Below are 71,868 nucleotides of genomic sequence, written 5' to 3'. Positions count from 1 at the left end.
TCCCTCCCACATCTGCTTGCTGTTTTTAAATGATAAAATATGACAGCCTCGGCTGATTAGCATCACGTTTTTGCTCGTTGAAGCTATTAAATATCCCCCCTGATGTGTCTGGTCCTCCCCTACACAAAACAACAAAACAAATCTGAGCTTGATTCATTTCAGTAGCCCTGACTTGTCAGATGAACACTTTAGAGTGATTAGAGTCATAAAAGACCCATATTAAACAGTAAGATTTAAAGGGTGAGTCGTTCAAATTAACTCCATTCTTATGACAAACTGTAAATACTGTGACAGTAACTCTCTCTCTCTCTCTCTCTTGCACACACACACACACACACACACACACATGGAGGTATCCTGGTTTCTCTGTGCCCCGGACTGTCCTTGCCTCTGTGAAAACTCCTCAAGCGTGCCATGGGAAGGGAATGGCAATTAATTTGACTGACATCATTCAGAGTGATAGCTGAGGTGGCGACAAGAGTGTGTGTGCATGGATATGTGCATGTTTGTACGTGTGTGTGTGTGTGTGTGCGGAGAAAATCACCTGCTCCGGCGTCTAACACCGTGTCCCCCACAATGTCAACTGCTCTCTGCAAACAGAGTTTTTGTTTCCTTTCACTATCTTTCTTTTTTTTTTATTTCGCTGCAGTGAAGCTTGTGAGATTCTCAAAGTGATACTGTCTTTTCAGATTGGCACATCGAAGAAGTGATGTTGGACGTGGCAACTGCACTTGATGCTAATGACTGGCCCTGGGGGAAAGATTTGCTGAGACAGGGAGAGATAAAGTAAGAGGCAAGGAGAGATACTGTCTTACATAAGTATCAAGCAATGGCAATTTAAAGCTCCAGTGTGTAACTTTAGCTGATTACTGTTGTTGTTATTCTGCTTCTGTTTGCTCCTCATGAACAAAAATAATGTCATGTCACTTGTGTGCTACTTCATTCATCTGTTAAGCAATACTATCAGTCTCTCTTTAATAATGCAGCGCTGCTGTCGCCTCCTCTTTAAGTAAAAGGAATCACTTCCTGTGTTGCCAGGCAACATGAGATCTAAACACAGAGAAACACTGAGAGAGTTATGAGAAGTCCTCTTCACAACCCGATTGTAACCAAGTAGCGAATGCAGTGTCACAAAAATGAAAAATGTCCGTTGTGGAAAATGTCCCTGGACAGTTCGCCAGTCCATCACAGGGCCACAAACAACCATTCACTCTCACACTCACACCTATGGTCAATTTAGAGTGTCCAATTTACCTAATCCCCACATTGCATGTTTTTGGACTGTGGGAGGAAGCCGGAGAACCCGGAGAGAACCCACGCACACACGGGGAGAACATGCAAACTCCATGCAGAAAGGCCCTTGTTCCAACCGGGGATCGAACCCTGGTCTTCTCGCTGCAAGAGTGCTAACCACTACACCACCGTGTGGCCCAACCAAAAACATTTTTTGGGAAAATTACTGCAAAGAAAAAGGCTGATGCAGAGCGATCCAAGACCAGAGTGAACATCGGTAATGCGTTTTTGAACGGAAAGGGCTGTAAAGTGATGACATGGTGGCTCTGTTTCTACTGGACAGGTAGGTTAACTTCATGTCTTTGGGATCTTTTGAGAGTATTTGTTGCATCATGTTGTCATTTGAACAAGTATCCAAAAACATTAGCGTTGTCGGAAAGTACAGAAAGTTACAGATGCTGTGCAGTGTTTGTGAAACCGTGTTGATTGCGTGTTCCTGTGCTCTGGAGGCGTAGGATCGGAAGGAAGTCTGAAGAAAGAATTTAAAATGTAGCCTGCTCGGACAGTTTTACCTTTAATCAAGATTGTGTGAATTTTTTTTACATTGGCTTGGCATGTGACATTTGTTTGTATTTAAAAGTTACACACCATGGTTTTAGATGAAGAGACTAAAAAGGTCAAATCTAGCAACATTTATCAGTGAATTTACTCGCCTTCAGTTAGCATCAAAACTGAAAAGATGTTTAGTTTTGTCTATTGTGGTCTATTGGAAAAACATGGAGGTCCAAAATGGCAAACACTGACCCTGATATAAAAGGGCTAATGTACAACAATTCACACAGTCAGATGATTGTACATTTATTTAAAAAATTATAAAAAAAAATGTAATTATTTTTAACTTAGATTTCTGACAAATTAAAATAATTGTACCTTAATTTTACACACTGATCACCACAAGTCTCTCAGAACGAAGCGTCCTCTGCAGTCACATGACATTTGCCTCTCGACACACACCTGGTTACATGACGATGGATTTTTAATATAGTTAATCCTCTCTTCATCATCCCCTCACCTCAGGAGGATGCTGGGGGTGTAAAATGCAATTAAACGCTTTGTAATAATCTGTATTACTCTCCATTAAACGCTGTATGTATTATTCACAACCGGCAGAGCCATCATAATTGTGTTAGAGCCCATGCATTTTTAACACCTCTCTCAGCACATGAATTAGAATGAGTGTGTTCGTGATTCCATATATTCCAACACAAGATGGGACAATGGATGCTCTGCTATGTACCATCCCTGCTTATCAAAAAACGATTTATTTTCTCTCCTTTGTTTTATGTTTCCCTCCCTCTGTAAAGCAGAATTAGGTGCCTTGAAAGACACAAGTCTGAATTATCATGATTACTGATTATTATTATTAACACAATAACAGGCTGATTGTTTGTGTCCCATTTACGCAATGAGGTAAACAGATGCTTTGTATTCATTTATTTTCAGATGAGAGAGAAGGGAGAGATCAACATGACAAGAAAACACCTGGGTGCTATGTGCAACACACGGTTCATCCTGCAAGTCATTTAGGGGAAATATGTTAATTTCAGGGCTGAAGGAGCCTGTTTTTGTAAACAACAGAAGCAAATCAGAAAGTCTAAATGCTGATCTGATTTGTCGTGCTTCATAAATAGATACACAAGTCTCTGCTGGAGAAGGACCTTTAGTGTTTGTCCTCTGTGACGAGTCCCTCCAATTTCTTCCCTGTTTACTCTTGCACTTCATTCCTCTTTCTTATCACATCCCCCGCTCTATTTCTCCACCTTCGCTCTGTTTAGTGTTTGTGCTGCCAGCCGCTGGCAGGACCGTGTTGTCATTCATCATTCCAACTGGCTCCAGTGGAGCTTCACTCAGTTCATCAGGTTTTCCCCCCTTTAATTTGTCAACTATCTCTAAATGGCAGGAAGTGAGGGTGAGTGAAGGCGAGACATTATGCTGTTGCACATTAAAGGTAGACTTCCTCACAGCAGCTGTTAAGTAAACATCTCCATCAATCCACTGAACTAATTAGCACATTTACATTTCACTGCACCTCATCTTTACAAGCTATATATACTCAGCCGCTTTATTAGGTACACCTGCTATTAAGGTATAAGGTATAGAGACATTTTCAAGATAACCTAATGACGCTCAAACTGAGCATCAGAGTGGAGAAGAAAGCTGATTAAAGTGACTTTGAACATGGTATGGTTGCTGGTGCCAGACAAGCTGGTCTGTAAGTATTTCAGAAACAGCTGATCTACTGGGATTTTCATGCACAACCATCTCTCAGTCGTCCAAATTAAAAAGAGGTTCATCCACAAAGCAGAGACATTTGGTCCAGGTTTGGCCTGAAGCGGGCACAGGTGGCCGACAGCACGTGAATCGAACATGGCCCAGATTTGGTAGAAATGCCACTGGCTATATGCAAACAAAATGTGGGCCAGTTGTTGAGGTATTTGGCCCGTATATCAAATTAGAATTGTAGGTCACATCTGTATCGCCATTTTTGTCCCAACATAGTTGAAGAGGATATCTGGAACCAGTTCTGAAACGTGTCTGGTCCAACACAGGTCCAGAAGAGGGACAGATGTGGTTGTACAATTTGGCTAAAGTATGGCCCACATTATGGATACCAGGCGTGGGTCATTAATGGACTATAATTCATTGCTGTGTGTGGGCCATCACTGGCCCAGACCAATTTTGGTATGTGGGCAGTTAGCATTGATTCTCTGGGCAAAAATGCCTTATTTATGCCAGAAGTCAGAGGATAAAGGCCAGATAGAAAACAGTAACTCAAGTGAACATTCGTTACAACCAAGGTAAGCAGAAGGCCATCTCTGAATACACAACAAGATTGATTTTGTGCCTTTTGTTCCACTCAAAAACCTAACTTTTATTGTCAGATCCATCTGAATTAAACATTAAACAATATATTCAATGAGCAGTGTCTTATTGTCTCATGGATTGAGATGGACCAAAACACCAGTTTGGGTGTTTTCTGAGCTGAGTCCACTCAGGTTGTCCACAGAATTAAAAACAGATTATATATGTCGGCCATATAATTGCTGATGACACCATCATTTCTGGTCTATAGCAGAGCTGATAATATCACTGAAGCCTGTTCGATGAGTAATAAACCAGTCAGTGAATGCAGATTGAATTACACAGCAAACACTAAGCTGGGAGCAAATGAGCCTGGCTGATGAAAAGTGTGTCCAACGGGATTGATGTCCACTTAAACCACGCTCTGCAGCTTAGCTGGAGAGAGGTGGTGTCTGGAAGAGACGGCGCTGAGGGGAAATCATGCTGTGAAAGATGCCAGTGCTAATGCTCATGCTGGTAGGATGACCCATGGGTGAAATGTGTTGATGCCAATGTAAATCAGCAAGCTTGTGTGGGGGCGAGCACAGATTTGAATGAGCACAACATCAGCAGCAGGAACTGACGGTTTCAAAAACTGTGATGGGAACGTGTAAAGAAAGAAAATGTTGTCACAAACACCTGAGCTGAAGAGAGTTGATGATGACGGCTGTCTGAAAGGAGTGAGTGAGTGAGTAAGTAAACAGAGCTGATCCTGAGAGCACAGGAGCTGATGATCATGTGCACCAACAAAGACGTAGCCTTGAGGGATGAGAAGTGAAGCCAAAAGTGCCCAAAAACTGTATTTCTATGAATAATTGCTCCAAAAGCGAGTCAGTGCAGCATAAACCCATATGAATTTCCCCTCAAATAATATTCACTTGAAACACTGTATGTTGTCAAAGATAACGGCACTGTGTTGCACTTGCACGATTTAAATTTTCAGAGACACCAAATGGTAGTGATTCATGCAATTTTATAAAAAATAAAAGATGTATTCCACTTGCTGAACTCACAGTGTCACCACGGTCCTCCATCCCCATATGTTCAACTTTACGTAATGATTAAAAAATGATTTAAAAAACAGAGCGAGAGAGAAAAGAGATGAGAGGAGCGAACAAACCAGCAGAGAAAAATCATCAGCCAAGCCGGCAAACTCACTGGACACAAACAACTTTCACTTCATTTACATTTTACAAAAAGTTAAACCAAGATTTGGTTTTCACTTCCATCCTCTTCAGTAAACATTTTAGCAGCTACCATCTGGACAAAGACTTTTGGTCCCAGTTGCCAAGAAGAAAGGCTGCAAAAAGTCTTTCAGCTGTGGCTGCTCGCACTGAAGGACTGCTTTGACTTTTATTTCTCTTTTTCTTCTATTTATTTCCATGCAAATTAAGTCAGAGAGGCAAGGATGAGGTGGTTTGGTCACGTGCAGAGGAGGGATAGTGAAAATATTGGACAAAGAATGTTGAAGATGGAGCTGCCGGGCAGGCGGAAAAGAGGAAGACCACAGAGAAGGTTCATGGATGTTGTGAAGGAGGACATAAGGACAGTTGGTGTTACAGAAGAGGACAAGACGCAATGCACTTTTATCATTGCAATTAGGATTCTCTGTGTATCATTCTGTGTGATGAGTCTGTGACATGTCTTTTATCTCATGTGCAAAGTGGCTGCAAATAAACAGCACTTATCCATTTGAAACTACCACTGGTCAGACGATGTCAGCTGTGGAGGCGGGCTCTAACCGGTCCTGAGGATAGGCTGCACTCATGCAGGAATGTGGCCACATGTGTCCTCAAACCATCTCCAAATGTGATCAGATGTGATGATGCATTTAGAACACACAGAATGTTTAACTCCTTTCAGAATATAGAGCTATTAAACACATTTTTACGCTAAACCATTTCAATGACACCATTACGGTACATTGTCATTTTTGTCATAGAGGGTTTTTTTATTTCGTACATTTATACCACATCGGAATAAAATGTGTATATTCCCATTTGCCTCTGTCATTGTGCATGTATTCCTGGACTACTAGATTTTTCTCTTAATTGTTAACCAGATTGTTTTTAGATGCCGTCTCTAACATTTAACGTTTATGGCCTCACCCATTCCTGAAAGAACCAGCATCTGGGGCTTTCAGAAAATGATGAGCTGAGTGGAATCCTGAAAAAAATACAACCATGATGAGGTCAATAAAGGACACTATTGAACTGCATGGAGCCAAAGTCTGTAGGGGGGATAAAGTCTGGGGATCACATCCTCTACTTCAGAATTAAACTGTCTCGTGTGAATTCCCTGACATTACAGAGGGGTATTAATGAAAATGGTATGTGCTGATGACAATCTTTTGTGTTCTTACCTTTTGATAGAAGATTAAAAATAATATGTAAAGTATGTTTTCATTACAGTATAATGTAAACAATTTATTAAAATGCACCAGAGGGACAGAAATAGTGCAGGAAGAGTAAACATGAACTACACTGCATATTTTATGGGTTCTGCTCCCTGCTTCCAAAAGGGGGATTAACAGAGCGAGAGGATAGTACAGAAGACCACTCGGCTACAGAAATCCCACTCCAGCAATGACACAGTGACAAGCTGAACAAATATCCCCAACAGAGAGACAGAAATAACAGGAAGGAGGAGAGGAGAGGAGAGGAGAGGAGAGGAGAGGAGAGGAGAGGAGAGGAGATAACGACGGTGGGTTGAAAGTCTGCTCAAGAGTGGTGTGAAAAAGTAGGAGGAGACCGTGACAAGGTGTACGATAAGAAAGTAGCTTTAAAGCAGTTCGTCTCTGTCCTTGAAGAAATGAACACTGAATCTTAAAAAAAGAAAACCTTTACATGCAGAGCAGAAATGAGCAGAAACCTTTACATTCTGCTCAGTGTTTTAAGGTGATTTAAGTTCAAGTATTCAAGGCTGATGCTTACAAACTTTACACTGGCTACAGATGAAAACTGTGACTTAAAACAAGGGTGGAATCTGAACAATAATAGATGCTGTGAGTCAATGGTTTGAAAGAATTGTCATTCAATTACTGACTGTTATTTTATTAAAACATTCTTTTTTTTATTTTGATATTTTCTCATTCTACAAAAAATGTACAAACATGTGCCTCTGGCAGTTTTACAAACCTCACACATGGTCAAACAGAAACGACTGTGAGTATTGTGTTTTCTGAAGAACACAATAGTGTCTTCCCTGAAGAGAAGAACAAAGGTGGTGAGTACAAGAGTGAGCGATTGGATTTTATGAAAACATTGTTATTTGACTGTTATTTCATCTTAAAAAGAATAACCAGAAACTTGACCCAGAGCGAGTTCGGACAGATTGTGGCTCATTCTAATTTTTAATTATCTTACAAGATCCACACAGGCATAAGTGATGTTTTGAATAAATTAAATTAGTGAGCCTTTAAATGATTAAAAATATAAACAGTGGGAAATTCATGAGGAGAGTGGACACAAGGTTTGCTATTACAGCTGGACGGTGCCACGCTGCACAGTTGTGTTGGTTTTTCAGTTCTATAGGGGGGGAGAAGACAGCAGACACAATGTGGTCTATTTCAGGAAGGTACTTGTCAAACAGGAGCACAGCAGGAGACTCTTTTAATCTCTAGAAAGTTCAGATGAGACCATAGGAGCATGAGCAAACCTGCAACACACACACACACACACACACACAGGAGACACAGCTGTAAGGCTGTGAAAACAAGGACATTCAATCCTTCATTTGGTTGAAGACAGAACAAAAAAACAAAAAAAAAACATCACTTCTGCTGCTGCTACCTAACCATTAAATTGAACATCCATCTCCAGCCATCTGAAAAACGGAGCCTTTTCCCTCACCTTTAATGACATCATTGAGAGAGAGAGAGAGAGAGAGAGAAGACAGCTAACAGCGTCTCTGTGGCCTCTCTACCTGACAGGCAAATTTCATTACAGCTAAAGCCATCAACAGAGAATGGGAAGAGTCTGTGCATCTAATCCGTTCTCTACACTTTCATATGACAAGGAAGTAAAACACTGACCTCACATAACGGCTCATAATTCACCAGCTGACCAAATTCCGCTGTGACCCCGTGTAACCAGCAAATCTATTTTCCCCGCTGCTCCTCCAACCAGAGGTCAAACGTCTGGGTTTGACTGCAGAACAAGTCTCCCTGCAGCTGGGAAGAATTTGATATGTTTCCCAAAAACACAACAGCGTGGTGGATGATGCTCAGGGACTTCAACCTCCAACCTGCTGCTGGTTCACCCCTGTTTGACATCTCTAGGTAATGAAAAGAGGGACTATTAGTGGACAGACCTCAGGACATGGGATCACACATGAAATTTAGGACCCTCTGATGTATGAGGTCTAATAAGGAAAGAAGATGAAGAGTCTGCATGACATGTTACATTTAAGGTTGAATTTGAATAGGAACAATTACCAAAAATAAAATAGCTCCAGGATCCAGTCACTTAATAGGATCCGATCAAAATATGTTGTGATTGTTTTGTGTGGTATGATCAGCTGTAATCTATCTCTGTCATTGTTATTATTATTATTATTATGTCATTGTTGAGCTGCTATGGTAAACAGGTGCAGATCATTTGTCTAACAATAAAAGTATTTCTCTCTCTGTCGTACAAGATGCTGGTCTGGAAAAAAAGATTGGGGTTCAACCAAGAATGCCAGTACAAACATTTGTCAGATTAGAGAAAACATTGACCTGCTGGTGATTCTAGATTAAAGCTACACCCATACTATGACGTTTTCATCACTATCACATTCAGAGCTGATTTGTGGCCAATAAGAAGTGAATGCAGGTACAGGAACTGCATCATTGTTTTCAAAGGTCTCAGTTTCTGCCCGTCCTGACTAAATTACTCCCCCGAACCCATGATGGCCAGTGATGTTGTGGAGGTGGAGCTGGACTCTCTGACAGTTGGGTGTTGTCTAAGCCGCTGAGAGGATACTGATCTCTTGAAGTAACAAGCAAATTTAGCTACAGACTTTTCACAGGAGGCAGATTTATTCCCAATAAGATATTTGCTCTCTCGTCCTTCTCCTCTTCGTCGCATATACTTCATACACTTCACACAGATATTATTATTTCATCTATTTTTTTTTTTTTTTTTAAGTACCACCAGAGGACACTACCACAGTTTGAGAACCATGGGGTCTAAGACACAGACAGCATCGCCCACTCTTTCCACAATGTCCTGGTCAAACACAGGAGTCATTCCAGTCAGAGACTGATCCCACTGAGATGCACCACAGAGCGTCACAGGAAGTCATTCCTGCCTGTGGTCATCAGACTAGAACTCCACACTCACACGTGTCAGACAATGAGTGAAAATACTACTGTGCCATAAACACTGCAGTATCGTGGTTTTGGGGCTTTCATTAAATGTTTATATTAAGTTGTACACAATCTTTGTGTTTATACACTTTATATTTATTCAGGTCTTGTTTATTATTTGACACAGAGGTAAATATTTATTATTTTTTTATTTTGTTTCATATATTTTTTCTAAGTATATCACACCTTAGTCAATATCTTAGGATAATATAATAAGATACATATTATGTATATAAGCATATGTGAATATCTGTTATTTTCTGTCTTTGGTTGGAGCAGCTGTAATGAAAGCAATTCCCCCCCAGGGATCAATAAAGTATTTGATTCTGATTCTCAAACTAAAACAGAGACAGCAGCGTTTTCAAATGGGGCTCAAAACTGGTTTAATGTGGACAGCAGCAGAAGTTATGCATTTTAAAATGTAGCCTAAAATTCAGGTGATCACTGAGAGTCATCCTTTAGTTGTGAGGACTTTATTTTGCAGGATTTTAAGATGTATAGCTGTTGATGTCAGGCTGGTCCAAAATGGTGGACTGATTAACCACACAACCAACTGGTCTTTGTCAAGGGTTAAAAACAAGCAAGCACTTTTCTTTTTTTTTTACTCATTTTCAATGGGTTTACATCAACAATGGGCAGAAGAAGTGGAACTAGATGTTTTGTGAAGGCAGTATTAAACTTCTCATTAAACTCTCTCATGTGGAGGTCTCTTCTGCTCTTAGAACACCTTCTGTTTATCAGTAATTCAATGGGAAGCAAAGCATAAATTGCTAAATTACATGTGTTACATGAGGCATAATGACCATAATTTAATCTGGTAAATATATTAAGATTAAGCAAAGGGTGTTACTATTGTACTGGGAAATTAAAAGCTGAATTCTGCTCAGTCTGTAATAAAAAAACAAAGCCGACGGTCTCATCTCCACAAACAAACTTAAAGATGATATGCATAAAATATCCCATGTCAGCAACAGGCGGAGATTAGGAGTGATAATATGTCTGCTTTCGAGCAGCAGCCGAAAAATATCACACGACATCAGGGGAGTCGGGGGATGATGGACCATAACAACATTATGGACCTTTAATATCCACCAACAAAGTGAAAGGGAGACAGAGCTTTACCTAACCTTGGTTGAAGTTCCTCGTTTGACTTTTCTGTCCAGGAGAAATGCGTCCACACCGACATGTCTTTCACGGTCCATCATCAACTTCCTCTCCATTTTCAGTCGTCTATACACGTACTGATACGACCCTGGGGTCATGCCTTCCTTCACCTTGTTTGTGTGTGTGTGTGTGTGTGTGTGTGTGTGTGTGTGTGTGTGTGTGTGTGTGATGGGTTGCAGTTGTGCATGCTTGATTGAATGACATGTGTGTATGTGGATCTCGGGAGCTGACTGGGGCCTGATCATCCCAGCTACAGTGGACTTCCCTTGAACCACTCACATTTTGTGCTTGGTTTTAATAAACCTTTAAAAGTTTTAGAAAGTTTAAAAGTTTGTTTGTCTTGCTGGTGATTTCTCGTGCGTTGGGAAGAGGGAAGTCTCAGGTTTTCCCCTATAGGCCTGGTCATGACAGTATCTCCACTGCAGACCTGGTGGAGATGTTTTTGAGAGGGGTACTGAGTAGGGATGAAAATTTCTGGGATTTATCACGATAACGATAATCATAATGATAATAAAGCAGCGATGTTGCTAGGTTTTCAATGTAATGTGTCCCAGGACCCAAGGGGGATAGCGTCATTTTAGACGTTCATCATGACAGCTGGTGAACAAGAAAACCAGTGTCGGGGGAAGCGAGGAAGACGACACAGGAGTAAACATCTGACCAGCTTTTTTTGAAAGGCGAGAAAAGCTCTGAGTTTCACTACAGATATCTGGAGCTCTGACGTTTCCCCCGTGTCACAGTTTAACGGCACACTGGCTGGTTGAGTTACGTGCCACACAGTGCAATGCTAAACGCAATAAACTTCTGTGGGTCACACACCAGTTATTGCAGTTACCCTAATAGTCTAGACTGCGTTGCATATATAATGCAGCTTGTTGTGAATGAGGGACTTCTATCTAGAAGCTATTGGTTTATTCAGCTGCTTTTGTGTTGGATGTTAAAATCATTTTTGTACTAAACTAAACCATTAATAAAGAACTGACTGTTTATTTTGAATGTCTATCAAGTCATTTAGGATATTTAAGTCAAGTCTGATGTTGCCTTGCACAAAAGAATGATCCTACTCTTTTTCACACTATGAGAAATACCGTTTGTTACCTAAATGTTTTTCTGTATATCGGTATCGGCCGAAAAAGCAAACAGTCTTGCAAAGTTCTAACAAACAGCACATCAAAGTATGACGAACCAAAAATAGAAACATTACTCACATTTCAGTGGCACGAACATCTGAGACATGCAATCTCACAACCCTTTGTATTTCATAATATATGGCGCATATCTCACGCCAGCATGTTCTTACGTTACCAGAGAGTGTTGGAGGGCTCGGTCTCTTTCAGTACAATAGAGGCCATAGGCAAGATTGATGACTCATGGGATCTCAGGAGACTGAGCGGACACACAGATCTGTGAGGAGACACAGACAATGGTATAGGCTACAGATGACACTGCTCAGAAAAGCCTCGGAAACAGGGATAAACCTCCCACTGGGCAATGTATGGATGTCACTGTGAGACACTGACTCAGCTGACATTGGTGTGTCCTTCTTAGAAGAGTCATTTCAAAAGCAAAATGGGGAGGAAAAAAGCAATCTATGCTTAAAATAATGGTACTGCCAGCTCACTATAGAGGGCATTACTGTACAGACGGTAATATATACAGGAGCTAACATGTAACTTAATGCTTTTCTTTAGTCTCAGGGGTCAACAATGAGGGTGAACACACATGTAAAGCCTTCAAAAGAGCTTTGAGGCCCCACAGAAGTAAACACATGCAAACATGAGCCATGAGAATACATTTGCTATAACTACACACTTACAAATATGAGGAAAGAAAAATCTACAGGAGTTTGTGGATAAAAAAAAAAGACAGAGAAAAACCACAGAACAAACAATTTATGAATATCGAACAAGTCGGTTAGAGCGTTCTCAGCTTTTTAAATGTGAATATTTTATGGATTCTTTAGGAATCATTAAAACTGGATAAAATAAGTTTGTGTAGAGACATCATCATTTTGAGGTTTGGGAAACACAGATTAACATTTCTCAACATTTTCTTACATTTTGGACCAAACAACTAATAGATTAACAGAGAAAATAATCAACAGATTAATCGATTATGAAAAGATTATGAAGAGCAACTGTGGTAGCAACTGGACATTAACTTGTTTCCGTTGCATCTGTTTGAATTATGAATTCATTTCTGTGATGACTTCTTCACCCTGTTGCCGGCCCAGATTTACACCAAAGAAAAAGAAAAAAGAAAAACAAGACATGACCCCAGAGAAGGCTTTCTGTCTTCTAACCTCAAAGCCAAAGCTTTTAGGTGTGTCTTTGTGATAAAATGGGTCAAGTTGTTTGATTGAAGGAGACGTCTCTTGAAAACCAGTTGAAAGAACTAAACAAAAGACAGAAACTGCTGGAGGTGGCATTACTCTGAGAACGGAGGATGAGGACAGCTTCCTCTGTCTGTGTATGTCTGTCTGTGCGTGTCTGTCTGTGCGTGTGTGTGTGTGTGTGTGTGTGTGTGAGAGAGAGACAGAGAGACAGAGATTCAGTTAAGATCAAGTTCTTCCAGTGAGGAATCCATCTGCTTGCAACTAATGCTGGTGCTATTAGAATCAGCACACCAATTGAATTAAGGGTGATTGTGTGTCCGGCTGCATTATGATCGTCCGTCGCTCTCTGCCTTTCATGCAACATGAAATACCATAACAAAACTGAGACAGAGGAGTATAGGGAGGGAGGAAAAAGCCATTCAGTGGTGCGCAACGTAAAAATCCACAGCGACGATGTCGGACAGAGCATGGATTGTTCAGACACACACACACACACACACACACACCTGCTCCACAGCTTTGAAGACAAGATGAAAGCTTGTCCTCTAATTACAGCACTTCGAACAAGCCAAATGTCAATGTCTCACTCCTCCGGCCTGTGAGGTGTTTGGAGTTACAAAAAAAAAACAAAAAAAGGAAGCAAACCCCACTCTCACTCTCACACAGCCCCTCCCCTCTTTTGTTTGTCATATCTCACATTACCGCCACCCTTGTGAGTAGTGATCCTCGAATTTGTGTGTTTCTCTGCTGTGCGATGAAGCGTGCACACTCTCTTGACTTTGTTCCTGCGCACACTTGGATGAGAAATGTTCCTCTGACTCTAAATTTTGCCTAACAGGCTGGGACAGGAGAGGAGAGGGACAGAGAGAAATACCAAAGAGGCTGTTATTTTCTTTTAACACAATGGCTCTGGCAGCCTTGAATGCATTTTCAACCGTTAAATGAATGCATGAATCATGTGCGGTCATGTCTAATGAAATGCCAGTCTGATAGAAGTAATTAGACGGCTGTTTATTACGAATATTGTGAGTATCTGCTTTAATCACAATGAAGGGGAGAAGAGCTGCTTGTTCTCAATCACATCCAATTTGGTTCTCAATCTGAGCTGAACTGATGCAGCACTGCTTTGCACTGATGCATGTATAAGAACTCAAACGTGTCTGTCCCTGTGACATGAATCCATGAATCCATGAATCCATGAATCCAGTCCCCCAAACTCATGTCATTTACCACCGGCACAAAGAAAACGTGTGCGTGTAACAGTAAATCTGTAATTCACACGAGTCTTCTAAGAGTCTGTCAGTAAAACTGCAAGTTAAATGATATGTTGTGATATCTAATTACCTAAACTGTGCTGAAAATGTTCTTTTAAATGACGAGAATATGTCTATTAATATGAGAGAATAGTGAGGAGTGTATGGCCTGAAATCAGTGAACAGCAACAGTTGGGAAGCTGCTACACCCTGTGGATTCATCACGGAACTGCATGTTGTTCAGATTCTTAACTACTGAGGATTGAAGTCTCTTCATTTATTTTAATATGATAAGTTTTAATCAGCCCAAGGTTCTTAATCATTCATTACTCATGTCACATCAACAGAGGTTTCAGTTGAAGCTTTTTCTTTGACAAACTCAGTTGATGCAACATTTCACAATCTCCTCTTCAACAGTCCAGTGCCACCACTTATCATTAGTCCAGCATGTGACAAATATTTATCTTATTTCAAAGAGAAACAAATACCGTTGGCAATGTTGTGCACATTTTTGATTTTATGCACCTGGGTCAAATCTGACAAACAGGGTTTTTTTTATTATTTTGAAGAGAAACAAATTGTGAGAGGTAATACTGTGCACTATTTTTGCTTTCATGACAAATACTGTATATTTGTTATTTTAAACAGTAAAAAAGAATTGCTAGCACAGGTATAGTTATTTTATTATTGGTATGCACTTTTGTGCCTGTGTCGGACGTGACTAAACTTAAAAGGGGAAAAATACGTATTTTTCAATATACAGTATATTTGTACTGGTTTAAATTTAAAATGTCAGTCCCAGCTAATGTGTTGGTTTGAAAACATGGCCCGACTGTATATATTCTACCTTTAAGTATGTGATCACTTTTCACAGCACTGTGCCACCATTAGATTTGCTGATATTAGCAATGCTACAATGACCATATACAGTCAAGTTATCTCTCAATCACTTCATTGGGGTTCATTAAGAAAATACAGGGAACATGTGCTTTTTTAAAATAACAAATATTTCAGAAGTATTTAGAGTGACATTTTTCTTACATTTGACCAATTAAATGAGTTAATTAATGAATTAATCATGACTGACTATTAAAACTGTGAAAAAGGTCTCTTTCACCAGGTTTATTCGAGACATTATCATTACATACCCATGTTGTTGATGTTAAACTCATTAACCGTTTTCTAATACACATGATCAACTTTCAGACACATCGTTCCAATTCATACGCCAATTATCACATCATTTGACAGGTGGTGCCGTGTGTGTGTCACGGCTTCATGATTTCATCCCCAACAGAAAACCTCACGTGATGTTTTTTCTTTACTCAGACGAGACACTAAAACTGCAGTGAGACGTGTCAGTTGTGTGCAGTCATGCTGATCTAGAATCTCAATATCATTATCAACAAATCTTCTCTCTGTTTAAAAACAGGCGAGGCGAGGAGACACGTGCAGTGGTAACATCTGGTAACACAGCGGTGACACATTCAGTGACTTTTGTAAAGTGTTACATATTATATTAGGACACAAACTGGGATTAAATGTCCTTTTCTACTGAGACCTAAAATAAAGCTCAATAGATTTTCATAGCCTTATGTCAGCGGTCAGCAACCGGCGGCCCGTGGGCCAAAACTGGCCCGCCAGCATTAATATCTGAATTCAAAAATCAGATGATCATGATTTGCCGATCTTTACAAAAAACAATAAAGTAATTCTGAAAAACGATGAACAAAGTCAAAGAGCAGTTTTAAGACAGTCTGAGGCACATTTAAGTACCTTATTTTTTAAACCAACACATCTCTTAAATTTGCCATTTTTGTACAAGATTGTCTAGTTTCGATTAGAAGGATAAGTAGGAAAAGGATCTGGTGTGTTGGCTTGGTAATCAATAGCTTAGTAAAAACTGGACTAGTTTCCGACTAGGACCTTGCTTTACAGAGGACACCATCTTGCAAGTGCCATGTTTCTATATGTGTTTCGCATTTTGAAGCAGACGCTGACTGAAATGAAGTGCAGCTCCACACATAACCCTGATGCAGAGAGAGGGGGAGAGTGTGCGAAGGCAGTCTCACCATTAGATGTCACTACTTTTCACACACTGGACCATAAGGTTGTTTTGTCTTATTCTGGACACTGAAACCTCACATTCAGCAGAACCCTGGCAAAGCATTTATGAACAGAACATATGTGACTGCTGTCTACCTGTAGACCTGTGACCTTACACTGACTGGGGAAAATATGCAAGCTTGTCCTTTGGCCCTCTTTTCGACACCCTTGGCTGAGGACATCAAACTTGTATGATTAGCTCCCCCTCTGACTTTTAAGAACCTCAAATTAGTTTTTCATTAGCAAAACCTTTTAGGAAATTAGATTCTAAATTACTGACCAAACCCAATTACTTGGGTTTAACCTTCTCCAACATCTCCAAACACATTTGCATGAAAGGTATTTAAATATTTGTCAAACGAAGCTCCATTTGGTGTGACTTTGATTTATTTCATCTGTTTATCAATTATGCATTAAACCTCGGTGAGACTCAACTTCTTTTGTGTTTATCACGGTCAGCTGCTCCACTTTTGGCTGTGATCGCTTCTTCCACTAAGGTTTCCCAATGAAAACATCTGAAAGTGGAGGCTCAGGCTTTTGGGCAATCAAGGCTTTTAAAGACCTCGCTATCAGCTTAATGCTGGGTTTAATTTCAAAATGGGGGGGGAGCAAATGGACTGTGAAATATGTGCTAATGGAAACAAGCTTTCTCTAAGTTTACAGGAGACGGGGGGGGGGGGGGCCGAGAGGCAGAGAGACCATATAATGCCTTGTTCTGTTATCACCCAGTCTACACGTATAATTTCACAGTGTTGTGGAGTCAGAATTCAGAGACAAGGACAATTACACCACTGACTGCGAAGTGACAGCCGGGTGTAATGCTACGTTACAAAGTTCACAGGGAGAGACCAGGTTCACTGCAAGTATACAATTTAAAAATACTGCTGGCGTCGCACGAATACAACTCAACTGCTGTGATATCAAAGGGCAACGTGCAATTAAGGCGACGTGAGATATGCTATTTTCAGAAAAGATAATTTGACATCATGAGAGGAAATCTGGCTGGATAAATATTCATTAAAATGTATAACTCTTCACTGTGGCCACCCATACATGCACACAGCCGTGGGCACTGTGGGGTCGACGGTGGATCAGTGGTAGAGCGAGATGTCTTTCAACTGGAAGGTTGTGGGTTCTACATGCCGTCGTGTCCTTTGAGAAGACACTTAACCTTAAGTAAAGTGTGTGTGGGTATGAAAGATGTGATAGAAAACAGACGCGGTGTATGAATGTGTGAGTGAATGGATGAACGGCAAACACTGTGGTATTACAGCTCTGGGTGGTCATCAGGACTAGAAAAGCACTATATTAACTGTTAAGATCATATGTTAAACATAAAGAAACTTCCAGAAAGTTGCAGTTTGTCAAAACAAAAAGACGTTTCATTCTGTGTCAAGGGGCATTTGTTTAAATTCAGGGTAATATCAGTTTCCTTAATCAGATGACATCATGTAAACACTCTAACATTGCAGATTTTACACCCTAATTTGGGTAGTACAGTAAATCCCAAGGAGAGCTGAGGGCATTGACGTACTTATTCACTTTCAACATGAAGGAAAACTATAATTATTTATGGTCAAGTTTTAGAAATCCAGCATAATGTGTATTGTCAGGTAAGTGCAGGACAAAGAACAGCCAAAGTGCTCTAGACATTACAAGTCAGGAACACTTGATGAGACGAGGGACACAGCTGGTGTTAGCAGTAACAGCACGATCGGGACAAATAACTTTTGTAAGATTGATTTGTATTCAAGAGGGAATCCAGAACAGTAATTATAAACAAGAATAAATCTGGGTTGTGGTTACAGTGGCGGACGACTGCACAGTCGAGGCATCTCAAATATGCCTGCCCTGATTCCTCACAAATATCAGTGCTATTATTTCTAACCACACTGAGCATTTGTGGGAAAGTCTCGGCCCAGAGAATGTAGTGAGAACAATCCCAGAGATACTAATGGTGGATGAGGAGGCAGCTGGTTGTCAGAGGCAGACGACCAACACACTATAGCTGCTCATAGTGAATTCTCCGCAGAGAGGCAGTATGTAAGAACACAAATGTAAAAACACTCACAATTCTCCTCAAACATCAACCTCCTAGTTAAATTTCCACATAACGCCTGAGTGAGCTTAAGTGAAAACACAACAATTAAAGTTCTGAAAAATTCACAGCTAGTGGACGACTAAGACAGCCGCCACCCTTCACCTGGATGCTCTGGACATTGGACGCAACCTTTTGGACATTTTCCAGAATCCATGCTTGAAAATGGCTACGTTAGCTCAAAGAGCCAAACAAAAAGAATAACAGGATTAAAAAAAAAAAAAGCTTTAATTTAAAGTCAAACAAAGAATACTAACCTTTCAGAAATTGGAGCTATGCAAAACAAAACTGAGGATTCTAAAGACTCCCATAAATAAACGTCTCCATTTAAACAAGCATGCACTTGACTCGTTGGCTCTCCGACTGTAGCATCTCATTTTTCACAAAGGAGTGTCAAATATTCCTGCATATTCAAGGGTAATGAGCGGAAGGAAATACAGAGACACAAGATCAGACAAATCAATCATTACAATATATGCAGCACTGACAAACATCAAAGACAGGACTGGGCTGCTGTGTCCTCATCCTCATCCACAGTCTTTCTCAAAATGACCAACACAAGTACATGTTCTCATCAAATGAGAAGCTTCAGATCTGTGCCAGACTAGTCTCTCATAAGGTGCATGACTTGATGTATGCTCTTATATAAAAAAAAAAAACCCTTCCCATTAAGCTCCACAACTCTATGTTTCTATAAAGCTGCTCACTCTCAGGTGAAGTGGAACAGGCTGTATCCGACCTGTGAGGTGTACATGGCCAGCTGTGCAGCAGGGTGAATGGGGCCGCGGCCGTACGAGTAGCCCAGTCCATAGAGTGCTGCTGAACCTGCCTGCAGGTTAACACTGAGTGGGACACTTAAGGATGAGAAACCTGGGTGCAGTACAGTCTTTGGTCCGACGCCAGCTGCTATTTTCAGCTTCTCCACCTCGGCCTCCTGAAGCCTCTTGGCCTTGGCTCGTCGGTTCTGGAACCAGATCTTGACCTGGGTCTCGGACAGAGACAGGGAGGAGGAGAACTCGGCCCGCTCTGCGATGGAAAGGTACTGCTTCTGACGAAACTTCCTCTCCAGAGCCAGGAGCTGTGTGGAGGTGAAGGGAGTGCGAGGCTTGCGGTTGGTTTTGTGCTTCCTCAGGGAACACACTGCTGCACTGAGCTGCCCTACAGGACACAAGGAAACGGTGAAGCTCATATTTGGTTGGACAGGAAGAAAACTACTCATTAATGATGGTATAAACATGAAAAGACAAATTACATTTGGGGGTCAGATAACTAATGGAGTCTGATATTTACTGAATATACAGTTCCAAACGATCTATTCTAGTCTTTATTATCATTTTATGCCATGTGTTGTACTCAACACCCTGTACGTTCTGTGAGTGGCAATTTTAATTTTGCAGTATAAATACACATTTAAAAGCAATTCTGATTTTTATTATATATTAAACATTCTGTTGATACTGTAAAAAAATACTGTTGGGCAGAGCTGGCACAAGCTATAAGCGAACTCAATAATGTGAGAAACGTTCTTTTTTTTTAAATCTAGATATCTTTAGTTATATACAGATATCTAAATAAGTTATTTGGTTTATTTTGGAGTAGAAGATTTGCTAATTTAATGCACATTTGCACATCTGATCTAGGTTTTAAAAACAGTAATTAATTATTTAATTAAAGTTCAGTATCAAAACACTTGGTGTTTCACTTTGAATACAAAAATGCAAATTAATACTAGGCCACTTTTGTGATTTTACTGCCCTCTAATATAAAAAAACATCAAACAAACAAGAGTGACACTGGTTTGGTGTAAATAAAACCACTGTAATTAATGCTGTAATATATAGCGTTACATTTGTATCAATAACAGTCAAGCACAGGCTACTTTGGGGTGGGGGGGGGCAAATCAAATTCAGTTTAGGGCCCCATAAAGGCTTGGGCCAGCACTGCTGCTGGGCAAAAGGCGAAACAAAAGAAGTTTTAATTTTAATTTTAAAATGTATTGTTTGTAAAATAATAATAATAATAATAATAATGATAAAATGTATCAGCAAATTCGTCTTGATAAATAATCAAAGACAAGCCTCAGCAGACTTACGGGGTGGTGTGGACATCTTAATGGGGCTTGGTATCCAAGAGATTCTGTCCCTTTGTTCCTCGGGTTCATTTTTCACACACACAGACTGATGATGTGGTAACTCCGGGTGGAGGTGGTTGTCCGTGACAGTCCGCTGCCTCCTGTCCGACATGAGCGCCTCCACGCTGAAGGGCAAACGCGACACCTGCGCCGCGCAACTCTTCTGCCGCGCCGCTTGTTGTTGTTGTTGTCCAGCATCCTCGTCATCTCTCCAGCCTCCAGGCGAAGACATGTTTACTTTGAAGGGATCGATTATTAATCCCAGTCCAGAAAACACATAACTCAGTGTCACGCAGTGCGAACATGCAGCCTCCACGCACGGAGAGAAACTCGGGTGTGACTTGTCTGCAGTTGTCAGAGAGTTGACTAAGAAGTTGGAGGTGGGAAAAGTTTGGGAGGTACTCGGATGCGTCCTGATTCCGGCGGCTTGGGCAGGACTTGTGATTGGACACCGAGTTTGGGACTGTGTTCACATGATCAGCCTGAAGTGACTCTTTTTACTCGTGATACTTCAGTGTATGCTCAATGACTATGTTCAGATTAGAAGTCAAATTGTTCAAATCCAGTGCGTAAAGTTTGAAAAAAAAAAAAATAGATGCCACTTCTAATCCATATGAGGTGTGTCTCTGTGTTACTAAATCATTAAACACGTAATTGTGTCTAGTTCCTAGGTAATTAGAAGAAGACCACTAAATATTTAGTCCATATGAAAATAATAATAAAAAATATTATTATTGCACATTTTGCATTCTTGTGTATTCAGATTATCCTCAACATTTCCATTTTATTTGTTGTCCTGTTATTATTATTATTAGTGAAAAGTTGTAAAGACTCCTGTGAACGTAGTGCATCCTTGGAAATGGTATTCTGTTTGGAAATAAACCGGCGTTCCAATACTACAAATAGTCAAATCGTACTGGACTGCAGTTGATGGTCCATTTACATCAGAGGTGGAATTAAGTCAGAAGTGGAAGTGATTGCGTTCCAGTTGAGAAGTCAAACACATTTTCTGTGTTTCCATCATTGTACAGTTTGGTTTGGTAGAGTATGGCACGGTTTGGAATGGTTAAGCCCTGGGTCAGGCTTGTGTTTTAACTGAGAACAGCACCTTTACTTGGTAGGCAGGGTGTGGACTGTGTGGCCTGATGTCGTACCAGTGCAACGACAACGAACGCAACACAACAGACAATAATGGCTGCCATTTTCTGTCATCTTCTTCTTTTTTCTTTTTTTCTTCTTCCTAGTGATAGAGTTAAAATTGCCTCGACTTGCATGGGATATTTACACCAGTCATAAGGGAGTGGCGTTTTTTTTGTCACCCCACTTAGCGCCGTGGGGCCGCGGTCTAACTACAGCAAGTAAACTGTCGTCAGTATCAGTAAACAGAAAATTAGGTCTTCTATGTTCCCTTTTACATTAAAATAGAAGAAGAATGGCTGTTACAAAATGTCAACAACGCGCTGGATCAAACCACAATGGTGGAGGCTTCAGAAGAGTTCAAATTCTCATGGTTGCATCACAATCGGGTGCCACTTGGTCGCGTTCATCTCCTACAGTGAGTCACGCTGGTGTGATGTCGTCATGCTACTGATGAAGCTAATGAAGCCATCCAGCCAACACACCCCATGGTGGAAACACAAGCCAGGTCAGGATTTACTGTTCAGAACCATTCTGTGTCGCACTGTTATACACATGGACTGATTATTGTTATTATTAACCTCACATCTGATCTACTATTGAATCTGAATGGAAGTATGAGGCAGGTAACATGAACACACCCCTCACCATCAGCTGCATTCAGCAGTCATTAACAGTCTGTTTCCTGAAAAACAGCTCACAAAGCTATTTATCATAATTGCAAACAACAACAGTACTGTACTGTATTTTCTTCACCTTGTCAAATGCGGACCCAAAGGTTGACACTGAAAGCACACGGGAATCATTTTTGATCTTCCCGATTAATGATCACAGGAAATTTGGATGAAGAAAATAAAAGACAAAGTAATGCATGCGACTCAGTCCCAGGTCTGCTCCACTCTTCCCCATCCTACAATTAGGCTGGTGGATTGGCCTGGCTGTGTCAGCAGGATGAAAGGCATCAGTGGGACATGTGAAGAGCTGTATTTCCACTTAACAAAAGCTGACAGAGCTCATAATTCAAGCCCTGACTCGCAGGACCTGACACACCAATTGTGGGAGTAATCACAATGGTAATCAATGAGCATTATGGGGCTTTTACATTTCAAACATCACTGTACACCAAGCACACACTTAAACGTGAGAGTCAGTTGGGGGATAGATTATGGTTTTGGGCAGGACTTAAAATGACTGTCATTACATTGTTATTATTAACACCTTGTAATTAGGTCTGTGGAATCCGGTTCTTTTAAGCAGGATTTAACGGTAATGATGGAAAATTGCTACCTTCCTGAGGTGTGTGGCGCCCGCTGCGATTAGTCCTAGTCTCTGCTCTGTCGGTGGAGACAGAGGCGTCTTGTGCCTGTTTGAAGCTCATACCTGTAGGGCTCTGGAGTATTAGGAAACATCACGGGGAGTGGAAAAGCAGCTCTGGCCTTCCAAAACACTGCCTCTAACCACTCACTGATGAGAGTCATCACCAAAGGTAATGTACAGTCCTGCTCAGCACAAAGTGCATACGTTAAAGCTGACATTATAAGTGAGATGTACAGTAGTGTGGCTGTATGAGGTATGGACACATTATCAGTGCAGTACGTACAGCTGACGTAGCTGTCCACTCCTTGTGCCCACAACCCACAGAAAACACACAGCCACAAACTGAAAACATGCCAGTGGCCAGTTTCACAAAAGGTTTACCAAATAAAATCCATGCCTGCTTAAGTCAACTTTATCTTAGACAGCCTTTCTGCCTAGAAACTTACTCTCACTCCCCTCACCAAATTCCATAGAAAATAGTCAGCAATTAGGATCTGCTAGTTTACTGCTGTCTCGTGTGGAAAACTCATATCCCTTAAGTAACAAAGGATTTTTAAACACAAACGTCACAAAATAACACATTTGAACCGACTGATTGAGGCAGCAGTGGATCAACAACTCCTGTGCGCTGTGACGTAAAATCATTGGTTTTCTCAATGGGATTTGGTGCTGGGAGTGAGCTGTTTACTAAGTGACACAAACTTCAGTTTCCAGTCCAAAAGTGCTCTCTGAGGGTGAGATGAAGTGGCAGACATATTCTTAAGACTTTTATTTGGTAGCTAAAATGTGTTTTTTCCCCCTGAAGTCCCCGCTGTCAGCAGTGTGCCCGCCTGTCTCGTACACAGGGAGTGAGCAGAGTGCAATCTGCTGTATGAAAGACACTAACCTTGTGTTAGTAAGTCATATAATCACTATGACTTTAACGTCATAAGGAGTGCGATTGATTCTGGCTAAAGATAGATATCCACGGCCGCTAAAGTGCTTGCTGCATGTTGTGTCCTATACTGATCACATTGTGATTGTACACACAGAACACACGATCCTGTATTTCCTCGGCTTTGTGTCGGAGTTATATAGCTGCAGATGCCCACACACACAAAGGCCACCTGTGAAGTGACTCTGTGATCAGGCCTCAGAGAGACTGTACGTGCTCTCTGTAATCAGCAGGATTACAGTGGCATCAGGGGATCCACTCCTCAACAGCTAAACATCATTTGTCTCTACATATGAACCAAAGTGCTCGCTCGCTCTCTCTCTCTCTCTCACACACACACACACACACACACACACACACACACAAGCTTTTTGGTCACGTAAACACATACACAAATCAAGTAAGGTGCGTCTGTGTCATTTGGCTGGGCTCACTACATGGCACACACAGAGTGAACACAAGTGTGTACATGTTTTACATCTGAACCAAGCGGAAGAGTTTACACATGTATAGAAATCTGAACACATCACCCCCCGATCTTTTCAGTGGCTTCCAGTTCGCCACACAATTAACATACTATGATACTATGATCTGACCTACTCACAGACTATAACCCAGTCAGGTCCCTCCGATCTTCTAACTGTGCCTAAAATAAGATCTAAGGCTTGTGAGGCTGCCTTTACTTACTTTTTCTTCGGAACAAAATGCCTGCTGGTTTGAGATCCATTACAACTGTATCCACTTTAAAAAAAACACTAAAAATATAGGTTTTCTCCCGAGTTTATGGCTGACGACTGCTGCGATATCCACCTGTTTTCTGCTTGTGTTTTTAATGTTGCCTTTTCTGTGAAGCACATTGGATTTATGTGTCATGAAATGTTCTATAAGTTGAAAACGATAACCCAGGAAGCCAAAGGTGAATCATGGAAAAACATTGAAACTCTATAGAGTAATCTCTATATTACATTTTAGCTAAGTAGAAGTTGGAGTTATAGTATATACAGTATATAACAGTAATACTTTATAATTGCTATTGTCACTCAATACGGGGACAGGACATTGAAACTTGATATTACAGAAACTAAAATATTCTGACAGAAAGAATGATAATTAAAAGTGTGTCAGAGAAGAAATGTTGTTGTGTTATTATTCTTATTCTCATTAGAGTATGAGATATAGAAAAAGAATATTGACATGTTTGAGCTTCTACTCTGATTGGTTTCAAGTGATTATTATTAAATAATAAAAGGGAAATCCGTTGCAGTATATATGCTTCTTTAATTCGCCACCAGAGTAATACGTGTCTGTAGTTGTTGCTGAGTAACCATGACCAATTAGCTCCCTGCTGTCCACTGCTCTCGGCACTGTGGGTGTTCCTGCTGGGTCTGTCTCCCACTGTGAGGGAAAGTCACACTGTGAGGGAAAGACACACTGACAGAGCTGCTGCAAACTGACCATCCAACCAGAGGTTACAGAGTGTGATGGCAGAGGAGCAGAGAGCAAACATCCTCAGCTCTACACTAATGATCGCTGCAAACACCAATTAGAACTGCTCTCTCTTCCACCAGCGTGGAGAGTAACACACACACACACACACGCACACACACACACACACACACACAGAGATAAACATTCATAAGCTAAAAATCACAATCGTCCAAAGATGCAGAAATGTAATACCACAATCATATGCTGTATATTTTGCATGTCTCTGCTTACACAGGTATATATGGCTATTATGAACAGCTTTAATGTCAGTGTAAGTAAATATAGGGTTTGGTGGATTACAGCAAAAAGTCTAATTAAATGACTTTCTGCATGGAGTTGGCATGTTCTCCCCTTGTGTGTGTGTGGCTGTGTGTGTGTGGGGGGGGGTTTCTCTAGGTTCTCAGGTTTCCTACCTCAGTCCAAAAACATGCAGAGGTACAGGTCATTTGTCTCTATGTGTTGGCCATATGATGGACTGCCAACCAGTCCGGGGTGTGTGTGCGTGTCCCTGCCTTCCACCCTGTGTCAGCTGGGATTGGCACCAGCAGCCCTGCGACCCTCATGTGGATGATAAAGCGTTAGACAATGAGTGAGTGAGAGTAAACTGAAATCTTGTGATGTTTTGCCCATGCAGCTTTTCGGTGTGCATGCCTTCAAATCAGTCCTGCACTGTAAAGCTCACACCCACCACTCCCAACAATGTTTATTTACTGACGCGCCACGGGTTAGCTGCACTTTTATAAGCAGCAGTCGACTGTGTTAATATCTCAGGTCACAATAACACATTTTCCAAACGGTCATAACCCTCGTCAGGAGGCAGCAACAAATTACAGTAACAGGTTTTTTTTTATTAATATAGATAAAACATTTCAGTAGTTTAGACACTGTGGCTTGAAAACAACTGAGAACAAACGGCAAACTAGCTTCAATCTGAGAAGGTCATTGTGTCCTCGGGTGTTGGAGGGAGATCGATGTGTTCTCTCACGACAGCAATGTCAGGCCCCTTCAAAACAATATTTACTTTCTGGATATTTTTCAGCCGCTTTATTGCGTTCCCCCGCTGCAATTTGTAGCCGTTTGTGTCGCCCAATAAAAATAAAGTCAAAACAAATTCAACTTAACCCCCGGAACATCTCACCACAACAATTATGCTAATGTGCAATGTGATATGGTATGTGGTGGTATTTAATGTGACCCACAAATGCTGTGAAAACCAAACCACAAAATATACTCAGAAACATGATCTGACAAACTTATCATTAAAATGTCTTCCTGAAAGAAAGAAATGAGCTGTGGTTCCCTGTGAGCATGTTCAGACCACATCAACAATAGTGAAATATTAGTCATCACCATGTGCATGTGCGAAGAGTGGGAGTGACGCCTTCCACACATCTGCTCCAGGCGGAGTGATGATTACACTGCAGCCAGCTAATCCCCAGCTAAAATATCACCTTGACAAAACCATTGTGCCAGTATTTATTATGGCATCTGGAAACTGTTCACAGCTCTTTAACTCTTAAAAATGTCAATCCAATAAGAAGTATAATTACCAGTATATTATGTACTCTATTAAAAAGTGCTTTTAATCACTTGGCAGCTGACGGTGTTGTCATATTCATGCTGTACAAGTTGGAGCTTCCATGTGATTCCGGTTCAGGCTCAGGTGACTTAACTTCACCTTTAGGTAGACTCAAACAAAGTGGATTGTCTCACAGTTTGGGACATTAAAGAGTATATTTACTCTTCTTCTGAGAATAACTCTGCCCAGTGCCTGATTTTGAAAAAAGCCGGGGAGATGAGCCTCTCAATCGCTCACACCGCTTTTCAAACAGCTGAGAAAGGCAATGAAGCAACAGCTCCTGTGTTTATAAAAGGGGGGAGGACACCAAGCCTCGCTCTGGTTAGACAAGACAGTGATCGAACCAGTGAGACAAGAACGGACTAATAAGAAAGCCAAAGCCAATTTTTTTGAACATGTCTAATTTCAATACTTTGAACAAACAGGATCAGCAAATAACATTACTCAATACCCATATACACTGAAAAAAATGTTCAGGTGTTTAGTTACACTGTTAAACTTCTACCACAGTGGTTCACAAACCTTTTATACTAAGTACTACCTAAGAAAATACTGAGCTCTTGAAGTAACACCATTATCACCAACGTTAAAATACAGTGGTGTAAATATTACAAGCAAAGTCATCATCCACCTCTTTATTATCATTTAATTTATTATTATTAGTATTATTCTTGTTTCCGTTTCTATACACTCCAGACAAAATTCCTCAGCTCCACTCTGATCACATACAGTAGAACAATATTTTTCTACAAGTACCACCAGAGGAAACTCACTGGTGGTACACGTACCACAGTTTGTGAACCATGGTTCTATATTGGAGTCCAGAACACCGTTAAATGGCGGCTGATTCTGGTGATTCACACAGTGCAGTGACTTCAATTGTATAATTAAGCATTAATTGTTTAAAGAGATTATACAGTTTTAGACTTGTTAAGACTTTCTAAATTCTAACCCCTGTATTTCAGAACCTACAAATTCGTATCAATCATCACACAACAGAGCCGCACATGATCAGTGTAAGTCAGAGAAATAAAATGAAGTCTAGTGGGTGTTTCTGAAGAGACGATTGATCTTTGTGGAGAAGTGTGACAGAGCTGTAAACACTATTCTTCCATAACTCTCAATGGAGCTGACAAGTGGCCCAAAATGCAGGCGAAGCACATGGAAATTATATCACGTACATAGAGAATATTGTTACGGCTGAGCCGTTATGTTCTATATTTACAGTTTATAGTTTTATAATTTGGGACAGGAGTACCAGTGATCCAGATGTGGTGACAGGAGACCGGGGATTGGCTGATGCCTGGTGGCAGGAGGCATACAGGCGTCCTCCCAGAAGAGGAGGGTAATTGTGGAGGCAACAGTGTGTTTGTGAGACCGTGACCAAACATAGCTGAACCTGGCAGAGACCTGTGTTGTATTGTTGTAAATAACATTTGTGTGTTTAGTCACGGTACAGTAGGGGTGAATCGCCACTTTTGTTTTAAGCACCGCTGTGCTCCTGTTTATCTGGCTAGGGAGGTAGGGATTAGTGTGTATTTGCTTTCTGCTTTGTTTGAAAGGCTTTAGTCACTTTCTGGTTGGTGGGAAGTTGGGATTTTTGTTTGATATTTTGGCCTGGGTTCACTGGGTTCACCCTGAAGTCTTTTTGTAAATATAGTCTCAGAAGCTCCGTCACATTACACTGTAAATTATAATAAATTGTTCACTGTTGTCACGCTGTTGTCTGGCATTCCCTTGGCTGGGCCTAACAATATAAATAACTAAATATAAATGCAGGTATTGCCAGTTTATAGTTTGTTCTGTAATAAAACATCAAAAAAGAAGAGATGAAAATGCCTTCAGATATCCTATTTGTATTGAATACAGTGAAATCATGTCCACCCTTCAGTGGGGAAATTTGTACACTTAACTGTCTATTTTGTGTCATACAATACATCTATCCATCATCTACTGCTTTATCCTTCCCATGAGGGTCGTGGGTCAGAGGAGCCAATCCCAGCTGACACAAGGTGAAATGGTCAGGGTACACCTTGGACATGTCGCCAGTCTATCACACAGAACACAAAACCACCATTCACTCTCACATTCACACCTAAATTTAGTGTTCAATTAACAAACCCCAAAAATGTTGCTCTCAGCTCACAGGTGTCTGGCATTTGACCTAAAATGGTTCTTTGCATTGCCAGCTCTTAAACTAAAGGACATTACCAAGTCCTGCTTCTCACACTAAGCCATATCAGTCAGGACGTGGTACAGAAGGTGTTTAAAGGAAAAGAACATCAGGAGAAAGAAGCACAAGCATTACCACACTACTCTCTTACCTACTCTTATCTAGGATGAATAAACCCAACAATCAATCTAACCCCAGAAAGCCATTAAGAGTCTGTATGGTGAATCCATAGCTGAGTTCAAACCCACAACTCATTTGCCTTTCATTACAATATAATGCTCAGTGCCTTTCATGCACCTCATCTTACTCCCCATTTCTGCTGATGGCATTAGTGTTTTTCAGGTTCAGAACAACAAAGTCAACTTTTAACAAAGTGTACAACATCCTGGGGCCTCCTCTGTCAGCATAAACAATGCAGCAAACTCCTATCAACAGGGGTCTGAAGGTACAGCTTTCACAGCCTGCCCGTCTCCTTGCAGACCACAACTCTGATTAAAAGACCTGTTTAAATGCTAATCACAGCCAGTCATTTATCTTCAGCGCAACAAAAACACTCAGGATAAATTGCCTGTTTACTTGTTCAAACCACCAACCAGATCTATTTGCTGCAGAGTAAATCAGACCACAAACTTAATGGCTTGTTTCTGAAACACAGGTTAAGCATCTGAAATTGTCTGTGTTCACAAAAGCTGACTGTTGCATGAAATAATCAAAACTAACATAAAAAAAGAACATAATCTGAAAATGACCCAAATCACAATTTTAGACAGTGTGGTACAAACCAGGAGTGAAGTTTTTGCCGCAACGTTCATAAAATTGTTCATTGGAGAGTGTGAAATGAAGAGATTGGCCGTAGTTAATGAAACATGTCTAAATCCATACATCATTACATGGTGTGAATCACATCGGTGACCACAGGTCACAATCTTAACACTTCAGCATACCAAGACATTTTGGACGACGCTATGCTTCCAACTTTGTGGCAACAGTTTAAGGAAGGCCCTTTTCTATTCCAACATGATTGTGGCAAAGTGCATACTGCAAGGACTATAAAGCTCTGACCTCAGTCCTATCGACCAGCTTTGCGATGAACTGGAACAGGTGCTAGCCAGGTCTTCTCATCCAACATCAGTGCCTGACCTCATAAATGCTCTACAGAATGAATGAATGAGCACAAATTCACATAGAAAAACTTCCAAATCTTAAGGAAAGTCCTGTAAGTAGAGTGGAAGCTGCAAAAGGAGGACTACCTCCATATTACTAAGTACTGTATACGTCACAGTTGGTGTTATGGTCAGGGGTCCCAAAACCTTTGTCCATATAGTATAGTGTATCTGACAATCCTATAGAAATCGAAATCTGCAAAAAATACGTATGTTTAGCGTAAAGTTCTTTGCATTGGTAAATACGGGCAGTGTACTATCAAACAACATCAAGCACACACTGTACTTCCACACTTGTGTGAACTGATAAAGCTGCCATGTTGTGTTCAGGGTAGAACAACTGGCCTCTAAACATGGAGGCAATGAGGCTCATCAATCAAAACATTAAGAAACTGTGGAACAATTTGAAATAAATTGTCCATGGTTTAACAACAATTATTTCACAGTTCAAATAATCACTGCCATATGCTGCTCTCCAGTTGATTAACTAATATCAATCCTGAAACCTGATTCATCAAATCCTGAAACCTGATTCATCAAAAAAAAAATATGTACTGTTAACTTTTTAGCTGTTAAACATGTCCCGCAGCTTTTATAATCATATATATTTATAACCAACAGTATTCAAACTTTTAATCTAAAGAGAATATTCTTCAGTTCACAAAAATTAAATGAGACAAAATTACAAAGACATGTATTTCCTCATGGGTATAAACTGTACACAGTGATGATGGAGTGTAGTGACCTCTAGTGGACAGATTAGGGAGCTGTTTCTGGGATAAACTAATGGTAATTTGAGCTAAACTCAGTCATGTGGATGGACTCCCACATATTTTTTAGGATTTTAGATTTTTAGGATCCAGACTAGTGTGAAAAGAATTGGCACGATCATTCAAAATATAAACTCTTTTAATTAAATAACATTTTTCATTGAGGTTTGTGTTAAATACTCCTCTTCTTATTGCTTTATGGTCTCACAGTACAAGTAGTACTACTAACATAGACTAATATATGTATATATTTAAACACTTATTTTCAACACTACATGCTATAGGAACTACATGCATCTAGAACTATCTACCAATGCAAATTATGATGGAATACTAATATTCAATTAAAATAAGATTTTAAATAATAATAAAACACTTATAAATAAACACAAATGATGTCTTAAAATAGAGTCAGCGAAAGTGAGCTATTTCTGCAGCATCAGTGCGCTTGGGTGAGGGCGCCAAGTTTCTGCCTGATAATCTTGTTCTCCTCCAGCATCCTAGACATGGTCCTAAGAACTGCCAGCTTCACCTATGCAGGACATGGGTCACATCAACAGCAGGAGAAAAAGGGAGGAATATAAGAGCTCATGATACAAGGTGACAAAGATGTATGGTGAATAAGGACGTACAGAGAGCAAACGATCATTCTGGTGTCTGCTGGCTAATATTACAGCTCCAGTGTGTAACTTTTATGGCCAAAACATTGCCAATGTCGCTCGTCCCACACCTCAGATGAGCCTGCAGAGCTTTTTGACAGGACGACTCTAAGTCCATATTCAAACCATTCACTTTCAACATTCATTTACGTATTTTCACTACCTCAGTTGTGTTTCAGAGAACCACGGTTTATCTCTAAATCTAAGGTTCACTGCCATCTCACTTTACCAGTGTGGCTGTTGCGCTTCTGCCTTGCCTCCATCCGTCGTGATGTAAAATGCATCACTCTGTGTCTCCACGGACACAAAAATCAAACTTGATTACAGCATACTGAGAAACTTGGAGTCATGTTGCGCTAATAGACATAATCAACAGTGAGTGGACTCATTGACAATGTGTTGAATGTAATGGACATTACTTTACTACAATTTCACTTCCATATTAAATGAACAAATGTGTTAAAAACATATATAGTTATAGGCCTTTTTAACCTGCAATATATAGAATAATGTGATACTGTAACATCTACCACAGGGAGAAATGCTTATCTTTGTTTTGTGCAGTGGGAGCCACAGCCCACCCTGCTGTTTATTTGTCACCACTGCACTTATAATCTCTATTTCCACAAAGATATTTGAGGGGACACTTATCATGTTGAAACTACATTAAATAGTCAAATAGGTATACACTGGATCCAGGAGTTACCACGTTTTATATTTTTCATTACATAAAATTAAAAAAATTAATACATTTAAATTAAAAAAAAACACCAAATGACAAACATTCTGAATGTCACTGAACATACTGTATATTTAGAATACAGGCCTACCTTCGCCTTCTCCTTCGTTGATGTTCTTTTTTTAGTGGATCTCTGGGAGTAATAGGAAATATCTCCACTATCAGAGTCAACATCTGTTTCAACACCTGAAAAAAAGATGATGCATATAAATATGATGCTGAGAGTGTAGTATGTATAGAGGCAAACTTTTGCAAAGTTGCTTTCATATTTATGCTTAGTTTTTCCAGCTTTGTATAAATCGTTCTCATGTTAGCTTTATCAGACACATAACAGTTTATTTAACAAATAACTATTTCATACAATCTTGTGTACAAATAATATCATAGAGAAACTCATGCTCCATGAAGTGGTTAAAAAACAAAATATGATTATTTTGACTGATATATAGTGACTGATGGGATTCACAATTTGTAGGAATAATGATTTTTGCACCTTCGCTCTCATTTTCATGGAAAGAAAATCTAAATCATTATATAATTATTTTTTTACATTTGTTTGACTGTCAACATTTTTGGCTCAGTGAATCTCTGCAACACTGCAGTACAGTTGAAGTATTTTGACACGCAGTGTATCAATACTACATAAATATAGTGTTAATGTGAATAGTAAACTTGGTCTTGTTGCTATATAAATTATTCTGCGACTAACTGCTAAATTTTGAATAGTATGATTTACAGAGGTTGTTAGCCATAGCAAAACTCACTATCTTAATAACTTTAGGCGGCCAACAGACGTGAAAACAGGTCACTTTTTAAATTAACAAGAACAATTACAGACACATTATATAGTTTTGTATTACCTTTTAACTTATTCATATTTTTAACTGAACTCATTATTTGTTCTTGCTAGCGAGCACCCGCTAGCTAGCCTAGCTTGTTAGCTCGTATTAGCAGCTACATTACCTGGGATCTCAGGTGATTCGCTTCTATTCTCGACAGGCGGAGACGGTACAGTTCCCAGTGCGATGGCCCTCTTCATGGCTCTCTTCTTAGCCAAAACTTCGAATATTGGGAATTTGACTTTTAAAATGAAACGAGGTTTATCACTTCTACGTCTCTTGTTCCCACTCTTTTTCACCTGACACGGAGAGTTAAGCTCTGTCTGAACCAGGGTCTGATGCAGGTCGATGCTTTGGTTCGTGGTCTGGCTCATGGTTTGGTCCAGGTCAATGGTCTGGTCCATGGCTTTGTCTGCGGTCTGACCCATGGTCTGGTCCAGGTCTGCAGGATGTTCTACAGTCGGGTCAATGGTCTGATCCAGGATTTGATTCTTGGTCTGGTCCATGTTTATAATCTGTGCCACAGTCTGGACAATGGTCTGGTTGGGGTCCACGGTGCAGTCCACACTCTGGTCGAAGATCTGATCCATGGTTTGGTCCACGTTCATGGTCTGATCCAAGGTTTGGTCTGCAGTCTGACCCATGGTCTGGTCCAGGACTGCAGGATGTTCTACAGTCTGGTCCATGGCCTGGTCCAGGTTTATAATCTGTTCCGCAGTTTGGTCCATGGTCTGGTCCAAGTGTTGGTCTGCGGTCTGACCCATGGTCTGGTCCAGATCTGCACGATGTTCTACAGTCTGGAAAATGGTCTGGTCCAGAATTGTATCTATGGTGTTGTGCACATGTATGGTCTGGTCCACAGTTTGGTCCATGGTCTGGCCCATTGTTTGGTCCAGGTCCATGGTCTGGTCCAAGTTTTGGTCTACAGTCTGGACAACCATTTGGTCCAGGATTCTATCCATGGTGTGGTCCAGGTGTATGGCCTGGCGACATGTTAGGTCCAGTGCCATGGTCTGGTCAATGGTGTGGTTCATAGTCTGGTAGCAGTATTGTTCCGATATATGACTGCTAAAGTGTGTTTAACATTGATTAGATAATTATATCTCGAAAAGTCACATTTATCAGATTACTTGTGTGGCTGTAGCTCATATCTGTCACTTACCTCATCGAAGACAGAAGATGCACTTTGGTGTTTTATTGCTGTTGGCATCAGTAGTGTTGTTTAACCAGTTAAGATCAAAGCCAAAGTAGTCAGATCAAAGCCAAGGTAACCAGTCATTTCAAATCAAAACATGTACTGTGGAGAAGACAGAGATGTAATTTTACCTTATGAAAACATCTCTACCTACCAACTAACTCACACCAGTCACCTACAGCAGTATAACTATTTACTGGTTTTAATGTTAATGTAGTGTATGTTTTTTGACTTGCCAAGCCAAGAATGACCCCCTTTATAACAGGGCAGGGAAATGCACTGCTTTGCCACAACATAAAAAGCAGTTATTCATTTATTGTTGTGGCTGTATGGTGTTTGGACTCATAACTTATTTGTTAAATCTATTTGAAATGTAGCATTGATTGTTTTAACATTAAATGGTAATACCTTGTCAAATGTTTTTTGGTGCAATAAATAGCAGCCACTATGACCTGAGTAATAAGTCAGACTATTAATACCCATGACCTGATTCAACTCCACTCCCCTCACAATCACATCACTTTCATTTACGAGGAAACGTTAAGAAAGCACAGTGATTAACATAGACCTCTTATCAACCGTTGAGAATCAAAATGCAAATGTTTCTTCCTCACAGCTGTTTTATTCATTCAACATCTCACATTACAAATACTTCAAATGTATGCATACAGTTACAAATAGTTGGCAGCAAATGAATATATGACATTAGATCTTTGTTTTACTTCAATACTACAAACCAACTATAAAAACTGATGTCTGTATTGTAGCGTAAATTAATCAGGAAGAAAATATAAAAATTGGAACTTACATATAAATGTCAAATGGCTGAATAAAAATCAAAATATCAGGTAAAAAAAAGTTAATAAATATAACCTTCCCAGCATACAATTAAAAACTATTGAAATTTTGCAATCAAGTAATACTAACAGACATAATATTCTTTTCATCTGAAAATGTGGAGCACAATACAGCAATTAGAAAAACTAGACACACGAGTTTAACACATCACCCCAAAAATATAACAAAAAATCTGATCAAAATCATAGTTAAACATTTCAAAAGAAAATATAGCAAATACTAAATACATTATCGACCTAGTATATACAATGTTTTCAATCACAGTAGCATGGTTGTAGCAAAATAAGTAAATAAGCACAAAACTAATGTTTAAAAATAAATTCAGGTATAAATTAGTTCTTTTTTTTTTCTTTCTTGCAGACATCAGCATGAACAATAGGAAACAAATGTGTTAAATGACTGCGTGGTCTATATGGATTAAATGACTTACACTGCAGAGACTTGTTTCTGGAAAGAATAAGTATTGCACATAATGGCTCAAAGTTAACTTGCAACATTAAATCACATTCAGGTTATGTCCCAAAGCATGCCACATCACAAAGGGGGGTCAAGTGATCAACTCTCCTCACCTATGTCCTACTGAGTGTCCTCTACATTACAAAAAAACACATCCAAAGTGTTGTCACTGTGTTGATTGCATAAACATCACGTCTGTGTAAGGAAGGCAGACTCCATCATGTAAAGAGAGGCTACGAGAGAGGTGATCTCAAAGAGATAAGGAAAAGGAAGTCAAAAGGAGATCTAGTGCATTACATTAGGTCCTGCATTAACACTAGCCATTTTATTTCTGTATTACATTATGCATGCCAAGAATACGTAGAACTTACAGGCAGTTCCAGAAAGAGGATCTATATGTTCAACATCCACTCCAGTGAGAGAAGGGAAGATATCACATTGAACAAAGCCAAAACATTTACCCTAATGATACTCTTACTGACTGAACCTAGGGGTGAAATATCAGACTATAGTTTCAAGACTATCAAAATCAGTTAAGAAAGGTCTTGTCATGCCTTAGGATCCTGTAATAATGTTTATTAGGACAGAGGAGAATCCATATGACTAGCTAATAATAGCCTTATTTTTTTTTTTTTTATCTACAGAATCACACCAATGCACCAGACAATTTTCAGATTTACCAGCACTTAAATATATAAAAGCTAATTGAAAATTATATTAATATCATTCATCATTTTCTTTTTAAATTAAGTTTACCATAAATGCAGATCTCTTAGTAACAAAGGTACAAAATTATTTTTCACCAAGTGAAAAAAATGAGGTATTGCAAAAGGAGTTCTCCCATCTGTGAAAAATGTGCCTAAAATGACTATTGAAAAAAATATTTAGAAAAGTAGTGCATAATAAATGTATATATGTTCATGACAAAATAATCAGCTATAAAACACTGTACAAAAATCAGCAGGCCATGTATAAAATAATATCTTTATCTCTGTGACAGCAAATTCTAGCTACTACCATCTCCAACCACAACACTTGTGATAGAAGCTCCAGTCATAGTAGAGCGTGCAGTGGTACACCATGAGGACAGCTCAGGGAGACTGGACTGTGCATTCCCATTAGTTTGTACTACATTAGCATGTTAGCTTCCAGTGCTAATATCCCTGACAATATAAAGTGAGCAAATACTACTGCCAATACCTGAGCCCTGAGGGCCGTGTCTTTATTAGCTGATACCCAGAAATCAAAACGCCAAACAACTCCCAGCCTCTCCTCCCGTCGCACGACAAGAGGACACAACATTATCCTGAAAACCCTCAGGTTGATGTCTGCTTCTGATGATGTGTTTTAGGCCAATCTTTGGTTTGCCCTATCTGGTTACAAAGTGTCAACTTTTCAACCAAGACCTAAAACCTCATGCTAGCAATCTTTAAGAGATTTTGTCATTGTTGTTTTCTTTTTTCAGGACGTGGCCAGATGCTATACAATGAGCTGCTTTAAAAACTCATTTCTCTGTACAACCCAACTATTTGCACTCAACTTTTGGTAAATGGTACAGTTGTTCTCTAATCCTGCAAGCAAAAATCAAGAAAATGCACCCCTCTTAAACTCAACTTCCATTGTTAGTATACTGATTAAGGTATGATGAACCTCACTTAAATTTTATGTTACTCTTGAAAACAAATGTAAGCAGCTTCACCAGCTAACGTGAAAAGAAAGTACAGTCAAGTCAGAAAACGTCTAAATCCAAATCTAATGCACCCATATGTTCATGCACACTTAAAGTCAAAAAACGTAAATGGGATTTTCACTCTTTTCTTCTTAGCATTTACTTCTTTTAGAGGGCCAATTAAAAAAAATAAAATAAAAAATAAATTATGTTGTTTTTTTTTTTAACTTAAAAGAAAAGTGCATTTATTTTTCATACCATAGCCCGTACCCCTTCCATAACAACCCCTTTCTCAGCCCCTCCCCTGAACCTGCATCATCTCCCTCCCTTGCCCTGGGCTCGCCTCAGTTCCAGCGGAAGGAGATGTGTCGAGGTCGGTCGCCTCCCTCTTTCACCAGCGGCTTGTGGAACTCGCGGCCAGCTCGGGAGTGGATGGCTGCCCAGCAGTACTCGCAGTAGTACTGCAGACAGGTCACGTTGGCGCAGAAGAAAGGAGCAAACTTCCCCCCACAGCGGGTTCCCTGGCACTCATCACACAGCTGGTCATCCAGGACATATGGCTTCACTTCCACCTGAGAAGCACAGGGAAACTGTTAAAAGAGGTCCGAGGAAATCTGAATACACATAGCAGTATGTTAGCTAGGTGGAAATTAATATTTTATGGACATCCACTCTGCACTTAGACCTTAAGGAAGCTGCTAATCTCAGTTCAACTCACCCGTTTATCAATCTCCCCATGCTGCAGTTGAACAAATCGGGCACTAATGGCTGCAATGTAGCTTTGCTGATTGGAGAAGGCCACTCGCCCCGCCCCTTTTGGATACTTAAGTTCAGGGTCTGTGTCGATCCCAGCGTAGCATACTCCCCCATAGAGACGGTCCATAATCATAGCAAGCTCCACTATGACAGAAACACAGGATGCAAGTTAATGAAATCCAAACGATTTCAGTCATGAGAATGCACACTTTTGTATTTAGAGGTCACCACGCATGCGTACCTGCACGTAAAGGTCGAGGGACACCTCCTACAAAGATGGTCTTTCTAGGATCCAATGGCTGAGAGCCGTCCATTACAAAGTCACTGTCATTTAGGTTCCAGGGTCGAATCTGGACCTTTAGTCAAGATAGCAAAAAAATGATGAACGATCATTAATTCTCTTGTCAATTCATTGTGAAAATTAATAGATTGTAGATTGAAGAATTGTTTACATCAAACCCCCTCAATGACTGAAAAGACATTTCAAGACACGGACTGCGTTGTTGTCCACAGATTTGGGTCAAGACATTCTCATATGATGAGACACTTGTCAATTCCCTCACTGTAGATTATTCACAGTTTCTCATGACGTCTCCAAATCACCAAAAAATGTATGGGGTGACTTCTGTGGACGTGTAGAGTCCCTCCAGACAATCTCCAGGTTTCAATGCAATGTCTGACAGCTGAGGTGACTATTTGCACATTTTGTGTCAAGCACACTGATGTCTAACATGCGCATGAGACTAAATTAATGTGTTAATAAAATCACCCCTCTTATTTACAAACCATGGTTGTCATTTTAACTTTTCAGTAAGGTTTTGGAGAAACCATAGACTGTGTATAAACACATGGACACAGTGTTCCGGTTTGAAAAGTGAAGTTTGGAGGTAGCAGGAAATAGCAGTTGACCACCAGGGGGCGACTCCACTCATAAAAAAAAAAAAACTCAATTTGAAGGGACGTCTAAGGGAAAATGCGCCTACTTCTAGGATACAACGATCTAAACTTAAACAACTACAACCTGTGTAACTATTTATTAAGTTAATATTTGTGTTAGTTTTGTACTTGTTAGGCAGGATTACCAAGCCGCTCAACAGATGACACTTACAGGCTTGTCTTTGATGGTGGGGCTGGAAACGCACAAGTAAAGCTTTCCATCCTCTTGAATACAAGCATCGATCAGAGCCTGAACGGAGCTTTCGTCTTGGAACAGCAAAAATGCGTATCCTGCAAAGGTTACACACACAAGAAAATGATCACCATCACAGGTCTGTACTGTAGACACACTGGTAACGAATATAGAGTTAAACTGGTTTGACTCTACCTTTCGGTGGAAAATAGGACTTGCTCTCTGCCTTATGAGGCCAGTCTACAAACAAATGACCAAATCGACGGAAACTGGCAGTGATTTCATCTGAAACAGAGAATCAGTCAGTAAATCTGTCTTTGACAAGCACCAACATAAAAGTAAATCCTCATATTAGGGTGGGGAAGTCATTAATGTTCATTTGTTGTAGGGGGCGGGGTCTACCTTCTCAAGCCTTTACCTTCGTCTATGTCTGGGGGGAGCCCTCCAACAAACACCTTGCGAGAATAACGTTCCACGCGTTCCCCATTGAGGTGGGGGAAACAGTGGGTGGAGCCAAGTCCAGGAAGCCCCTGGTCACCTGACTCATCCTCTCCAAAGGAGCGCTCATCCTCCATGGGGAACAGAGAGGAATTACCTAATGGAGAGAATCATCTGGATTTCACATACTGGTTGACCTATGTCAGTTCTTTCCAATTTGAAAAGGTATTAATACAGGGAGCAGGGCGAATGATCAGAGGCAAATAAATGTAATTGTTTTAAGAAATGCATATAAAAGCAGCTGTGATTACAATTTTAATGACACAATAAAAGCAAGACTATTATCACTGCTAGATCTTGGCAGGTGACATTTAAAGGGCGTAAGGCCCGACAGGAAAAGGCTAAAACGTCACAAAAATCAAGGCAGAAATAATTGGTGACAATAACAAAATAAAGCAGACAAACACAGATGCAATACAAAGAGTCATAATTTCAGGGGTTGTTGCAGCTTTCTGTACAATGAACAAATTAAGACACATTCACAAACTTTACCTCGTCTTCTGCCATAACTTCTCGCTGCATGTAAAACGACACAAAACACTTTTGAAATGGCTTTTTGAAAAAGGTACATCATAAATAAAATATGCACAAGCACTCGCCAGCCGAGACTGGAAAATAATTTGTTAGGTTACCACACAAAATGGCTGCCACAGCAGCCATTCTGTGTAGCCACAGACCAAAATTCTTTACAGTAATTTTATTTTAACCCATTTAGGCTGCAACAGACATCACACCAAGAGTAATTTATGTCCAGCATGAACAAGAAAAAGATATTAAATGTTTCAAATAACATGTAATTAAAACCAATTTACAAAGAAAAATGCAATAAGGACACGTTTGAAAAGGCAAAGCAGATCTGTAGTGTTTATGTTTTTATACTTGAATTTCCTTTGGGTATTGAGATTGAATTAAGACATATACCACATTTTATGGCACAGCAAATTAGAGTGCAATAAAATAAGTAATGTAAGGTAAATCATTTTATGTTTTTACAACTTGTTATTTAGTGCATCTCAGTGTGATTTTATGACATCCAGACATTTAACTGTTTTATGAGAGCTCACCAAAGCAAATCAACAATTTTTAAAGATAGCCGTGAAGTACGAACTTGCTTTAGGAACTATAGGCAGGTCTTATTTTCAAACACCTGAGCTCTGCTAGAGCACTGCTAAATTGTATGCATGTTATTTACATACCATTCATAGGTAGAGGTCCATCTCCACCCTGGTGAGAAAAGCTGTAACGTCCTGTATGATAAAAACAGAGGAGAACTCAGAACACTGTAAAATGAAATGATTCCTAATCCTAAGAAGAGAATTTTAGTTTAAAATGTAAATAGCACCTTTCAAGAAGACAAATAGACTATTTAGTTACCTGGTAATGTGCAGCAAATTCATTCAGGTTATTCTCACATTTAAACAAACAATATTTCTGTCAAACAAGGTTTCTGACATTACAAGGCAGTGTTAGCTTTAAAACTATGCAAATTATTACAAGATTATTGAGGCCAACTTGCAAATTAAGTGACAGAGTACACACACGTGACAAATGGTATGACGGCTGTATAAATTATGGAAGAGGAGAGCCAAAAAACTAACTATTAGTCAGCTTCATTTAGGAACAGTAGAGCTGTCTGAGATGGGTACAAAACAGAACTGCAATCTTTTATTAATGAGATCACAAAACTGCTGCAGGTGGTGGTTTCCAGGGGTTACGGAGGATGTGACAGAAATGTACAAATATAAAGGCCTGAATAATTATAAGTGTAGTTTTTGTACCAACACAAAAAACACTGATACTTGACACTGACAATTGACAAAATTGCATATTGATGTAATGTTTTCATTCACTACCCATAAATAAGTTTAAAACCATAATAAGGTGGCTCCTTCTAATTCGTCAAAATGTTATCTTTAAGGATATAGTATTTATCTCCATAACTGGCTTAATTAAATTACAGACATTTTCATAGTGATAACATTACAACTATATAGCCTAGCCCAAGTTTTCATTTAAATAAGGAATAAATGCTAAAGGGTTCTAACCAGATAAAAGATTACTTGGAATTTGCCGTGGACACATTTTATTGTCTACTAAATGTAATGAAAACAAAGAAACAGTGGAAATATACACAACTACTGTCAAATATTTATACCAAAATTTAGGTCAAATTGTAACCCAAAATGAAACATTATGTATTCAAATAGCTACAATAACACTGTGTTAATCATGAATTGTTAAAAATAGCAAAGCAGCATGCATGTGCCATAGACCTCAATTTAACTGCATCGGAGAGGAAAATTACTCTGTTAGAGTGTGAACCAACCTTTCAGGGAATCCTGCTCAGCCCTCATAATGTCAATCAGTGAGCTCTCCAGAGAATGCATACTGAAACCATCAAAGGACCGTGTTCTCTCCTGCTGAAAGAGAGGAAGACAACAGTGAGCATCTTTACTTCCTCTTCACATCGAAAGTAGCACAAGATGTAGGAGCCCTGACAAATTTTGCTACAGTGCTAATAAGCAAATTAAAAAAAAAAAAAAAACTGTGGAGAATATCCCTGGAGAGACCGTCAGAAGAGAGAGCACTGTAAACAGAAAATGGCTCCTGCAAAATATTATCTGCATCTCATATCATATCAGAGAATATATTCTACTAAAGAAGCCAGAAAAATGCATCCTCCCACTTCAAACTACCACAAATGTTAATGGAAAGGAAGAATATTACAGATTCATTTTTAAAACAATTTTCAAAACACAGAAAGGTCATGAGTTATTAGTAACACAAAAAAGGGTGATTCACATTGTGTCTAAATGGGCTGTGAGCATGCAAAGCTGCAGCAGAGCACAAGACTCCTCAAATCAGGACAAGAGGAAGGCCATGTGATCAGAGCAGATGATATTGATGCTCTCTATCACCCTTATGACCTAGATAAGACCTCATACACAAACATGCACAATACGTTTCAATTCATCCCTTTAGTTTGCTTGACGGCCATGTATCCTGTTTTTCCTCAATGGCTTACTTGTTGAATTTGACACAGATACACATGTTTAACATGATTGATACTGTTGACTTTCACAGAGAACACATTTACATTTCATGAAGATATAAGACCTCCATTCATGTCGAATGTTTGCCTTTCATATGATCGGCAACTTTGCTGAGTTTATTTTTAGAAAACTCATCCAATAAATCCCTTAACATCAGCCCAAGTATTACCTATGTGGTATGCTCACCTGGAAAGGGTAGATGCCTTCACTGCGGCTCATGCTGTCCTCCATCCAGCCCTTGTGATTGAAGCCAGAGCTATTTCTGGGGAACTTCTGGGAGGGAACCTGTGTGGACAGACATATGTTTCCTAAAAGTCTCCTGACAAAATCTATAGGACGAGAACATATGAAATAATAAATAGCTCTGTGACAATCCCATGTACCTGGTTGTTGGGGAAGGATTTCTTCAGTGGTGAAATGGAGTTAAGGCCCGTCATGCCTCCACCAACCCCCCGCCGGTATTCTCGAACCCCCTGCGGGCCTCCCCAGCCACCGTACCCACCAGGGCTCCAGGAGGTGGATGTGGGAGTGGAGGGACTCTGGTAGCTTCCCCAAGGAGAGGGTGGTTTGTTCTGGGCAGGAGTCAGATGGGGAAGCTGGGTGAACGGTCCAGTACGATGGGGATGTGGAGGGAAGGAAGGCTGAGGTGGATGAGGGCTAGCTGGAGAGCGCCGGTGCTGCTGTGGCACCCCCTGACCATGGGGGTGGTAGTGCTGGGGGTGGGGTGTTGGAGCATGGTGCTGAGAGACTGGTCCAATCTGCGGGGAGAAACTGCCCCCTGCACCAAAACCAGGGCCAGCATGGTGGGAGAAGTTCTGGAACAGCAGGGGAGGTCCGTTGGCATTAGAGCCAGCTGGGCCGAAGAACCCTCCGATGTCCTCGCCGACCACTGGAGACTGGGTGGATGGGACAGCAGGGGACCAGTTGTTAAAGCTGGTCAGTGAAGATGAAGAGGAGGTGGACTGTGCAATGCTCGTACCCATTCCCAGGCTGTCCTGGTAGTCAAACCCACTCAGCACCGGAGACTCCATCCTCATTTTCTCCTTCCCACCACTACTCTCCAGAGAACCCTTCTCCAGGGAAACGTCTTCAGGAAGTGCTCCCTCAAGCTCGCCTAGGCCTCCACCAGCTTCCTGCTGACCCGGAGACAGGGCCTGAGGCTGGGCCTGAACCTGAGACTTCTCCTGCATGTCCTGGAGGTCCAAGGCCTTGGACTTGTCCGATTCCAGAATCTCATCTTGCATGTTACTGTGTTGGGCTACGGCAGGGAACAGCCAAGCACTGCCCCCATTGGTGGAGCAGGTGTTGTTTACGAAGGAGGGGGGGCTGGGGGGGTTTGAGGGGTGGTGAGGGTGCTGGGTTTGGAGGTGAGGAGGGATCCTTACAGGGAAAGCAGATTTGTTACCACTGCTGTTCTTCACCAGAACTCCAAACCCGTAGTCACCCATTTAGGACAACCAGTAAATCTTCAGTTGACTTTTGGCTTTCACCGTCTTCTTTATCCTAAAATAAAGGTTGAGGGAGAAGTATGGCAGAAAAGCAGTAGACTATTAACACATTAAGTTAATAAGGCCTCTTATAAAAAACACACACACACACACACGCCTTGCCAAACGCAGTGAACGTGCTTGGGCTGCATTCTGTCTGGTCTTGTGATGCTATCAATGAGATTAAGTCATTGACTTGCTTGGCTATTGAAGGCCTACATGAAATATAACACTGGATAGCAGGCAGGCGACCACGGTAAACAACCAGCCTTGAGCAGAGCAGGCAGCTTACAGCCTGACGTCTTCAAAGGTCGTTACGCAGCTAGCAGCAGAGCTAACAGCTGCTCCGCCACCTTCCATGTGCCATATTAATCATGCAGGTCCCGGCAATCCATTTTAAAGTGCGTTGATGCATTACAGTGCATATGTGAACGCTCGGGCGCTGTGTTGGCCCATACAGTGGACACCTACCGAATTATCTTCGGTTTTCAGCAATGACCTCCTCATTCGGAACCACTTAAATACAGGAAAATGTTGATGACGTCTCCTGTCTGCCTTAAATCTGGGGTAGCTCCCCACAGCAAGCCGCTAGGCTAGGATAATAGCCGACAACCGCAGCGACGTTGAAGCATATTAGCGAAAACAGCCGGAGAGCAATAAAAACGAATGCAACGGCTACGACGTGCCCCGAAATGTCGTGAACGCTCACGGCATCGTCACCAACGATAACACAGCGCAAGAATGTCCACTACATGACAAGTTAGAAATGGTGTATATGGCTCTTTAAACGACCTCGTCTGTTCCGTGTCCTGTATGTTCAATGTCACACAGCCCTACCGATTCCTGTCATCATTTTCACGGCTCGAAATAACGCAACGCCACCGCGACCGCAGTTCACACGTAGCAACAAGCGTATGTGTTTGGTGACATGTCGGGCATAGCTACCTTCAATTCGGCGACATGACCTTATCGTTTTGGTGTTGCCATATTTTTGCGTTTTTCCTTTTTCAGTATTTCCTAGGCAGCCGGTGTTAATGGTCTCCTCTCTCTTCTTGATGACAGCTGGACCAGTCGGGAGACACTTCCGTCTGTGGGCCCCGCCCCCGCTATCACCCGGCAGCCACTCGGCGTTAGGATTTCCCTTACAAGCCCCTCCCATCTGAGCTAAAGTCTAATAATTGATAGGATGTTTGCAGATAAGTCCCGCCCATAACACGCCTTCTCGCTGAACAGCACATGCACACAAGACGCTCTCCTCCCAAATAAGGATGCCTTCATATCAATGGGAGGAGTTTTAAGGAAAAGAGAAGACACGATTAATCTAAGGAAATTTTTTATCTAACCCCCCAACAAAGAGAATAAATAGCAGATTGATAAACAAATGTTTAGATAGATAGATAGATAGATAGATAGATAGATAGATAGATAGATAGATATTGCTAGTGAATGTCACTAGAGTCAGATCTGTGTTGACATTATTATATCATGCTTTCACTAACTAGAATGTAGACAATATTATTTATATGACAACATAGCCTCAGGCCAGGGCATCAGATGGGTGTCAGTTTCTCTTTGCCCATGCTGACTCATTAAAACCTTAATGATCATTTACTGAGAAGGGAAAGAGTATCCTGCTCAGAAGAAGTGCTCCTACTGCACTGACAGTATACATTACACGAGTGGGAGTACAATTACTTAGGTTAAACCTACTCGAGCAAAGCTAACTCCTACAAACTGCAGCGACTGCCACACAGCTATGTATGGTTATTTAGGAATGGTACATTAGACACATTGTGATTTTAAACACAGTATTATTAATACTCAACAACGACAACAATCCCTTTACTAAATCCTGTTTCAAGATGCAAAGTTTGCCTTTCTACCCGAGTATCATTCACTGCCTGCTGGTTGAGATAGTCTTGTTAACACAGTGTTCACTCCCCTAAGGCAGACCCAGCCTTTATTTGTATCCTGCAGTTCAGTTGTAGCTGCACACATCACCCCACCCGACTCACATGCACTGCAGGGCCTGTTGGGGTGGTTTAACAACACAGCACTGTTTGGCTTGAGCTTCTGGTTTCTGGTTAAAAATAACAGACTGCTGGTCCAGGCATTACTGGTTTGATATTCTCAGGACAGTATCCACTAGCTAAGCGAGCCGGCTTTGGCATGTGCACGTGTTTGAATGCATGTTCCACTTTCTCATGTATGCTTCTGTTCAATACAGGCCTTTAGAGGCTGGCAGTAACTCTGCACACTCAGTGGTGTCAGCATTTCTTTTCTTTCTTTTTTTTTCTCCCCCTGGGAGTAACACACACTTTTATCCCCACTGAAACTGAGGAGGGCTGCAGAGGTTCCACTCGTTTTTCCATTGTTTAAAAAGGTACATACATGATTATTCAGTGTGGTGTGAATTTAGATTTTGACACAAACAGGACACAGATGCGGGGTGGACCCATTCAACCGCTGGACGGTTCTTAAAAGATTCATCCATGGAGCTGAGGCACCCAGTCATTAATTCATTAGTTCTCACTGGAGCAGGTAGCAGACATTCACAAAGCACCCAGAGCTAACGATCTCAGGTTTCTGTGCTCACAGGCACGGTCTCTCTGCACTGCTCCACCTCCTCTCAGATGTGATATCTGCAGCCTCCGTATTCATAGAGCACGGTCACCATACCAACCAAGCAAGCTGGGAGATTTCTGGTCTGACTAGCAGGTTATTGTTTAGCCAGGAGGTCATCCATCTCATGCTTGATGTGTTGTTACAACAAGACGAGTGTGACGCAGCATAATCCCCCCACACACAAACACACACACACACACACATAGTGCAGAGAATATGCCACCTCATGCTCTGAGGCCGAGTTTATCAGCTCCATGACTGTGGCTTTCTGGACTGCGATGGCTAATTCATTGCAGTTATTTAAGTGTTGAGTCAAATGACTCAACATACGTAACTGAATCATCTTTTCTGTCAAAGCAAACAAAATTGTTCAGTCGTTTTCACAGCAGTATTTTTCTACATGAGGGTTAAACAGATCAGCTACTGTTTTAGTCCCTCACATTGAGAAGTTATGTTTTCTCATATAACCTTCATGTCTAATTTCCAAAATACTATATTCTCCATGCAGTTTGATAGTATCCTTCATTTGACTGTCCTAGTTTAGCAAATATCCACTTATGCCTCCTGTTTGTTGCAAGGGCAAACCCTGATGACACCATGGGTGCATTTTTATACTGAGACTTATATAAAACTACCAGCAGAATCATATACAGATTTAATACAAAGCACACAAATGTATCTGTTGCTCACTGGTACAGAGAGACACTGCTCTTGTGTGCTTCCTGTGATCAAAGAGAAGAGAGGCAGACAAAAGGACACAGTTTGAAAGACAACACATACCTCACACCTAATTATTGAATCAGGCTTTTAAAGAATGTGCAGCTCCAATTGAGAAACTGATCTCACCCCTTCTAAAATTCAAATAACCTGCACCTGCTTCCACCATCTGCTCTCACTACTGGAAGAGAGATGTCACCACCTAGTGGTGAATCGTCATCACTACACTCTGAGGTAACGCGTCAGCAGTGGCAGTTGAGGCAGTGCTGGTAGAAACCATATACTGTATGTTATAACTCTGCATGCAGACTCTTCTTTTCCCTGTAACACTGTGTACAAACTGGGAAAATAATCTGGAAAATCTCATGTATAGCAAATGTAAATGTTCACTTGGCTCAAAATAAACTTCAGGCACCAGAACAATAGTAGGTAGTCTATCTATTAAATAAGAGTGCTGTCTATACGTGGTTGAGACTAACATCCTGATCCAACCCCAAGCATCGTCTTCAGTCCAGAACCTCTGACCTTAATGTTTCAGCCTTCCAAGTAGGAGGATGTTCCAAGTCCTTGAAACCTAAAACAAGGCTCCATAGTTTACTGTCAGAGTCAAATTAGAAAGAGGTGTCTTTTAACCTGTGTGTGTATACCTGAGACAACAAGGGCCACTCTTGTCACGTGCTTGGATCTGGTTGAATGTTTCCCTTTAGAAACTCTTGTACAGTAAAACGGAGTTTGTGCCATACAACTAGACGTGTTCATAATGTTCTATATCGATACAAATATATTGAAATACACAAGATGTAGAAAATACAGACAAAAATATTTTAATGATAACAAGATACAGCTGGTTTCATGAGTTCATTTACAGGATCATATGCCCAAATGTGTTACAGGTGAGTTACAAACCTCGAGACCATGTTCTGTATTTCAGCAGTGAAAGTAAAGTCCTTGTGCTTAACGGAGAAAAACTCATGATGTGGTGATGGAGCACTGCAGGAGACATGGTTAGTTTTATTTTCCTCTGAACACACAAATAATAGCCATTCAAGCCACTATATTACTACAAAAAGCCATATCAAACTTAATGACAGAGAGCTGAACAGATTGTCACGTTACACACATACAGTACATTCTCAAAAAAAGATTAGCTTATGTCTCGTGCTGGGATGTCACAGGAATCCCAGCTTCCATAACAGAAAAAATAAAAAGCCTGAAAGTCTCACCGATGAGTTGACCCCTTGGAGCTTATGTCTATCTAGAGCCATGGTTCTCAAACTATGGTACGTGTACCACCAGTGGTACGCTAGCTTTCTCTGGTGGTAAATCTGAAATACTGTTGATCGGAGTGGAGCTGAGGAATTTTGACCGGAGTGCGTAGAATATGAAACAAGTAACAAAATAATAATAATAATGATAATAAATTAAATAATAATAATACTTAGAGTCACCTTATCTCTTGCTCCATCTTAATCTATTTTCACTATACCAGTGTGTGAAGTATATGTGAGGAAGAGGAGGATGATGGGAGAGCAAATCGGGATCTTATTGGGAATAAATCTGCCTCCTGTGAAAAGTCTGTAGCTGACTTTGCTCGACGTATTCACACCACTGTGTTTTAATGTTGGTGATAATGGTGTTACCTCAAGAGCTCAATATTTTCTCAGGTGGTACTTGGTATAGAGTCTGAGAACCACTGCTCTAGAGGATTAAGAGAAAATAAAACACTATCATACTGTAAGTACATCAGGATAAAACCCTCAACTGAGCCACAAAATCTGAACATTTGACCTTTTTTTTTTTAAGTACCAAGCTCTCTGTACCATGTGCTCAAAAATGGCACCTCTACAGTTACAGCACACAAAGATGGTGACACCCATTACACTTTTTTTTTTCTAAAAAAGTTGAGTGTACCTCTGTCCTTCTTGCTCCTCTCCTCTCTGCCTCACTATTTTGCTGGTTCCTGGCTGTAGCCCAGAGGAATTCTCTGGTGGCCTTGGTAAATATAATATTAAGAATAACAGCACCAGAGCCCTCATGTGTGGACTTAACCCAGTTCCTGGGTCCTCGCTGTGTTGCCTGCGGCTCTAACGGGTAGGATAACAGGGCTCCATGTCTCTCTTGACCTAGGTAATGGTCCCTTATTCCCTTATGAGAGGAATAAGGGCTGATTTAGCAGGGCCAGAGATCTGGAGGATTTCTGTCAAGTCTCTTTCCTGGCCACTGGGACACTGGAAAAATGATAATGTGTCTCTTTTAAGGCAGGGTCTTACACTGGTCCTAAGGAGCACATGAGGCTTTGGTGCTGTATTTGATTAATTTAAAAAAAACAAAAAAAAAACCCAGGCTCGCTCAAATTAAATATCATCTGATTAGAATGTGACTGCTCTGTTGGCCTGGTCTCAGTTCTCAACCTGCAGCAGTCAAACACAAGCTGACAATCATCCAAAGTGCAATATCTAAAACTTTTGTGGCTCAACATCATGGTAAAAAATATAGCTCGACATGACACAGTATCATCCATTCACTTAAATCACAGAGAAGCGGTCACTGTGGACAATAACAAGTAAGTTTAGGCACCTTGATGTGTTTTTGATTTTAACATTTGAAAAGGTGAAAACTGCACAGGATGTCATCTCTTTGCTTCAGTTCACTGACGGCTGACAGAAAACTCAGCTCACAAATAATACATAACGTTTGACACGTTTCCACGATTATTTGTGAAACGACGTGTCCTGAAGCTGAACAAAGACACCGCTTTCCGAAGCCCGGTGGACAATGAGTGTGACTCGTTTCGCATCCAAAGCAGACACATGTCAGAGAAGCACTGATACATATGAAAACAGAGAGAGTCCGTCAAACCGGTGACCGCTTTGTTAGTCTCCCATTCATCGTTGCCAGACGTTCATGCGTGATGTCATCAGGAATCGGTCTCGCTCTCTGAATTCTAGCTTTATGATCTTTACGTACAGAGGGTTAAATAATATTCATAGTATTACCTCTGCATTCTCTTTAGAGTGGATTTCCACTTTAAGAGTGCACACGTTTGTTGGCTTCGTGGCCAGCATGCACTACAATCCTTATGTGCCAGAACTGGACTTGAAACCTGTACAATTTGTATTCAATCATCAAGTATCTATAATCATAATACACATTCCCACTCTGAAACAACAAATGGTATATGTTACATATCTACAAACCAATGTGTGATGGTGCAATACTGTGAAGAGAACGACAGGCAGCACACCATATACTATGTCATCTATAGTATATCAGTATTGCAAATTGTAACTATATTTATACATGTTCATATAAATATAGATAAGTCAATTTCTATGTACATTTTGATATTCCAACATTGCATCAAGAATAAAAATAAATAATACAAATATATCAAATCTTACTGCAAGTACGATTTGAAAAAAAAAAAATGCTATATTAGAGCCAAAACAGTCCTAACAGTTGACGTTATCATGATAATTACAATTGTTATTCCATTTTTTTTTCTTTTAATTGTGGCCTACAGTCTGGCATAACATTACAAGCTACACCACAATTACCCTGCACGTTTACCATGTGGGACTGCTGGAATGACTGGAGAGGGCGGAATGAGGACAGGAAAGGTCGGGGCTTGTTTCCTTCTGCTCAGTCTGTCTGGGAATTTGTGTTTGTGTGTGTTTGTGTTTGTGTTTGTGTGTGTGTGTGTACATGTGTGTGTGAGAAAAAGGGGGAGAGAGAAAGAGAGAGAGAGAAAGGTGCATAAGTCTATAAGTGTGTTGTTGTTTTTTTTAACGGAGTAGGGGTTCAAATTCGAGACAGTCTTCTGCACTTTCACCTCCGGACGTCGGTAGCCGCGAGGTCTTCCTGGTCAGCCGCCATTCCAGCTTCTGGACTCTGGCGACGTGGTCCTTGACTGCGACTGCGTGGGTGGGCGTTGAATCCCGCCTTACCAGCTTTGTCCTTTTCGCCGCTCCGTGGGGGCCGTGGAGGCTCCGGCTCGGGGTGAGTGGGCAAAGTGCGACGGTGATGTTCGTTCACGGAGCCGCCAGGAGACGGGGCGAGGGAGGAGCAGACACTCAGGCTATCACACAGAGCTCCCCAGTTCTGCTCGCACTGTAGCCGGACGCTCCGCGTCAGCGCCTCCTTCACCTCCTCTCCACAACTCAGGAGGATATTCACCAGCTCCACATATGGACTGGGGCAGAGAGAAGCAGATTACTCACACGACGCCTGTGATTTAATGTTTGGAAGCACAATACAATGAGGTCTAGCAAATGACAGGAATAGGATTGTTCTATGACTAAACATGGAGGGACAGAAGAGTCCGGGGAAGGTAAACAATCGGAGACGGAAGAGAACAGAGAAGCCTGGAGAAATGACAGCCCTGCAGCCCAAACCTGGACCAGCAACTCACCCTTTAGGGAAAAGATCCTGGAAATGGATCATCTCCACCATGACGGCCACATTCTCCTTAGCAGCAGAGCACAGGTTGTGTTTCATATAGCACTCTCTCTGGAGCTGGAACACCATCTCCTTAATGGACGCACACTTCCTGCTGATACAGCTGAACTTGTGGCGCAGCCCATGCGCCATACATTTCAGAGCATCCTTGATAAAGGACTTCCCCTGCGCACACACAGAAGCACACCTGTTGATTGAACTCGCAAGACAAAGACTGAAGGCAGAGGGACACGCTTCTCACTCGCTCGTCCTAGTTTTAGTAGATGTTGTGTACATGATTCAGCAAACTGGAGGGTATGTGTGGCTATGTTAGAGGAAATGTTGAATAGACATGCAACGATACACTTGTGACTTTGAACGTGGAGATGCCATTCTGCATGAATGACAATAAATCTTACTATTGTTCGCCTGAAATCTTCAGGGAGATGTAAGTTCCTATTCAGTGAGCCTATAGACACATTAAGACTCCAGTCAGGCCTGGCTTGGCAGGGCTTCAACCTCCGCTATGTATGAATAGGGAGCTAACCGGGCTTATAGCCAGCTGGCTCCTGACCCTTGGTCCTAACTGTACATGCATCAGTCCACTGAGAGGGAAGTGAACTTCCTACAAGAGGAAAACAGACTGGACAATTGCACTTCTTGAGAAATGTTTTGAGGTATAGGTAAAAAAAAAAAAAGCAGTTGTGTTCAAATCTATTCATGGATAATGAAGAGGAAAAGAAATGCTGCCTCAGATTATACCACTTCTTTTCAAACAGACAGATATTCTGACTAGTTTAATACCTGAGAGTCAAATTTGCCAGCGTTGTGCAGGAACGTCAAGCAGATTTCCTGTAGCCCCCGTATCTCGCAGGAGTTATTCTCAAAGCACTCAAACACACCACAGCCGACATCCCCTGCACTCACCAGGCAGTGCTGGATCTCAGCTGGAAAGAGAGGACAGGTTAGAGAGAGGAGGGGGACGTTATCGTCTGTTCACAGCAGGACATTGTTACAGGCGCGTTGGCGAAGAAGATCAAACAGCTCGGGGGGCACAACTCCCTCCAATCTCGCACTGATTGCTGCACGACTCGCAAAGCTGATGTGGCGTATAACTATTTCCACAGACACAGGCGGTCGTTGGTGCCGTCGCGGCCTCCAGTTTCGGTTACTCTTTGCCTGAGAGAGAAGCGGGCTGCAAAACGGGCAGGAGGGGGAAGAAGTCTAATTTGCCAAAGCCGAGGGGTTCCTGCGGAGGAGCGCTATGGCGACAGAGATATTACTGTGTAATTATGCACCATGGTACATCTGCACTGCCTAGCATCGAGGTGGGATGGTGCATTGCAGAGGCAGCCTTGAAACACAAATGTCATCAAGTAGCAGAGCAGTCTAATAAAAAAAATTTCACACTGCTGGGATAATAAAGTTTGTAGTAGGCATGGAACAATAAGAAAAATGTATTATTGCTTATTGTCATATCTTTTTGCTACTAAACAAAGTTGTATTGTATAAATACAATAACAGTGGACTCCTTCTTATATCTAACCAAAACTTGTTTTAGATTCTAAAATGTAAATGGGTGGAGCCTTCTGTCCGTAGTCTGCATCCATTTGGTTCAAATCTATAAACCTACAGAAAATGTGCACAAATATAGTCATACTGTAAAAAACCCAGTACTGACATCAAAAAATGATACCAAAGTAAGAAAAAAGACAAAAATGACATTAGCAAAGTGTGTTACAAAATTCTGTTTTTATACATGTTAAACTTTTCTAAATGAAAAAAGAATGGATGAATGACTGGAGAGATGCAGACTCCCCCTTGTGGCACTATAAAAATAAATAACTAGGACTGCAGGTATGCAAGCTAGAGTCTCTGGATTGAAATATTAACATCATCTTCATTCTTTACTCCACTGATAATAACAATTGTGAGTCATTTATTGTTGTAAACAGCTACTTATTTCCACTTCACGCTGTTTTATTTCAAAGTTGTTACGGAAACTTTGCAGGTCGTGGCCCGGAGCCAACAGGCGGTTTACAGTTTCAGTTTGGCCATGAAAACCAGACTGTTGACCGAAGTAAAACATAATTACATGCGTGATTTATCTTGGAGACGATAAGTGATTGGGCGTGAGAAACGGTCTCCTCCTGCAGCGCGCCAAAAAAAAGTTGCGTGAAGAGAGGAGTTATTATTAGTCTCGGTGATATAGAGCATTTAATGTGACTTATTAGAAACCACTGCTGTCAACAAAAGAGCCTCTGTTTGCTGTGTGTGTGTGTGTGTGTGTGTGGAGGTTTGTAGGCACTGAGGTGAACTTTAGTGCGCAGGAAAAGTGAGCCGCTGTCAGCAGTGCTTGTTTTGGCATCGCGGGAATGTGCTTGGATCGTACGAGTCTTCAGCCGCAACGAGACTTGGATTACACAGAGGCGTGAGCTCGCGGCGGTTAAGTCTCCCTCGCTCTCCGTAGAGGAAGGAACCCGCGTGGGTGTTAGTCCCTCCGTGGGTCTTCGTTGTTTGTACAAGGGACTTGACAACAATCCTTCAGTAATCTCGCACGTGCTCACGCGGCGCGTCTCACGTCCCGCGGAGTATGACAGACACAGAGAGAGCGAGAGGTGCCGCAACCCGGTGTTTGTGCGTTAATTAAAAAAAAACAACAACGCTTTTCTAAACATTTTAAATTGCTTTTTACTCATTGCATCAGCAAATTACCCCCAAATAATGTCTTGTATTTTGAAAATCATGTTTAAAAATTGAAAACAGCTTTATAAACAATGAAATAACAATTATTACGAGTAGAAATGTGCTTTGCTGAATCATCTCTGCTCCACTGACCTCATTCATCGTGTGAACACAGACTGTCTATACATGAACTCATGCAAATTCACAAAAAAAACCCATTCCCACTCAAACTGTTTCCTATGATGAGGCGCGCGCGCGCACCACGTACAGCAGCCATGCAGTACGCACGCACGCACGCACGCACACCTAGACGCGCTGCCGTATACATTACCTATTACCTTGTGCCATTCTATTAATAGTTTACTAACATATTGGGTGTCTGTCTGCGAGTATTTACAGGAGATCGTCTTTCCGGTGGTATATAATCGAAAAAGCTCGTGCACTGACTCGCGCAACAGCGCCGGGGTTTAAGTTAAAAACGGGGGTTTTCTATTCAAACCGCCCGGACGCGTGTGTTTGCAGCCACGCAAACACGTGTCCACACACAAACCCCCCCACGCTGATGACTTGAGTGAGTGTTTCGCACACAATAATCTACATGACACCTAGTACAGAGAGAGAGAGAGTGTGTGTGTGTGTGTGTGTGTGTCTTCTTACCTGTGTTCTGCAGGGACAGACGTCCTTTCTGGCTCACAGGCTTCTCCGGCGGGATGTCATGAATATCAGTATTATCCGATCCCACTACTTGCTCCAGCACTGACAAAACCAGTAGAGCCACGGCCAGTCTGAGCAACATCGCGTCTCCCAGTGACAGTGCGCTTCGTTTCCCAGCGAGGATCCGACAGTGTGTGTGCGCGCGTGTGTGTGTGTAGGTGCGTGCGTGTGTGTGTGTGTGTGTATGAGGCTTCACCTTGGATCAGTGCTCAGCGCAGCTGCGGCTTCTTGGTGTCTTACGGGCAGCTGTGAGACTGAGTGCATGAGCTGGAAGGGATGCTGCCTATATTCCTCAGAGCCCCGGGTGTCAATTTGGATGAAGGAGTTAAGCAGGTGTTGTCGGTCGGGGCTTCGCAACCAATCAGAGGCGCAGACATCCACGTCCAAGGTTTTAGGGGAGTGTCCTGTCAAAGTCCTCTTTTTAGCGAAAAAAAAAGAAAGAAAAACTAGCTCTACCACGCAATATTCATGAGTGAATGTGCTGTGATAGCTCCTGAGTGATAAAGTAATCAAATGTGCTGCAGTGCAAACATCATGTACACTAACTCACACATAACAGATTTACATAAATTACAAGACTTTTTTTTTTTAAGTCAATAGTTTGTTTGACACTTATTTAGGCTGCGATGCAATAATGCATGAGAGCAGTGGTGGGAGGAAAAAGAAGTACAGAGCCTGCCAACAGACTGGAGAAAATTGAGGCATCTCATGTCCAAGTACACTCTCCATAAAATAGGCTTAGCTGTGTGTGCGTCTACGACCCGACTAAGTCATTAATGCAAGGTAGTAATTAAATTAACTGCAGCTTCCAAGATGTCTGTAGTCGTTTCTTTCACAGAAAGTGGGTGAAAAGTTACAGCAGCAGCAGCATCAGCAGCAAACAGTGCTCCCAACACAACAGCACACAATATAAAGAGTATTTTATATGCTTTGTTTTATAGTGATTTTAATACAATGCCTCAGTAACGGTGTGTTTAAATGCATTTTAAGTTTTTTTTTAATGGGGGGAGTGAATATGATGAGGTCTGTTACACAGAGCCCAGTTTTAGTTTGTGACAATGAGGTCTGCTAACCACTACTACAGGGAGAGAGCTAAGAATAGAGGGCCAGCGTTGGCAGTGCTGCACATTTGGAGACGTTAGAGGAATATTTTTCAAGAGCAACACTTGAGGATGCCATGTGGAATAACAGCAAACAGGCCCAGCTTGTAGGAGGAACATAAAGTCTCTTGTCTTTAAAATGTTTCCACTGACTTAATGCTGTAAACTGTGCGTTAAGATAAAAGCCTCTATAGGCAGCAGAGTGAGACGTGCATGACTGCACATTGCCATGTCAATCAGCACTCACATGGCATAGCGCGAGGATGCAGGAAACGACTGTCAGGGTGCAGGGTGCATTGGGCATAAGCACCTGCACTTGTTTCCTCAGCCTCTAGGGGGCCTACGGATACTAATTGTTTCTCCATTGTCTTAATTACAACCATGGCAATACTTTTTTTAAACACAGAGAACAATATGTTAACAGAAGGTCACATGCAGGTTACAAACAATGAGGGATCGCCATCAAATGTAAAAACAAATCTCAGTGGACATTGCAAAATAGTTTCATAGACAAAACCATAATACTTTCTTGACTTCTTTTTTTTATCAGTGATCCTGGTAGGTTTTTATCATATTATTCAGAGGTGTCAAACTGGCGCCCCACCACTTAATTTCATGTTATAATAAAAACATGGCCCACGACAGGGTGCAGTAAGTGTGGTGCCTATAGGCTGCTGCAGCACCTCCTACTGACAAGGGGTGGAACACACAGCGTGTACATATACCGTATATAGTAGATACATAATAGTGTTTTTTCTGCTTTTTTAAAATCAAAAATTTAAATGTTTATTCTTTTAACCTTGAATAATAATTTGCTTGTCTGATAACATATTAAAACATGTTTAAAGTATGCTGAATTATCACTTTCCACACTCAGGTCAAAGTGTAAGGGTCAGGGAAATGATGCAGGGAAAACAACAGTACAGAAAAGAATTTTGGATTTCTTTATTTCTGAAACACTAAAAACAAACAAAACAGTACAAGTGTGTCAACTAATGTGGGAGAAGTTCAGGAGCCTTAGCATCAGCACTCTCTAGGCCAGGGGGGCGTGAGAGGCAGGGCAGGACAACTCATACAGTGGTTTATACAGATAAATAAATAAAAATGATCAGGTTTTAAAAATTACAGAAATAACAGTTTTATTGTGTCAATGCTGTCAATCTTTTATTGTGTTCCTGCTGAGTGCTGACACTATGTTAAATTTTATGGAATTAGATTTGTGTCAATAATTTCAAACAACACTTTTTACGAAGCAAACAACACTTTTTAAGAAGCTAAAAAAATATCAATTTAATCATTTAATTTTATTAATTCATTGTATTTTATTGTTTGAAAATACTCTTGTTCTTTGAGCTCCCTGGTTTGTTCTTTGCGCCATGGTTTTTTGTTTGCGGGCGGGCCTTAGGAAGCTGCTTGCTGATTGGCTGGAGTTTTGGAGTGACAGCTCAATGGACCGGAAGTCTTCACAGGCTTGGAGTCGCTGTCCGTCTGGAACTCGTTCCCCATCAACATCCGACAAAAAATTGTAAATATCTAATGTTTGTCAGATTATAAATGTTAGATACTTACAATTTTTTTTGTCGACGCGGAACGAGGTCCAGACTGAACAAATCAGGGAGCACAAAGAACAAGTGTAATTTCAAACAATAATTGATTCCTGAAAAATGTTGTTTGATATTGACACAAATCTAATTCCATAAAATATCACCTTCTAATGCCAACTGTCCAGGGTGTGACCCCGTCTATCGCCCTATGTCAGCTGAGATTGACACAGCACCCCCCGCGACCCTTTGGTGGAGGATAAAGTGGTAGATGATGGATGAATGGATCACTTTCTAATGGGTTTGTTTAACATTAAAGTGTGTTGCTGGTTACGCTAAGATCAATTGCCCATGTTTTAATTACTTAATTTTTCAATTTTTTGTTTTTGACATTAATAGATCTATTTTGCATCATAAATATGTTATTATTGTGAAGTATACATCATTCCACATCAAGACAAGCACTTTTACTTTGAAATAAATTTCAGTTAAATATAATCATGAATATCTTTATTGCGATCTCATGATGGAAATTGCCCACATATAAGTTTAGAGTTTTTCCTTCTCACTTTTCTTTCTCTTGACCAGCCCACTCTCAGGTCGTTTGAGTTTGACACCCCTGATATATAATCTTCTGCTTTTGATGAGTATTATCTCCTTGTAAACACAATCTTTGGGACTCTGACAGCATCTTAACCAGCCATCTACACAAACATCCAAGAATTATACTCTTATATACTTCTAAGTGTACAGTCACATAGACAACATAAATAAAGATGCCTATTTCTTTTTCTTTTATTCTTTACTTATTTTTTCATTAGTAATAAACTAGACAAATGTCCTGTAGTTTATTTGCTTATTTAAATATTTGTCAATTTTATAATTACTCGAAATCAATGATCAATTTAATAATGATATTGTATATTTTGTTAATTAGATTTTTTTTTTAGGACATATTGTCAGTATTGCTGCGCCAATTTGTGTAGTTTTATAATTTAACTTAAAGGTGCGCTATGTAAGATTACTAATGCATTCATCTTTTTTTAATGCCTATAATTAGGGATGAGCAGATATGATACTCAGGATTGGTATCCGTCTGATTGGATATTGGACAGATTTTTTAGCTGAATCATGTTGTGCTCTGTTTATTTCTTCTTTATGGGAGAAGAATATTTGTTACACAGTTGGACAATAGCTTGAAATGATTTTTGTGATATCGTTATCTGAGAGACAAAAGTGGTATTGTGCCTACATAAGACAAATTATCACGTGACAAAATTAGACTTTCTCTAACCTCCTCTGTTGCCTACAATGGCCGGTAGACTGACTTTTACGAATTGGATTGGATTCTCCACGAAAATCTAAAATATGTTACGTTATGCAGGTCTGACTAGCCCATCATTACTAAAGCAGTGAATAGTTTGGTGAATAATAGTGAGTTATAGTTTGTGTAGGAATGGAAACTACCATTATCAACAAGACCAGCCACCAGCACAAACCAGACTCCAACAATAAACCCCACAACAGCATAAAAAGCAAAAGAAAGTTTTTATCAAATGCAGCATGTCGGGCTAAACAGGAAGGCTACAGATGCCGAGCAAAGACTAGAGTGTTGCTGTAGTTACCTCATCAGTGTGCGTCTTGTCCATGAGTAAAATACGTTAGTGTCAGCTTTTTGCAGGAACCCACTCGTGGCTCACTATCATAAACCCTGGCGAGTGTGAGCATACTGATGACGCTGGACACATGTACATGTGGAGGCGTCTCATTCACTTTGAATGGAGCAGCACAAATTTTGCCAAACTACATCATGGGTTCCTACGTTTTGCTCACATTGCTTGCAGCAGAAGTTGAGTAATGATCAACTTGTCAAGTGTCAGCCAATCAAAACACACAGTGCAAATATTCCAGCACAGGTGCCAGCCAATCAAATCACATTCATGTGTTTGGTTCAAACACATGACAAGGCTGTTTTTCCCTGTTACCAGTTTATTGTCGGACAAAGTGCACCCAACAATGGTGAACTTGCCAGGTAACACATTGCCATCTCCTAGCGACATTGGCAACTTTTGCTACATAGTAGCAATGGTGGACACTGCTATGCTAATCTCCAATAACGTCCTACAGCAGCAAGCATCAAACTCGCCACACTTGACTCTTGGAAACAGTTTTTGGAACTTAAACCCTTTAACCCTTTTATGACAATCATGATATTCAGGCCGCCTGGATTTACTCTTGAATTGTCAAAAAATGTTCAATGAGTGAGTGCTTCTGCCCCTTTTTCCTAGATAACTTTCACTTTCCGTATCTGGGAGTTACTCGACTGTTTACGAATTAGGGTACTGGGAACCTGGCGTCACAAACGCCAATAATGGTAATGACAAGTATATGGGTGTAAAGCTCTACTTCTCTGCTTTCTGGTGTCCATCCATCCATCTATCCATCTTCTACCGCTTCATCCTCCACATGAGGGTTGCGGGGAGTGCTGTGCCAATCTCAGCTGACATAGTCACACAGTTACGGTAATAAGAAGTACGCATGCTAAATCCTGTCGGCGATGATAGGATGGTAACAGAAGGGTTAATATGCTATGTTGCTTTCATATAAGATTTTTAACATACATACATACAGACCCTAGTCGAGGAGAGATTTTAAAAGTTTGACTTACCTGACCAGCACTCAGTGCACACCTCGTCACAATAATCTAGCACTACTCACTACATTACATCATAGTACCTACTCAACATAGCACAGCTGCCCGGAAATGCTGTCACGTAGTTTTTATATGTGACACAAACACACGTCCAGCTGTGGATCCTCTTGTCAGCCACCAACTACAGGAAGGTCTGCACAGTAGATACAGTATAACCCTAACCCATGTATGCTCGCTGGCAGGTTTGATTCCTGTGTTGGACGACACACTCAGCTCACTTGGAACCTCGCCAGAGCAGGTACCAAAAGAAGTACCAGGTACTATCATTAAAAAAAGGAGTAGTTGAGTTGAGTTGAGCTGAGTGGTGCTAGAACTGTATAATGAAAAGGCCATAATAATCTGGATTTTCCTCTTCACCTAACCTGCTGCGTGCCTGAGGAGTGTGGGAACACCTGGAGGAAACCCAGGGTGGCACAGAGATGACATATACACACACACACACACTCCTAAAACCACAACCAGCAGTTTTCATGTCACTGGTAGTTTACTGTTAAAATTCTCAGGTTGGGTGGCAGAATAATGAGGAACAAGGAGGTGGTCTCGTGTGTGTGTGTCATCGGGTAAAGGGTGAGGGCCCGACTACAACCCAGACCCGGAGACAAATACATTACGCCACTGCTCAGGCACCCCATAAATGAACATGGGGAAACAATTGGTGGTTGTGTGTGTGTGTGTGTGTGTGTGCGCGTGTGTTTTCTCTTATATTTGTTACCTCTTTTCTGGCATAAACACTGACCTTGTCAGGACCAGTAGTCCTCATAGAGACTAAAATCTGATCCCGATGAGGCAGAACCTCATTTCTGAGGAACTAGTTAAATTCAGGGCTAATATTTGAGCTAAGGGATAACACTTTGTTTAATTCCAAGTTTCTTAAAAAGAAGAGCCGTGCAAACCTGTGTATGTGTATGTGTGTGAAAGACAGAGGGAGAGACGGGCATCTGGATGAGTTTCATACAGCTGTGACTTTGAAATCTGTTTATCATAACATTTCATTTATTTTCATAAACCCCCATTTTTCCAGGGAAGCTGTTGCTCTCGATGCTGGAAAGAAGAAAAATCGTAACCGATGCAGGCTATATTAAGACCATCAATGAAATTAGCCTGGAGAGGGGAATTGCACTCCCACGCCAACCTAACCAAAATGGCAATCTCTTTTAGCTCTAAATATAGATAATTATTATCTTGAGAATTCAGTATCTATCGTTTTAATTGAGGTTTTCCATCAGTGGATTGAAATTTCGGAGACGTTACCACTGCTGAGAAATGGGAAGTATTTTGGCCAGGAGATGCACAGCGTAGAAAACCACAACATTTCAATATTCCCATTATATACTTATGGTGAATGTGGAAGAGTAATTATGCCATGAATGTATGATAATCTTGTCTTTTATGCCTCTATTATTACTCTAATACAAAGGTTTGGTTTAATATGAGTCTGGTGTTATCTAAATTTAACATGCCATCACTTCAGTCTTTGTCCCCCCCCCCCAAAAAAAAACAAGTTCTTCCAGTGTCTGTGCCACAAATTGGCTTATGCTTGAGGAGAAGAGACCAGAAAATGCAATGCAGCAGTATTCACACAGTCCGCTGAATTTCCAGCACGCTCTCTCTCTCTCACACACACACACACACACACACACGTTTGGACATGGGCTAAGTGTGTTTCCAGTCCTACCTATACCACAAACTGGAATCTCCTGCTCTATTCACGTCTGTTAAAAACTACCCACGCTGTGAACACACCCTCAATTTGGCCCAATCACTGTGCTGCAGTGGTCCACAGGCTTGTAATAGTATGTGTGTCACTGCTGCCTACTGGTGCTGCATTCAAGACGCATGGGAAAAACTGCAGGGAGGCTTCAAACCAAGAGCAACGGCGTGGAACTCTTCAAATACGGGCGTTATTTAGAGATTCATACATCCCTGCTTTGATTATAGTATTGTTAATGTTAATATAATGCTTATTATTTAGTATTTAATCACACTTTACAAACACACACCTTAGTATAACTTTTTTTTTTTTACGAAAATTAAATAATCTTCAGACACTGAGGAAGACCTAAGTGGATATTTGTCACGTTCCACTGAAGTGAAAGTGATAAATGAAAGTAAAATGTATGTAATCTAAGGTAATCTAACAAGTATGTCACCACAAGGCCACACACAATAACAACATTCATTGGTTTGACTGACCAAATGAATGAATGTCACACATTTTAACATTTTATTCAGGATGTTTAAATAAAAATCACAATCTGTTTTCATTTTAAAGATATATTTATGTAACATTTTTGCATTCAAATATCTAAAAAGGAGTGCACTTATCTCCATAACTCTTTAAATCCACATAAATATGGGACATTTTGATTTTGGTTCCCTTTTTACATTACATTACATTACATGTCATTTAGCAGACGCTTTTATCCAAAGCGACTTACAATAAGTGCATTTAAACATTTGGGTACAAATAAGAGCTAGAAGTATGTAAGAGCTTCAAGTAAGCCAAACTATAAAGTGCTAGTCATAAGTGCAATGTATAAGCAATTTTTTTTTTTTTTTTTTTTTTGTCGTCGTTGTCTTAGTCGAGGTAGAGTCGGAAGAAATGTGTTTTTAGTCGGTGGCGGGAGTTGTGGAGGCTTTCCGCTGTCCGGATGTCGATGGGGAGCTCGTTCCACCATTTGGGAGCAAGGACAGTGAACAGTCTTGAGTTCTGCGAATGCCTCTGCGATCCTCTCAGTGAGGGGGCAGCAAGCCAGTTTGCCGATGCAGAGCGGAGTGGGTGGGCTGGGGTGTAGGTTTTGATCATGTCCTGGATGGAGCACTAGAGTCTTGAAGTGGATGCGAGCAGCTACAGGAAGCCAGTGAAGGGAGCGGAGGAGCGGTGTAGTGTGGGAGAATTTTGGTAAGTTGAAGACCAGTCGAGCTGCTGCATTCTGGATGAGTTGCAGAGGTCGTATGGCACACGCAGGGAGACCAGCCAGAAGGGAGTTGCAGTAATCCAAGCGTGAGATGACAAGAGCCTGGACCAGAACCTGTGCCGCCTTCTGGGTTAGAAGAGGCCGTATCCTTCTGATGTTGTGCAAGATGTATCTGCAAGATCGAGCTGTTGCAGCAATGTTGGCAGTGAGGGAGAATAGAATGGTCATCAAGTGTCACACCCAGGTTCCTTGCAGTATGAGAAGGAGCTACCACAGAGTTGTCGAGGGTGATGGTCAGATCTGTGGTGGGAGAGCCCTTTCCTGGGAGAAAAAGAAACTCAGTCTTGTCGAGATTGAGTTTCAGGTGATGGTCAGACATCCACTGAGAGATGTCGGTCAGACAAGCGGAGATCCGTTCTGCTACATGTGTGTCGGCGCTGCGAAAAGAGAGAATGAGTTGGGTGTCATCGGTGTAGCTGTGATAGGAAAAACCATGAGAGAGAATAACAGAACCAAGAGAGTTGGTGTATAGAGAGAAGAGGAGAGGACCTAAGATAGAACCCTGAGGGACCCCAGTAGCTGGAGGACAGGGTTCCGACACAGATCCTCTCCAGGTTACTCTTTATGTTCGGTTTTGAAGATAGGACAAGTGCAGAGCCTGATACACCTAGTTCTTGAAGGGAGGAAGTAAGGATCTGGTGGTTAACTGTGTCAAACGCTGCAGAAAGGTCCAAGAGGATGAGCACAGAGGACAGAGAGGCAGCCCTGGCAGTGTGGAGTTGCTCAGTGACAGCAAGAAGTGCAGTTTCGGTCGAGTGACCTGCTTTAAAACCAGACTGAAGAGGATGAAGAAGGTTGTTCCGGTGAAGGTAGGAAGAGAGTTGATTAAAGATAGCACGCTCCAGAATTTTGGAGAGAAAAGGAAGAAGAGAGACAGGTCTGTAGTTATTTACTTCAGACGGGTCAAGGGTGGGTTTTTTAAGGAGGGGGGTCACTCTGGCCTCTTTAAGAGAGTCCGGAAAGCAACCAGATGATAGAGATGTGTTAATGAGGTGGGTGAGGAAAGGAAGAAGATCAGAAGCAATTGACTGAAGAAGGTGAGAAGGGATAGGGTCAAGGGGGCAGGAGGTGGGGCGGGCAGAGGTTATTAGGGAAAGAACTCGATCATGAGATAGAGGGGTGAAAGAGGATAGAGAAGGAGATGAATTTGTGGTTGGTAGAGTGGTGAGATCAGGAAATGGGCTTGAGAAAGAAAGATGGGGTTGGGATTTTAGTGATGTCCGTCCAATGAAACATCAATCAGAGTGAGAAAGGAAATATTCAGTACTTGGTCTTGTTCTTGGTCTTGGTCTTGTACTTGATCTTGACGTTTAATTTTATTGTATATATTTGTCACTATAGTGATTCATGACTACTAACAGTCTTGTATGAAGTACTTGAAAGCAATACTTGAGCAAAAGTACATGTATCTTACTAGAAAATGACTTTGGTAGAAGTTAGTCACCTTTTAGAAAATCACATGAGTAAATGTCTTAAAGTAACTGACGTATGACTGTCTAGAGCTAGACTATATCTCTGAGTGCTACCTGATGCTGAAACATGTTTTCTTTGTCAAATGTCAAAAGAAAAAAAAATAGTAATAATTATGAAATGTATAATGATAATGGGGGCGGGACAAGATAAGCTTTTGCTTCTCCCGCTTTCCCTTTCGGTTATGTGTATTGTGTGAACTGCACTGTTGTGTGATGAGTGATCTAAATGTCATGACCGAAATAAACATATAAATAAATAAATAAATAAATAGTATCAAAGTTAAAAACTACTAAGTATCAAATGTAAATATCTGATAGAAAATGAACTTTTTGTATTAGAAGTAAAAGTAAAAGCATTTAAACAAAGTGAGCAATTACAATTTTGACATTTATTGTGGCTTTTTAACAATAAAAGCATAATAATAGGTACAGTTGAACAACTTCAAACAACATTAAAATTAACCTTCTGTTATGAATGGTGACAAACTCTCTCTCTCTCTCTCTCAACCTCCCTGTGTCTGATGTGTTTTTAAAACTTTTGGAGTCTGTGGAGCTTCTAGACACACTGTGTTTTAATTCAACTTGGGGACGAAATAATAGACGTGGTTTGTCTGCGTGATCTCGCTAGCTCACCGGTTGGCCGCTTAGCTGACAGCTGAGAGCTGAAACAGCTGATAGCTGATAGCCGGCGTCCGGAGTGTACAACAGAAACCCAGAGACCAGAGCTTCAGTGTCAGACACAGTAAACAACGAGCCGCTGGTGTGTTTTAAGTCCACTTGGAGCCGAAATCTGCGGCTAACAGCTGGTGCCGCTAAAACAGGCATTGTGTCACCAACTGTACTTTTATTTTGTAGTAACGAGTAACGAACATGGTTAAGGGAAATGTATTGGAGTAAAAGTACACATTTTATTTAGGAAATGTAGTGGAAAAATAAAAGTTGTCATAAATATAATATATAATAACGAAGTGAAGTACAGTAACAAAGTATTTGTTCTTCGTTACATTACAACACTAACTACTAATTGCTGTTTGCTACACATTTTGCTGCTGTAAAGTGCAGTGGAACCAACAGAGACAACAATACCCATGATCCCACTCTCCCTTCCTGACATCCTCAAACCAAGTTTTTTGTTCCAGTTTTTTTGACAGACCCCTTGTGGCAGAAATTTTAGACATTGTATTTAATTAAGAAAATATCATTCCAACCTCAACATTTAGTAATTTTGTTTTACCACTAATAGTTTGATGAGTTATAAATGTTCAAAATTTAATTTCTTACTGTTCAAGCAATTCTGGGATTTCTCATCTTAGTTTGGAGTTAATATTATGTAGTTTTGTAATAATGCCAGTGTGGTGTTTCATATGAAGATCCTTAGCCTCCACACGCTTCCTCTTCTCACCACAATCTAAAATGGCTGCAATGTGTCACATGACATTTTATCTTTTGAATCGTAATTATTTTATATTGACTTTGAATTGTTTCAGCAGTGTTAACACTGCGTATTCCAGCTCTGTGATGTATAACAGCATCGTCTCCTCTTGGTGACACTGTCCAGAAAATAGACGAGTATACGATGACAGCAGTAACATTCATTCATTGTGACTGCTGTACTATAAACATACAGAAAGCAGACATGTGTTCTGAGTTGGACCCCCGGGCCCTGGCAAGTAATCCACCAATGAAACCATAACAGAGAGGCCAGGCCTGGAGTGTGTGTGCGTGTGTGTGTGTGTGTGTTCGTTACCTCTTTAGGACCTTTTCTGGCAGAAACACTGACCTTGTCGAGACCAACATATTTAAAGAAATGGTTAAGTTTAGGGCTAATATTTAAATGTGGTTAGGGTTAGGCATTGACTGGTTATGATTGAGGTTTGTTTGGGCTGTCCAAATGAATGAGAGTCAATGCAGTCAAAGAAGAATAGCAACACAAACCTGTGTGTGTAAATGGAGGTGGTGGTCACTTCACTGGTAGGTAGGCTTCTATAACAGCAATTAATGTTGCCACTCTTCTCATACTACTACAACTATATATAGTACTTTTCCTGAAGCATAATTGGGGGCAATTTCATGAAAGGTTGACTGTTGTGGAGAGCTGCTGCACAATAGATCATTCTCGCTCACAGAATCTGAAAACAACAATGATTAAGACATGGTCAGGTATGGCTTGGGTCACTTTCTATCTTTTTGTGATCTGACACGTATTTGAAATGTGGGAACGTGACCTGGAGTGTGAACAGTCATGTGAGAATTCCTGGAGCTTTTATCTTTTTCTTGTATGCACAACTGCTGCTGATTTTAACTGGTGCTTGTCAGATAGCACACACACACACACACACACACACACACACACACACACACACACACACACACACACACGCACACACACACAGATTAGAAGGAATACACGCCTTATTGAGGTAAAATGTGGGTAAACTGAACACTGAAATAGTTCATTTCAGTCAGTCAAAGATTAGGAGCATTTTTTTCCCAGCCCAAGCTGAAATAGATGTATATTTTTTTAACTTTAACCTAATCTTATTATTAATGGTATGTTGACACGTTATGGTCTGCTTCGTTGCTCTGCACCTGATGTGAGTTTGATATATGGTTTCATTTTCCAGCTGGTTTCGGTTCACGTTCACAAAGACAAATATCAAACACTCTATTAAACAGGACCTGTCCAGCGTGTACCCCACCTTTTACCCTATGTCAGCTAGGATAAAGCGGTAGAAGATGGATGGATGAACAAAAGTCATATACACTGTTGAGTCATTGGTCAGACATGTATAGGCCAGTAAAAAATTCTATATCCTGATCACTGGCACATTAATGTTTAATGCAGACAGGAGGCCGTTAGGCGGGCGTGGTGGAGCAGCTTCAGCCTCAGTGTCCTCATCCACATTCCCGAGTGAACAGCTTGGAGAACCCGGGGGAGAACCAAAGAAACAAAGTATCAACAGTAACAAAGTCGGAACACAGTCAGAGGATTTATGCCATGAATGGTGTCCATCCTCTGGGTCTGAGGGGTCACAACCAGTCCTCCTCTGCAGGTAAGATAGCACATTTACCCTAATCTCCTTAATTTCACCCATTGTGCCCTTCTGCCTGTGGCCCAGAATCAGTGAGGAGTCAGTGCTCTCCCCTCTGGGGTGACGATGCTTGGCTATAAATGTGTTAGGAGTTGGGACACCCCCACCCCAACATGAAGAATCGATGTGCTGTTCTCTCTTCTCCTTATCGGGAGATGTGGATGAAAACACAGAGGCTGCAGCTGCAAATGCTCCACTTCCTGTGAAAGGTGTGGATGGAGTTCACACCAGAGTTGGACCACTCGAGAGTTCACTTTCAAGCAGTCTGAACTACACCAGAACCACAACGGAGGCATTTAATATGTGTGCTTTTGTGGGAGCATGTCCACTTATCAACACAAATAACAAACAAGCTGCTAAGCTAACTACAAACAAGGTTGTGGGTTTGATTCCCAGCTCTGCTAGTCTATATACTATATACTACTATAAAATGTGCTGCACACAGCTGCTCTGTATGAAAGCGTGAGTGAAAGGGTGTGAATGGGTGAATGGCAAAACTGTACTGTAAAGCAGCTTTGAGTGTTCATCAAGTGCTATATGAATACATATTGTGTGTCTACTCAAACATAGCAGGAGTTTATTCTTTACATTGTTGTTAAAAATTATGTAAATTAGAGGGTCAATTCAGACTTCAAACAGTGAGACAGAAATATATGTGAATCTCCTTAAAGGAATAAATGTTAACAGCAAATAAATGTTTGAACATGAAGCCCTGAAGTGTGAACATAACATATACAATCCCTTGGAGGAGTAGGTGCACGAAAGGGGAGAAGTGTTGGACTGTAAGAGAACGAGATTGTAGAGTATCATATACCAATGTCTTCGAGGAACTCCAAACATGATATCCTAGTTTCTAAATCTGTCTCAGTTTATGTATGTGTCTGTGTGATGGTGTCAGGTGTGAACATCTTACATCTCCTCTCCTGAATGTTGACATGGGAACTGCAGTTGGGGAAAAGACATTCTTGTTTCAGCAGAAGTGCAGGATTGGCCTTTTTGTCAAGAGAGTTTCTCAAGAGAGAGAGTGGATGATCTCACTGAGGAGCATGGAAGCCTCATTGTGAGTAGAATACATGCAGAAAGTGTGTTCAAAGGCACTCACATCCTATTTCAATAAACCCTGGCTGCTGGGCAGGATTGACAAAGTCCTGACTGACAAAAACAAAAAGGAAAATGAGGCACTTTCTGCTTGTTTGTTTGTTTGTTTAGAACCAGAAAAACACAAACAGTGAGCTGCAAAGCACATTCCTCTAATCACCATTAATGCAATGTATGGCGTGTCAACTCACGTGACTCTCGAAAGAGCTCATCAGACCAGCACTGGGCTCTGATTCCAGTCAGTGTGAAAGCACCACATCTCAGACCCTCACTTAACTTCCCTCAAACAGTGTGCAATTATAGAGTTTTCTCTGTATGGTTTATATTTCTACAGCGCTGGCAGATTACACAGTCCCCTGTCTCATTACTGTCCATATAAGCCCAGAGGCCTCACAGCACAAAGAGGTGATTGAGTGATAAGGAGAAAGAGATGGGCCGTAGCTACACATGAGAGCCCTCACCTTGGCTGCTACAGCCCGATGAGGGCAGAGGTGATGTCATCATGGCTGGAGACACAGGGGTCGACCCCTCTGAAAGGTGGACATGCTCGCACAAAAGCAGGCAGCTGGGATACAAAGGCCCCATTTAATGAGAGTGAGACATGAGGCCAGCGCAGACTCCGTGGGTGGCACATGGTGTCATAGCTGCTGAAAAGACCGGTGAGCAATTAATCATCCAATTCAAGGACTGGGCAAAGGGCTTATTATGTAAGGTCAGTTTAGACAACATCACCGAGGCACAGGGAGCCTATCTGGCTCACACTGATCCCCCAAATTTGATCCCGTAATATTGGATCCAGGGATGCTACATTTATCCGGATGGACAGGTGCAACATTGGTACAACATAATATGACACTTACCCCTCATTAGAGCTGAAGGGTCCTTTGTGAAAACTTCTCTCCTGGTTTGGATTGTTTACTCTGTGGTAATTACCAGGTGATTGTGTGGCCTGTGACCCACATTCAGAGTCAGGTCAGCCAAGGCATGGGGGATAATTGACAACATTCAGGGAAGTGCACGTAGAGAGGGAGAGTGTTAAGAGTGGATAGTCATTTGTTCCTGCCTCATTAGACTCATTTAGAAGATGAGCTGGCTCACAGTATTCTTACGGAGGAACAATGCCTCTTCCCACTGTAAAGCCATGTTTCCATTATGGTACAGTTCAGTTTGGTACAGTACAGTACGATTTGGAAAGGTAAAACCCTCGGTCAGGCTTGTGTTTCGACTGAGGACAATACCTTTACTTGGTAGGCGGCGGGTTAGGGTTAGGGTTATCGGTGTGCGCTGTGCCCGATAGTTGTCACAACAGACAACAACACAACGGACAACAATGGAGGACATCCAGCAGCTCGTTTTTCTGCTTGGTTTGTGGCTGTTTGTCTCAACAAGACATCAAGCTTTGTATGAGAATAGACTGCGAGTGTTGAAGAAACAAGGAGTGCCGCTTTTCTGTCGCCCAATCAGCTGACTGTCATGGGTCTAGCTCTACCTGTACCGTACCATTACTCTGGTACCCCAAGGGAAGGGGACTGAGAAATGGAACGGTTGGTGCCAGTTAATTTGGGTGGTGCCAATCCCAGCAGATATAGGGCGATAGGCGGGGTCACACCCTAGGTAGGGCCAGACAATAATTAAATCTCACACTTGTAGGCATTTTAGAGTGTCCAGTTAACTTCTGCATGTTTCTGGACTGTGGGAGGAAACCACAGAACCCGGAGAAAACACACACACGGGGAGAACATGCAGAAAGGCCTTTGATCCGACCGGGCTGCAAACTCTATGTGGACCACATAGAGGAACCACTATTCCTCTATGTGGTCCACAAACACACCTCACAGGTCCAATTTTGAATCCTTCACCAGAACATACAATGGTCCAGTGCAGAGTTCTCCCATCATCCCTGAATCTACCACACTGTTCCTTTAATGACTTTATGAATAATTATGTTCTTGCATTAATGCTGAAAATCTGTTCATGCTTTTCAGCGTGGTTATTATGTAATTATCTTCACAAAGCAACACTGGCTGAAACATAGCAAATAAAAGCTAATGTTAGGCCAACCTGTGAAAAACTAATAGGTTGCATGCCTCCAGCATCAGGAAGGCTGGCAAACCAAAGTGAATTTGGCAGTTGTCTGAAATGTCTGTTGCACATGGCACTGTGAGGTCTAGGCTACTGGGTGTTAATCCTGGTCTGTGTGTTTGAAGGCATCCACACTGGAATGTA

General features: G+C 41.1%; 4 protein-coding genes across 11 annotated transcripts; all 4 read right to left on the bottom strand.

Moving 5' to 3' along the window:
- Positions 1–18,649: 18,649 nt before the first annotated feature.
- LOC131472151 (homeobox protein MSX-2-like) lies at positions 18,650–21,173 on the bottom strand. Its single transcript, XM_058649038.1, has 2 exons — positions 20,533–21,173; positions 18,650–19,598 (listed from the first exon to the last, which is right to left on the bottom strand). The coding sequence occupies exons 1-2, from the start codon at positions 20,801–20,803 to the stop codon at positions 19,150–19,152; spliced, it is 720 nt and encodes a 239-aa protein (XP_058505021.1). The 5' UTR covers positions 20,804–21,173; the 3' UTR covers positions 18,650–19,149.
- Positions 21,174–31,253: 10,080 nt separating this feature from the next.
- On the bottom strand, positions 31,254–34,559 carry LOC131472841 (uncharacterized). Of its 3 annotated transcripts, none has more exons than XM_058650304.1 (4): positions 34,532–34,559; positions 33,494–34,437; positions 32,622–32,716; positions 31,254–31,664 (listed from the first exon to the last, which is right to left on the bottom strand). In XM_058650304.1, the coding sequence occupies exons 1-4, from the start codon at positions 34,534–34,536 to the stop codon at positions 31,572–31,574; spliced, it is 1,137 nt and encodes a 378-aa protein (XP_058506287.1). In that variant the 5' UTR covers positions 34,537–34,559; the 3' UTR covers positions 31,254–31,571. The 3 variants fall into 3 exon arrangements, with proteins under 3 accessions (XP_058506287.1, XP_058506288.1, XP_058506289.1); XM_058650305.1 differs by having other exon boundaries at positions 33,494–34,434; positions 34,532–34,542; XM_058650306.1 differs by having other exon boundaries at positions 31,552–31,687; positions 32,623–32,716.
- A 607-nt stretch (positions 34,560–35,166) lies between these two features.
- Positions 35,167–45,562, bottom strand: LOC131472572 (cytoplasmic polyadenylation element-binding protein 4-like). Of its 6 annotated transcripts, none has more exons than XM_058649897.1 (12): positions 45,416–45,562; positions 43,367–44,486; positions 43,170–43,268; positions 42,257–42,350; positions 41,127–41,177; positions 40,423–40,446; positions 39,851–40,027; positions 39,628–39,717; positions 39,412–39,530; positions 38,545–38,659; positions 38,266–38,447; positions 35,167–38,119 (listed from the first exon to the last, which is right to left on the bottom strand). In XM_058649897.1, exons 2-12 carry the CDS (start codon positions 44,429–44,431, stop codon positions 37,892–37,894), a joined length of 2,244 nt encoding a protein of 747 aa, XP_058505880.1. In that variant the 5' UTR covers positions 44,432–44,486; positions 45,416–45,562; the 3' UTR covers positions 35,167–37,891. The 6 variants fall into 6 exon arrangements, with proteins under 6 accessions (XP_058505880.1, XP_058505883.1, XP_058505882.1 ...); XM_058649900.1 differs by having other exon boundaries at positions 42,257–42,347; XM_058649899.1 differs by having other exon boundaries at positions 43,367–44,530; positions 45,416–45,549.
- A 6,023-nt stretch (positions 45,563–51,585) lies between these two features.
- Positions 51,586–55,995, bottom strand: stc2a (stanniocalcin 2a). Its single transcript, XM_058650571.1, has 4 exons — positions 55,592–55,995; positions 53,054–53,196; positions 52,224–52,435; positions 51,586–52,004 (listed from the first exon to the last, which is right to left on the bottom strand). Exons 1-4 carry the CDS (start codon positions 55,728–55,730, stop codon positions 51,641–51,643), a joined length of 858 nt encoding a protein of 285 aa, XP_058506554.1. The 5' UTR covers positions 55,731–55,995; the 3' UTR covers positions 51,586–51,640.
- Between the last annotated feature and the right edge of the window lie 15,873 nt (positions 55,996–71,868).

This window comes from Solea solea, chromosome 14 (genome assembly GCF_958295425.1).
Source record: "Solea solea chromosome 14, fSolSol10.1, whole genome shotgun sequence".
NCBI lineage: Eukaryota > Metazoa > Chordata > Actinopteri > Pleuronectiformes > Soleidae > Solea > Solea solea.
Note: the sequence above shows the minus strand (reverse complement) of the source record. Positions and strands in the feature narration are given on the sequence as shown.

Bases quoted from the DNA above. Each gene is read 5' to 3' on its own strand.
- stc2a (XM_058650571.1), bottom strand. From the start codon at position 55,730: ATGTTGCTCAGACTGGCCGTGGCTCTACTGGTTTTGTCAGTGCTGGAG. The intron at 53,197-55,591 runs GTAAGAAGACAC...CTCTCTTTCCAG, and splicing joins TCTGTCCCTGCAGAACACAG to CTGAGATCCAGCACTGCCTG. The intron at 52,005-52,223 runs GTGAGTTGCTGG...TCTCTGCCCCAG, and splicing joins CAGGATCTTTTCCCTAAAGG to TCCATATGTGGAGCTGGTGA.
- LOC131472572 (XM_058649897.1), bottom strand. From the start codon at position 44,431: ATGGGTGACTACGGGTTTGGAGTTCTGGTGAAGAACAGCAGTGGTAAC. The intron at 41,178-42,256 runs GTTGGTTCACAC...TTTATCATACAG, and splicing joins TGAGCAGGATTCCCTGAAAG to GACGTTACAGCTTTTCTCAC. The intron at 39,718-39,850 runs GTAAAGGCTTGA...TCTCTGTTTCAG, and splicing joins CCCCCCAGACATAGACGAAG to ATGAAATCACTGCCAGTTTC.
- LOC131472841 (XM_058650304.1), bottom strand. The intron at 32,717-33,493 runs GTAATGTAGCTG...TCTTTTTTTCAG, and splicing joins CGAATCACCTGAGATCCCAG to GTGTTGAAACAGATGTTGAC. The intron at 31,665-32,621 runs GTAGGCCTGTAT...TGTCCTGCATAG, and splicing joins CAACGAAGGAGAAGGCGAAG to GTGAAGCTGGCAGTTCTTAG.
- LOC131472151 (XM_058649038.1), bottom strand. From the start codon at position 20,803: ATGTCTTCGCCTGGAGGCTGGAGAGATGACGAGGATGCTGGACAACAA. The intron at 19,599-20,532 runs GTAAGTCTGCTG...TGTGTCCTGTAG, and splicing joins TAAGATGTCCACACCACCCC to GGCAGCTCAGTGCAGCAGTG.